The sequence below is a fragment of the Euleptes europaea genome, chromosome 19 (genome assembly GCF_029931775.1).
Source record: "Euleptes europaea isolate rEulEur1 chromosome 19, rEulEur1.hap1, whole genome shotgun sequence".
Lineage (NCBI taxonomy): Eukaryota > Metazoa > Chordata > Lepidosauria > Squamata > Sphaerodactylidae > Euleptes > Euleptes europaea.
Window position 1 is genome coordinate 30,607,634 of NC_079330.1, and position 64,786 is coordinate 30,672,419.

Below are 64,786 nucleotides of genomic sequence, written 5' to 3' on the forward strand. Positions count from 1 at the left end.
ACTCTTTGAGAGCCATGTATTTTTCCTGCTTGTAATGTTTGTTGTTTGTTCACTGTGCACTTTTTCACTGTACTAAACTTAGGTTGCATTTACGTTGTGTTGGTACTTATTTTCTCCCAAATTCCATTAGTACCAAGTGCCTCTTTTCTCCAGCAGTACCTAGAGGTTGGCAACCCTAGAGGGTGGACTCTTTGGCGCTGTACCCCTCAGAGGTCCCTGTCCTCCCCAGGCTCCACCTCCAAATCTCCAGGAGTTTCTCAACCTGAATCTTGCAATCCTGCCCTCTGTGCCCTGCTGGTGACCAGGGGGCACCTGGCAACCCTATAATGCCACAGAGACCACCTTGTGAAGCTGCTGTTTTCTGCAGGTTAATTGATCTCTGTGGTCTGGAGTGCAGCTGTAATTGCAGGAGACCTCCAGGCTCCACCTGGAGGTTGGCAGAGGGTGGACTGAATGGCGTTACATCTCTGATGAGCACCCTCCCTTCCCCGAAATCCACTCTTCCCAGGGAAGAAGGAGAAAATTTGACCCTTCAGCAGGAACTCTTTCAGAGGGAGAAATCTCATGACTACCAAAGCCTCAGTGATGATGATGTAAGCATGTTGGCTGGGTGCCTATGTCACATCTGGGTTTTCATAGAGTTGGAAGGGACCACCAGGTTCATCTAGTCCAACCCCCCTGCACAATGCAGGAAATTCACAACTACCTCCCCCCACACCCCAGTGACCCCCCACTCCATGCCCAGAAGATGGCCAAGATGCCCTCATCATCTGCTTAAGGTCACAGAATCAGCATTGCTGACAAATGGCCATCTCACCTGTGCTTAAAAACCTCCAGGGAAGGAGAGCTCACCACCTCCCGAGGAAGCCTGTTCCACTGAGGAACCGCTCTGTTTCGGGCGGATGTGATGTCACATGGCAACAGATGTCAATTCCAGCCCAAGTCCCACCCAGAAAGCTCCAAAGGATGCCAGCAGGCAGTCTGGCAACCCTAGCTGGTGACCCCATTTAGCTACATACCATGATAAGCTTCACTGGCACATTTCTGCATCACACCTCTGCTACAGGCACCGGAGCAAGCGAGGTTGTTTTTTGCTGGTCAGTTGGCAACCCTGTGATCTTGCCCAAACTCTCTCCTCTACTCATCTGTGTGAAGCTGGGTGTGCTGGAGTGGAGAAGAATCTGTATTTTTTTTTTATGATTGATTGACTGCATGACTTAGCACCATCATTGTACATGATGCTTTTAACGGTTCATCAGCATGCACACATATACACACACTAGGGTTACCTAGAAAACAAAAAGTAATGACTACAGGAGAATTACACAACTTTAAGGTTGACAATGAGGAAATTGAAATTGTTCAAGACTTTCTATTCCTTGGCTCCACCATCAACCAAAAGGGAGACCGCAGCCAAGAAATCAGAAGGAGATTGAGACTGGGAAGGGCAGCCATGAAGGAGCTAGAAAAGATTTTGAAGTGTTTGGATGTGTCACTGGCCACCAAGACTAGATTAATTCATACCATTGTATTCCCTATTACTATGTATGGGTGTGAAAGCTGGACAGTGAAGAAAGCTGATAGGAAGAAAATAGATTCCTTTGAAATGTGGTGTCGGAGGAGAGTGTTACGGATACCCTGGACTGCCAAAAATCAAGTCAGTGGGTTATAGATCAAATCAAACCTGAACTGACCCTAGAAGCTAAAATGACTAAACTGAGGCTATCATATTTTGGTCACGTCATGAGATGACAAGAGTCACTGGAAAAGACAGTCAAGTTGAAGGCAGCACGAAAAGAGGAAGACCCAACAAGAGATGGACGGACTCAATAAAGGAAGCCACAGCCTTCAGTTTGCAAGATCTGAGCAAGGCTGTCAAAGACAGGACATTTTGGAGGACTTTCATTCATAGGGTCGCCATGAGTCGGAAGCGACTTGACGGCACTTAACACACACACAGGGTTACCAATCTCCAGGTGGGGTCTGGAGCCCTCCTAGAGTTATAACTGATCTCCAGACTACACAGATCAGCTCCCCTGGAGAAAATGGCTGCTTAGGAAGGTGGGATTATACCATAATCTCTGTGGTATTATACCCCACTGAGGTCCCTCCACAGGCTCCACCTAGGGTTACCAGCTCTGGGTTTGGAAATACCTGGAGATCTTGGGGGCTGGAGCCTGAGGAAGGTGGGGTTTGGGGAGAGGAAGGACTGCAATGGGGAATAATGTTCACCTTCCAAAGCAGCCATTTTCTCCATGTGAACTGAGATTCACCTGGAGATCAGCTGTAATTGCAAGAGATCTCCAGCTACTGCCTGGAGGCTGGCAACCCTAGCTCCACTCCTCAAATCTCCAGGTATTTCTCAACTTGGAGTTGGCATCCCTAACACACACACACACACACACGACTCTGCCTCAAAGCATTAAAATGTTGATTTTGCTGTGGGAAGGGAAGAAAGAGTGTCAGCTAGCAAGATTGTGGCTCAGCTTTCCACACCAATGTCTCTTAGGCATAGGGTTGCCAGGTCCCTCTTCACGACCAGTGGGAGATTTTTGAGGCGGAGTCTGAAGAGGGCGGGGTTTGAGGAGGGGAGGGACTTCAAGTAGTGGTTAAGAGCAGTGGTTTGGAGCGGTGGGTGGAGTCTGATCTGGAGAACTGGGTTTGATTCCCCACTCTTCCACATGAGCGGCGGAGGCTAATCTGGTGAACTGGATTTGTTCCCCCATTCCTACACACGAAGCCAGCTGGATGACCTTGGATTAGTCACAGCTCTCTCAGCCCCACCTACCTCACAGGGTGTCTGTTGTGGGGAGGGGAAGAGAAGGTGATTGTAAGCCAGTTCGATTTTCCCTTAAGTGGTAGAGAAAGTCGGCATATAAAAACCAACTCTTCTTCTTCTTCTTCTTCTTCTTCTTCTTCTTCGCCAGAGTCCAATTCACCACACAGCTTCAAGGACTTTAAGTTTGGCGCTCACCACCCAGCTTTAAGGACTTAAAGTCATCCGGACCGTTGATGCATCTTCAGTTGGAGTCTATACATATATTAGCATGTTAGTGCATCAATTGTATTTTGTCTATTTTGTGTTTTGTGCTTGTATGTACAATATGTTGGTAGCAGCATATTTTTGTCTGTATTTTCTGCCATAAGTGCTTGAGAATTCCAATAGTACCTGGAGGCTGGCAGCCCTACTTAGGAAAGCCACTGTTTTTTCAGCATCGTTTCCTATTTCCAAGGTACTTGCCTACCTTACAGGGCTGTTGTGACAATTGCTGCCTCCCCATGGAAACGCTTTGCAGAGGCCCACGCAAACAAACGGCTCATTATTATTAACTAGGGCAGGACAGGAGCCCTGACCCCTGGTCCCGCTCGGCCCTTCACCTCTTTTGATGCCCCCAAAGTCCAAACAGGCTGGCGACTGGAGGCAGGTTTTAACGCCCCAAATAAAACAGCCGCTCTCTCTGGCGATTTGTCCCCTGATCCCAGATAGATGACCGCAAAGAAAGGCCTTTTCTCTTGGAGTGCGAGTACCAAAGTCCAGGGTCCTTAATTGGAAGATAACAGATTAAGACAATAGGAGTGGAGTGAACTGGGGAAGGGGGGGGGAGTTGAGAGATAGAAAAACTGGGGGGATAAGTGCAGAAAAACAAGCATCGCTCTTCTAATTGGGAGTCGTGCCTGATGGATCAGCCGGCTTCTCCTTTGTCCCCAAGCGGGAGAGGCCGCCCAGCCTGGAAGAAGGCGTCAGCCACCAACTCCTGGACAAAGGACTGTCTGCTACCAGCAAGCCCGGGCACCCAGCTCGCCCCCCCTCGCCCCCCCAAAAAAAATTCCCAGAAAATTTTAACCCTTTCTGGGAGGCCCAGCAGATCTTCAGCTCCTTGGGCGAAGGCCAAGGAAGGGTTGTTTTTCAAAGGTCGATTTAGATAGTAAGTAATTATGGATTTAGATAGTAATTAAGGAAAAAAAACCATTTTTGGAGAGATGAAAGTGATTGGAGAGAAGATTGGCTTTCCAGCCCATCCACAATCGGTGGTTTGACAGGGGTTTTTTTTTGGAAATGGTATGGGGAGAAAACCTACCCCAAAAAATTATATTAGAGGTTTATGTAGAAGGGTGGTCTCTCCAACTGCATTTAACTCTCTCCTGTCGGCAGTGTAGCCCGCCCCCCATATTTGGAGCACCCCCTCACCTTTAGATAGGGTTGCCAGATCCCTCTCCGCCACCGGCGGGAGGTTTTTGGGGTGGAGCCTGAGGAGGGCAGAGTTTGGGGAGGGACTTCAATGGCATACAGTCCAATGGCCAAAGCGGCAATTTTCTCCAGGTGAACTGATCTCTGTCGGCTGGAGATCAGTTGTAATAGCAGGAGATCTCCAGCTACTACCTGAAGGTTGGCAACCCTGGATCCCCTGGAATTACAGCTCATCTCCAGACTACAGAGATTAATTCCCCTAGAGAATTCTCCCCTGGAGAAAATGGCTGCTTTGGAGGGTGGACTCTATGGCATTGTACCCAACTGAGGTCCCTCTCCTCCCCAGACTCCACCCCCAAATCTCCAGGAGTTTCCCAACCTGGATCTGGCAACTGAGGGCCGGGGGGACCTGGCGACCTTATTCCTTATTCCTGAGGATCTACTCTCTCTTTCTCTGGCTGAGTACACAAAGATCAGGACTTGGGAGACCCCTGGAAAAAAGGTGCTGATACTCCAAATCTGGAGCTAAGCCAAGACTTCATGTTGCCCCAGATACCTGCTATTGGAATAGGGTTGCCAGCTCCAGGTTGGGAAATACCTGGAGATTTGGGAGGTGGAGTCTGAGGAGGGTGGGGTTTGGAGAGGGACTTCAATGCCATGGAGTCCAATTGCCAAAGCGGCCCTTTTCTCCAGGGGAACTGATTTATATCACCTGGAGATCAGTTGTAATAGTGGGAGATCTCCAGCCACCACCTTATCCAGCCGTCCGTATACATTATGAAGGCACACTCCTTTAATCCGTGAATGAATTCTCAGGCACACGGAAGGACTGAACACTTGAAAAAATTCTCCATGAAATGGGATATTTACCGGAAGCCCATTGAGCATGTCTATTCTCCATTGCTTTACTGTATTAGTTTTGATATACGGACTTTTATACTGTGAACGCACTGTGTTGCGTCTTGATTTTGATAACGCTCATGCGATTTTGTACTTGGTTTACACCAGACTTGCTGTCTGATTTGCTTTACAACTGCAGTTGTTTTTGTGAGGTCTTTTCCTCAATATATTTTTCCTCAATATATAGCAATTTAATAGTGATCTTATTGCCTTATTGTTAGGTTGTATTATTCTTGTGCTATTTCTTTTAATTCCACACCACCTGGAGATTGGCAACCCTATCTTGGAAGGTGTTTCCCCCCCCTTTGGTTTCTTGTGGAGCCGATAAAGTGTTTCACACTCCCCCCCCCCCCCGTTGCAACCATCGGGGTGTGTTACAAGTGCAGAAACCAGGTTAGCGCTCTGTATACTTGCTTTGTGTGACTGAAGATGGACAAATATTGAAGATATATTAAGTGCTTCTGTGAGCAAAGAGGCATTCTGCCCGGTCACAGCCGAAAAATCTCACACGCCCATTTGGTTAAGCAGCAAGGATCAGACGGTTCTGGGAGAGGTCACACCCCTTAAGCCCCATCTTGCATGCTTGAGCTGCAGAGGAGTTTCACCAGAATGGGTCTAGTGTAAAGATTTCCACATTTCTGACAGCTGAAGCAGAGTTCTCCTCCACTGGAGGTGCGCTTCACTTCTAAAAACAGACACTTTAGAGTGCAAAGATCATCATCTCTCATCCTTTAGAAGTCATTATTCTCCCATATCGGGAGAAAGCCAATCCAAAGCAGTTGCTCAGGCAGAGATGCAACAGGCAGCCTTCTGGGAAGGTAGGCAGTTCTGTTGCATCAGCACTGGAGCAGCTGAATTTACCAGTCATGCCTAATGGGTAGAGATATGGAAGAATTACACGCCTGCACAAGAAGTTGAAATTGCCTGAGATATAACTCATGCAGAGATGTGGTGGGCAGCCTCCTATCAATGGGTGATTTGGGCTCAGCAGAGCCATTAGCTCATTTATCACTAATGGCTTGAGAATGACCGCTGCGGCAGAATCAGCCGGCACTGATAATGCTTCTGCACAACTGTGTTAACCGCTGGATGTCGGATCTTATTTATGCTCTCTGCATAAGAGAGATGCCGTGCGCACCCTTCTCAGGGTGACTTCGCCCTTCTTACAACACACATATGTGGTCATGGCTTTGGCATACCGAGAATTTTTTATCCTTGTTCTCCTCTGGAGTAGGGTTGCCAGGTCCCTCTTCGCCACCAGCGGGAGGTTTTGGGGGCGGAGCCTGAGAAGGGTGGGGTTTACAGAGGGAGGGACTTCAATGCCATAGAGTCCAATTGCCAAAGCAGCCATTTTCTCCAGCTGAACTGATCTCTAGCGGCTGGAGATCCGTTGTAATAGCAAGAGATCTCTAGCTAGTACCTGGAGGTTGGCAACCCTGCTCTGGAGTGGGTGTACTGATTAAAGTGTTGGACTAGGATCTGGGAGACCCAGGTTCAAATCCCCACTCTGCCATGGAAGCTTGCTGGGTACACTTGGGCCAGTCACACCCATTCAAATTAAACGACCTCACAGGGCTGTTGTGAGGCTAAAATGATGAACAGCATGAGCCACTTTGGGTCCCCATTGAGGAGAAAGGCGGTATAGCAATGAAAGAAAGAAATCTGTGCCCAATAGCAGCCAGGCTGTTTCTGGAAGTCCACCAACAGGGTGCAAAGGACACCTCTGGTCCCCACAGTCCGAAGCAGCAGTGTGTAGGAAGCAAGCACCAGGACCCACGTTTTGCCATCTGCCTTCCCCAACACTTCGCTGGGGTTTCTATGGTTTCCATAGAATTTTGGAGGTGATTGCTAGAGCGTCCGCGTCCCTTCCGAGTAAACCCGGAAGTAACATTGGCACGTCGCATGGGTCACATGCATGCCAATCGTGCCCCTCCCTCCCTTCTGAGAGTCGGCAGGCAGCCCGGTGGATTGGCGGGCAAGTTGGCAAGCCTTAGGTGTTGAACCAAACACACACTTTGATTGACACTGTCAAATACGGGCAACTGCTGAATATAGGGCAAAATTCGTGAAATCCCTAGCTGAGCAGATTCTTCTTGGCATTTGTAGAATAGGTCCATTCCTGTTTTTATGGGCTTTAGGCAATATTTTGCCCTGAGTACCCAGGGAGATGACTGGGGAAGGCACTGGCAAACCACCCCGTAAACAGAGTCTGCCTAGTAAACGTCGGGATGTGACATCACCCCATGGGTCAGGAATGACCCGGTGCTTGCACAGGGGGCTACCTTTACCTTTTACCTGAATGGCCCATGCTAGCCTGATCTCGTTAGATCTTGGAAGTTAAGCAGGGTCGGTCCTGGTTAGTAGTTGGATAGGAGACTGCCAAGGAAGTCCAGGGTCGCTCCACAGAGGCAGGCAATGGCAAACTACCTTTGAATATCTCTTGCCTTGAAAACCCTACAGGGTCCCCATAAGTTGGCAGTGACTTGAGGGCACTGTCTACCACTAGGCAACAGTTTAGTGTTTTGTGAAATATTACTGCCTGGGACTGAATAAGCTGTGAAAAATTACTGCTGGATGAAGGTATGATTTTATTAATGCATTTGGAATAGCTTACTATGTTCTGTTAACATAAATAATAGGAAGTCAGATAAGATATTTAAAATGTATTGTATTTTATTGGGAATTTAGACAAATGTATGAGTGAGGCTCTTGGCTGAAGAAGCTGTCGTGTAACAGCGAAAGCGTTGATTTCATCCGGAAGGACACTCCCGATCCGTTTCAGCCTCCACAGCATTTCAACATTTCTACCTGCAAAAAGAACAAATGTTATGAGAAATAAGTTTTTGTACTTACCTTGTAAAGCTTGTGCCTATCAAGACTGACTTCCTTTTCGAAGACTTATGTATATAAGTGTGAGTTCGTCATATCATTGTAACTTTGCATGTTTTTGCACTTTTTGAATAACATCACTATTTTGCATATATTGCAAGAGCTTGTTACTATTCCTTTGCACAACCTCCAGGTATTAGCTGGATATCTCCTGCTATTACAACTGATTTCCATCCGATAGAGATCACCTGGAGAAAATGGCCACTTTGGCAATTGGACTCTATGGTATTGAAGTCCCTCCCCTCCCAAACCCTGCCCTCCTCAGGCTCCACCCCAAAAGCCTCCCGCCAATGGCGAAGAGGGACATGCCAACCTTAGTGGCCTACTTTAGAGGTGGACAAAAGATGTGTGGGTGCTTGTTACTCATCCAGTCTCTGACCCATCCTTAGGGATGCAGGTTGGCGGACTTATCCCAGCCCCTCTAGAAAGCCTGCTTGGGGTAGTGGTTAAGAACGAAGGACTCTAATCTGGAGAATCGGGTTCAATTCCCTGCACCTCCACATGAAACCTGCTGAGTGACCTTGGGCCAGTCACAGTTCCCTCCGAACTCTCTCAGCCCACGCAAAGGCAGGCAATGGCAAACGACCTCCGAACATCTACGGGGTGGCCAGAAGTCAGCTGTGACTTGATGGCACTTTCCTCCACCACCCTAGTTAGGGTTGGCAGCTCCAGGTTGGGAAATAGCTGGAGATTTTGGGGGTGGAGCCTGAGGAGGGCAGGGTTTGGGAGGGGTGGGACTTCAGTTGGGTATAATGCCATGGAGTCCACCTTCCAAAGCGGCCATTTTCTCCAGGTGACGTCATCTCCATTGCCTGGAAATCAGTTTTAATCACAGGAGATCTCCAGCCACCACCTGGAGGTTGGCATGCCTAAACCTAGTCCCTCTGCTTAGATCATGATGCCAGACAAGTTAGAAATAAGATCTCTTGTTATTCTGGTCAATGATAAGATCGATCTGTCTTACTTGAACAAGATGTGGCTAGGGAAGGTGGACGGGGTTTGTCCATCTCACACCACTCTGGTGGGCTATGTGGTCCTTCATCAGTCCTGAACTGAGGAATTGGGGGTGGGGGTAGCCACAATCCTCCATTCATCTTTTTTCTTCTGCCGTTCCTGGTGCAAACTCACAAGGTAATTGTTAGGATTTTTTTTTTTATATGGCCACCCTGAGCTTGTTATAGGAATTTGTGTGCGTGAGAGTGAAATTATAGCTACTCTCATCCCAAGCACCCATCGGCAAATGGCCAACCATCATATTTGCAAATTAAAAGAAATAATTAAAGAATGGATTTGCATAACTCTCAATCCTAGGCACAGGCTGCATTTCCAGGAAACTTTAACAAACTTCACCAGCAGAGGGCGACCTATTCATAAGGAGCCAGCAAGCAAAATGCCCCCCCTCCTTTCCCAACACAAACAATTTAACTAATAAATCTTGCAGAAAATGAGAAAGGGGTAATTGGTGAAGAAAAGAGGTTGTTTATGTCATCCTTTATTGCTTTACCATAAAGCTACATGGTTGAACTAAAAACTGAGAGGGAATTCAGCCTCTTATAGAAACAGTTCAACAAGAAGGAAGGAAGGAAGGAAGGAAGGAAGGAAGGAAGGAAGGAAGGAAGGAAGGAAGGAAGGAAGGACGGACCAGACTGACAGACAGACAGACAGATAGATTTGTATTCCATGAAAGAAGATACTGAAGCTTTTGTCTATTTAAAAAAGTGATTCGAAGATGCTGGCGATATATCTGCTGAATTTTTAGAATGCAGAATGAGCTTTCTGGGTGTTAAATTCTGTTTATTTGAACTAGGGTATTTATTAGAAACCCCCCTCCCATTCTCCAAAGAGCTCACAACAGCATACATTCCCCCTCCCAATGTTATCCTCAGAAAAGGCAGCCTCAGTGGGGCCCCGGAGTTCTCCTGGAATTACAACTGATCTCCAGACAACAAAGATCAGTTCCCTTAGAGGAAATGGCAGCTTCTGAGGCATGCTTTGTGGTATACCATAGAGTCTAAAAGAAACAGAAGCCCTAGAGTGACATAATCTCACTGAGCTCCTTCCCAGCTCCAAGCTCCATCCTTCTCAGGGACTGCCCACATATCTCCAGGAATTTCCCAAGCCAGAATTGGCAACCCGAATTATTTCACAAGAACCTAGTGAAGCAGGCTAAGCCGAACAACATTGAGTGGCCTGGGTCTGCAGGTCACCTGGAGAAAATGGCCACTTTGGCAATTGGACTCTATGGCATTGAAGTCCCGCCCCTCCCCAAACCCCGCCCTCCTCAGGCTCCACCCCAAAATCCTCCCACTGGTGGCGAAGTGGGACCTGGCAAGTTGGGGGGGGGTTTGCTGTCAACTCACAGCTGATTTATGATGACCCTGTAGGGTTTTCAAGGCAAGAGACTCTTGGAGGTGGTTTGCCATCGCCTGACTCTGCATCTTCCTTGGAGGTCTCCCTTCCAAAACCTTGCCAGGGTCGAGACTGAGAGTGTGTGACTGGCCCTAGGTCACCCAGCAAGTTTCCATGGCAGAGCGGGGATTCGAACCTGGGTATCCCAGATCCTACTCCGACACCTTAATCGCTGCACCATGCTGACTAGGAGGGAGTCAAACTTGCCATTGGAAGCCAGCTGCCTGAGCTACAGACAGGGCAGGGACAAGTGACAGCGGGAACTTGGTTTTCTTCTTCTTTACCCCCCTCCTTGGGGGGAGGGAAGGCCATGGGCACATCTAGGGTTGCCAACCTCCAAGTGGGGCCTAGAGATTCCCTGGAATTACAACTGATCTCCAGACTACAGAGACCAGTTCCCTGCTTTGGAGGGTGGGTTTTATGGCATTATACCCTGCTGTGCTCCTCTCCTCTCCAAATCCTGCCCTCCCCAGGCTCCACCCCAAAAGACTCCAGGAATTTCTCAGCCTGAAGTTGGTGACCCTACGCACGTCCCTATGTTAGGGTTGCCAACCTGCAGGTAGTGGCTGGAGATCTCCCGCTATTACAACTGATCTCCAGGCAATAGAAATCAGTTCCCTTGGAGAAACTGGCCGCTCTGGCTATTGGACTCTATGGCATTGAAGTCCCTCCCCTCTCCAAACCCCACCCCCAAAATCTCCAGGTATTTCTCAGCCTGGAGCTGGCAACCCTACCCTATGTGGGGCCATAGGGCAATTGCCCACCAATCCACCGGGGCAATTGCCCACCAATCCACCGGGCTCCTTGGAAAGGCGGCCGCACGCGCCCTCACGCTACTTCAGGGTTTGCGCCTGTGATCGCTGCCCCAGCCCCGTCCCAAAAACCACCCACCGGTGGAGAGGGGGGACCTGGCAACCCTAGGCCCAGGGCAACTGCCCCTGTCGCCCATTGGCTTAGACTGCCCCTGGGAAGAGAGCTTTGCTAAGGTCACCTAACACGTGTTTGTAGCTGTGGTGAGATTTGAACCAGCCACTTCCTGATCCACAATTCATGCTTGGGCAATTTGTAGGGTTGCCAGGTCTCTCTTTGCCACCGAAGGGAGGTTTTGGGGGTGGAGCCTGAGGAGGGTGGGGCTTGGGGAGGGACTTCAATGCCCTAGAGTCCAATTGCCAAAGTGGCCATTTTCTCCAGGGGAACTGATCTCTGTCGGTTGGAGATCAGTTGTAATAGCAGGAGGTCTCCAGCTAGTACCTGGAGGTTGGCAACCCTAGCAATTTGATCCTCTGCAAGTTTACTCAACAGTAAATTCCCCTGATGTTCACTTGAGGCTGACTCCTAAGGAAGAGTGCTTTGGCTGGCCGGGTGGCCTTTTTCCACCACGAGAACTCCCTCTCTTGCTACATTATTCCAAGAAACCAGCAAGAGATAAAACAGGAAAAAACAAAGTTCAGAAAGCCAAAAAGCCAATAAAAAATAACTTCCTTTCTGCAAGGATGGGAAACATATTTGGAACCAAAAATGAAGGCAAAAGATAATTTTCAAAGGGAAACAGTTTATGTTGGCACTGACAATCAAAAGGAAAGGAACCAAAGATTTTATGGATCGTGAGATCCTTAAATTGCGGCTGTTGTTTTGTTTGAAATCCAGCAAAATCTTACCAGCCGTCCTGCTGGAGAGGCTTTCTGCTTGCTGTCGCTTTAAATCAATCTCTTTCTTCCTCCCCTCCCCTTTTTCGTTTATATCTCTGTAATGCAAAGCGGATGTCGATGTGAATTGAAGCATTTTAATCTTTCCTGATCAAAATGAAACGCAGGCCCGCTGGGATTTATTGCAGACTTTCTACACATCCTCTAATTGAAAATAATAACAAACATTTTTATTTTTTATTTAAAAAAGAAAAGAAAAAATATAGTCCCTACAGAAGAGAGAGGGCGCACACAGAGAGTCCAAGTTTAGAAGAAAGAAGCCAAATCTTTCTGTTAGTACATTCCATGTGATTCCTCCGTGCTTCTAATTTTTTTTTAAAAGGCCTTTGAAATTATCAAACTCAGGTGGAATCAAGGAGTGTATTAAAAAGAGAAAAATAGGCAACAAAAATAGGCTAATAGCATTAGCCGGAAAACAGTCTTTTTAAGAATGTTGCAAGACTTTTGAACGATGCCTGTGCTCCTAAGATGTTTAGGGTTGCCAGGTCCCGCCAGGTCCCGCCACCGGCGGGAGGTTTTTGGGGCGGAGCCTGAGGAGGGCAAGGTTTGGAGAGGGGACTTCAATGCCATAGAGTCCAATTGCCAAAGCGGCCATTTTCTCGAGGTGAACTGATCTCTGTCGACTGGAGATCAGTTGTAATAGCAGGAGATCTCCAGCTAGTACCTGGAGCTTGGCAACCCTAAAGATGTTCTAACTGCACCTCACTTCAAAGAGATATGACAGTTTTTTATGCAAATGAAATAAAGTAGAGATCAATTGTAATAGCAGGAGATCTCCAGCTAGTACCTGGAGGTTGGCAACCCTAAAGATGTTCTAACTGCACCTCACTGCAAAGAGATATGACAGTTTTTTATGCAAATGAAATAAAGTAGAGATCAATTGTAATAGCAGGAGATCTCCAGCTAGTACCTGAGGGTTGGCAACCCTAAAGTGTTCTAACTGCACCTCACTTCAAAGAGATATGACAGTTTTTTATGCAAATGAAATAAAGTGAAGCCCTGCCGATTCTGTTTGACCAAAGCCAACAGTGAAAGGAACCTCCACCCTACAAATTGGAAATCTTCCTTCAAGCCATCTTCAGTTCTCTGATAAAATGACCATCTGGGGGTCAAGAAAGGAAGGAACTCCAAATGGAAATGCCATTTGCCGTTGGTGGAAACGGGAGGATGCCATTTCAGATTTTGCCAGAGGGAGGGAGCCAGCCAGTTCAAAGTTCATTGTTAAATATTCTGTGTATTTTAGGAGCACAGCACAGAGACAAGAGGACAGAGCCAGCTGCTGATTTTAAGCCCATGGATTTCTGCTCCCTTCGCATATTAACACAGAGGACTCACTACGGTTGCCAACCTCCAGGTTCTGAAACAGGCTGATAACAATATGTAATGACAAAAGTATATTGAATGTAACAATGTGCTACCAAGCCAATTGTATATGTTCAACAAAGTATTTCTCAGTCCTGGTACTTATATTGAAATGAGTACATTTAAATCAATATATGTAAGTATATCTATATTTATATTGTTTAAGTCACTTGAGAGAACATTTATAAGAGACTGTTTATTGTAATATATACATATTTGTACAGAAACAGGACTGAGGAAGAATTGAAATGATGGTATCCCTTTCTACCCTTCTTCAGTTGAAGACATCGACCTCGGATTGATTGTTACTGTACAATTGGGAAATACTTTGTTGTATATATGCAATTGGCTTGGTAGCACATTGTTACATTCAATATACTTTTGTCATTACATATTGTTATCAGCCTGTTTCTGTACTAATTTTCTAACCTTAGGTAATGGTGCAGAGGTGTTGATTTTTGATTGCTTAACCTCCAGGTGCTAGCTGGAGATCTCCTGCTATTACAACTGATCTCCAGCCAATAGAGTTCACTTCACCTGGAGAAAATGGCTGCTTTGGCAATTGGACTGTATGGCATTAAAGTCCCTCCCTAAACCCCACCACAGGCTTCACCGGTGGTGAAGAGGGACCTGGAAACAACAGGACTCACTGAGTCCACTTGTGGCTATAGCTACTAGGGCCATTTATGCATGGCTGTTTCCTTGTGGTCACCCCGCCGACTTCTTTGGGGCTTTGCTTTGATTATGCATGCATTTTCCGACCGTCAGAGGTCGCCTCGCTCTTTCCGTGCATTTCCCCCACATTTTCCCGATGAAGGCTAAATACCAGTTGAGAAAACGTGGGGGAAACCCATGGAAACATGGAAGGAGAGCGAGGTGACCTCTGACAGCCAGAAAATACGAGCATAATCAAAGCAACGGCCCAAAGAAGTCGGTGGGGTGACCGTGAGGAAGCAGCCGTGCATAAACGGCCTAGCTAACTGACAGGGGATAGCTCTGTCAAGTGCTATAAGCCATGATCACTAGATGGAACCTGATTGATTAGAGGCAGTCTACCCCAGAATACTGTCAGCAGTGGACAAGCTACAGGGGTTCCCAGGGACACCGGACTGGCCACTGTTGGGAACAAGATGCTAAGCTGGACAGACCCTTGGGGCCATCTATCTCCCTGTGCTCTTCTTTGGCATGCGTGCCTAGTAAAGAGACCCATCTCATCATGTGCTGGGTGTTGAAAAGCAGTGGCTTGGCCCGAACTGGTCAAACGTCGTCCGATCCCCACCCCCCTCCCCTGGAATAATCAGCTGCAAAGGAATGCAAAGAGAGAGAGAGAGAGAGAGAGAGAGAGAGAGAGAGAGAGAGAGAGAGAGAGAGAGAGAGAGAGAGAGAGAGACTTAAAATTGCAAGAACTAAAAGATGTATTTGTTTCCAGCTTTGGCCTGTTTTGAATGTTCTCTGCCTGGAACTTGAAAAGTGGCCATCAAGAAAAGGCCAGTTTGTGCACGTGCAGAGTGAATTATTATTCCCCGCTGAGTTATTGAAACTAGCCTCTTCCCCCTCCCCACACACACACTTAACACGGGGAGGGGCCATGGCTCAGTGGTAGAGCCTCTGCTTGGCATGCAGAAGGTCCCAAGTGCAATCCCCGGCATCTCCAGTTGAAAGGACTAGGCAGGTAGGTGATGGGAAAGACCTCAGCCTGAGACCCTGGAGAGCTGCTGCCAGTCTAAGTGGACAATACTGACTTTGACGGACCAAGGGTCTGATTCAGTAGAAGGCAGCTTCATGTGTTCATGTGTAAAAGCTTTTGAAGAAAATTACTCCAAACACAAGCACCAACACTGTCTGAATGGCTAAGGATTATCCCAAAGTTACCTTTTGCTTCCTTTAAATCTTTTTGTCAGTCCTTCTTTTATTAAATAAAGGAGGGGGGATTTAAAAAAAAAAATAAGAACTGAAAATTGACCATGTTGAAAGTGCCAGAGGGAATCGTGGACAGAAGAGCCAAGCAAGTTTGGAATAACTTTTGACAACATCCCCTTTTTAAGTAGAACTTTTCTTATTCTAAAAAAGAAAAAAAGGACCTTATTTTTTTATGTAAGCTATAATTTAAAATCAGGCAGCCCATGCCTGAAGGGGGGGCAGTTAGGCAGTGGCCGGGAGTGGCGCAGCCCAGGGGAGCCGGCGTAAGTCACCCTATGCTGGCGTCCGTGCCAGTTTGCACGGCGAAAGTGGCAGGGACAATGGCGTACGGGTTTTGCCGGCTCCTATGGGCATTCACCCCTTCTTCAGGATTGCATGGTTAGTTTTCTAAAATGTCATTGGTTGGAGCAAATTAGTATTCCAGTGGGGGGGAGAGAAGCATCCATAGGCTCCACCCCTTAGAAGGACGAGCCAGAACAAAATCAGACTGTATCCTAGCTCCACCCATGACCAAGTATAGGTGGAGGCTAAGGTTATTTATGCATTGGGTACTTTCCGCCCCGGTCTGTCTCGGTTGTTCCTTGCAGTTATGCATGAGATTTCCCTCCATTAAAGATGACCTTGCTGCCAGCCCTCACAAATCCCAGCACTTCCCATTCCTCTGTTAACCCGATTCTTCCATCTCCCTCCACCTCAGCCCGGGTGAAATCCCCATGCATAAGGCAAAGTGCGGGACATACAAGCTTGGTTTCTCTCTCAGCCAATTACAAAGCAGTGTGTAAAGAGGCAGGGATTCAAATGCTTCCTGGGAGCTCTTTCTGAGCAGAAGACTTCAAAAACGAGGCTTGGATTCCCCCCCCCCTTTTCAGATTGCTCCATTTTTTGTTTTATGTTTTTAAAATGCTTTTTTATGGGGCAATTGGGTTTTTTGGTGGGGGGATTTTCTCTCGCAGTAAGCTATACAAAGTAAGCCAATTACAAAGCAGAATTTCAAGGGGCAGGGACTTGATTTGAGCTTGGAGACTGCTGGTGCATAGATTCCCAACAGGAAAGTGTGGGTCCAGTGAGCCACGAACCTCAGGTAAAACTCCCATGCATAAGTGACCTAAGAGAATCTGGAAAGAAGGCACCGCAAACAGAGCAGAGTAGAAAAGTAGCCATTTGGATCCAGAGCAAAATCCAAAAATAAAAGTCATGTTTATTAGGACCAACCAAAATAGCACATAAATAGTGCACATGCTTTCAGGAGGGTGAAAAAAAATCAGTTTGCACTTTATTGTATTATTTTGATTGGAAAGTATTAGATGTCTTTTCTTTCAGGGTTCCCAAAGGGCCGGAAATGTAAAAGAAAAGAAGCACACTTCAAACATTGAAACAGAAAATGAGGAAGAGGAAAAACTGAAGGACGGAAAATTGTTCTTTGAATATTTTTTTTATTGAAAGTTGTGAGAACTCATCAAAAAAATTGAACAGATACCCGAATAACCAGCACATTTCTAGTCATTTAAAAAATTAAAACAAGTATATAGCACACCATCCATGTGATATTTTAAATCTTAGTATAGTTTTTTAGGGTTGGGGATTGTTTTTGTTTTTTTCTTTTGTTGTTGCTCTGGAGTGAAAAATAAAATCCTGAGGTTTTATTCCTGCAATTTTTGTATACCCCGCACTGTAAAAGAGATTTTCATTCAATGTTAAATTCTTATTATGATATATGGGGAAGGGGGATTTAAGGTCCTTCTAAAAATCCCTTAAAAGTATTCCAACCTCTTCCTTTTCCTCATGACCTAAAAACATCATCAATGGCACGTGATCGTCTTCAGACAGGCGGGGTAAACAATTCTTTTTTTTTTCAGACATAAAAGAAAACCAATATCTTTTTTTTTCCATTCACAAAGAGCTAAATAGGTCTTCGTTTACAATATGTATGCTCACATAAAATTGAGAAGAAAAGAGAGAACAATTAAATGTGATGAGTTAAACTCTAATTATGTACATTCCAATGTACAACTCTGAATAAATTAATACCAATTTTTGCATATTTGGGGATCTGTATAGCTTATTTACACAAAATTACCATTTATTCCATAAATATTATGTGTGTGTTTCTTTAAAAAAAAAAATTCTGGTACACAGGTAGAGTCCAAAAAGAAAAAAAGGGGAGGGGAGGTCATCACACCAATTGTACCAATTCTGATTTTTTTCCCCATCACCTTCCAAGAATGGCGGGTGGGCAGGCATCATCTGTAGAAATCTTGCTGTCATCTTTGGGACTGTCCCACAACCAGAGTTCCTGGCATCCCCCCTCCCACTGTTCTTGGTTTAAGCGACGACAACAAAATCCTGGTTTCAGAAAATCCATCAGTTGACGTAGAAAATAGCAAAACGCCTCTCCAACAGTGTTGTTTTGCTTTTTTAAAAAAATTAGAATTAGACGATGTGGATCATCTTCTGCCATGATGGTCTTCTAGGTCAGCTGCATGTCAGGCAGCTGTTTATTTACAGTGTGGACTTGAGATCCCCATTCGGCCATTTCAAGGTGTTTATTTTAGGCAGTCTCTGTATCTTCCGCCAGAACCGGGGCCAGGGGATTCGAGTTTGGGGGAATTTATGGAGGGGACGGTCTCCAGAACATGGTGGTAGCCCATGTTCTCCATGACTTCTTGGACCTCATGATACGTTGGACTGCTGTGTACCTCCTAGGCCATGGATCCATCTGGCGGTCTTCGTAGGGGGTTACATCTGATTGTCCTTCTTTCTCTCCCCACCCTGACAGTATCAATTCCCCCACCTTTTTTCTTTAAAATAAATATTTATACTGTGCTGTACAGCTCTGTCCCCTACGCCGCCTCAGCCCTTTCGAGCAGGCCGCCTCCAGGGGCAGTCACTTGGGGGATTCCCTGCCTGGGGAGACGTCCCTCTGGGTTTCCAAACCACTAACCAGTCGTTGGATGTTCTGCAGCTCGTTGATGGAATCCTTCAGGGACCCTTTTGGGGACAAAGAGGCCCTCTGGCCGCCAGATTTGTGCAAGGGGAGATCCGAGAGGGGACTCGATTCCCGGCTGCTTCCGGGCTTGGACCCTTCCGAGCCGGCATTCAAGCTGGTGGGCAAACCAGTGGTTAAGAGGTTGGTGCTGGGTGGGATGGCAACCGGGATCTGATAGGGGCTGAAGCGCAGGCGAGGACGGGCGTTGCTCAGGAAGGGGTTCCGGGATAACGAGCTGGCCGGGGCCGCGCTGGTGGCTGGGATGGCAGAGGCAGCTGCAGCGGCCGCCGCCATGTAGGTGTAGGGGTAAGGAAAAAGTCCTCCAAAGGTAGGCACCGGGATTCCCTGGAAGCGAGAAAGGAAAAAAGACTGCTGTTACTTCTTTGTTTAGAAGGGCCCTGCCCTGCCCTGCCCCTCCAGGGGACCTGTTTGAGGCAGCTACAAGGTAACACATAAAAACAGCATTCCAAAAAAATCATTACATGTTAAGAAAACAATTATAAGCCCCAGCATGGTGAATGAAGACACAGCCAACGTCCGAGTAAGAAAACCCAGTCCAAGAGCATCTTGCAAAAGTCGATTTTCTCAATGCACATCCTTGCATCATCTCATAAGAACATAAGAGCATAAGAAAGGCCCTGCTGGATCAGACCAAGGTCCATCAGGCCCAGCAGTCTGTTCACAAAGTGGACATTCAGGTGCCTCTAGGAAGCCCCCAAACTAGACGACTGCAGCAGCACCGTCCTGCCTGTGTTCCACAGCACCTAATATCATAGGCCTGCTCCTGGAGAGCATCCTGGAGAGAATAGGTGTGCATCATGACTAGTATCCATTTTGAGTAGTAGCCATGGATAGCCCTATCCTCCATGAACATGTCCATTCCCCTTTTAAAGCCTTCCAGGTTGGCAGCCATCACCACATCCTGGGGCAGGGAATTCCACAATTGAACTATGTGTTGTGTGAAGAAATACTTCCTTTTACCTGTTTTGAATCTCTCACCCTCCAGCTTCAGCCGATGACCCCGCGTTCTAGTATTATGAGAGAGGGAGAAAAGCTTCTTCCTGTCCACTCTCGCCATACCATGCATAATTGTATAGACCTCTATCATGTCTCTCCTTAACTGCCTTCTTTCCAAGCTAAACAGCCCTAAGCGTTTTAACTCCTCGTAGGGCAGCTGCTATAGCCCCCTGATCATTTTAGTTGCTCTCTTCTGCAACTCAGTCTGGTGGATGCAGGGATCCATACCTAGGAGACCCAGAGCACTTGATTTCCTGACCCCCAATTTTGGGTACTGCCTATACAAACACTCATTTATTTACTGAAATAACACAGCATCTATTTTGACTGCTCCAAACCTCAAGGCAGTTTGCAACAAAATGAAATATCCTCGACATTAAAACATCCAAAGGTTGTACAAAATAAGGGAAAATGCCACATCCACAGTCCCAGTATCACACTATATACTGTGCAATAAACACTGCACATTTAGGAAAATCTGAAATCTTATCTAAAATACTCTATTCTGCTTCCTTAGTACCGCCAATGATGGAGCCATACCAATCTCCCTTGGGAAGGGTTAGGGTGGCCAGCTCCAGGTTGGGAAATACCTGGAGATTTTTGGGGCGGAGTCTGAGGAGGGCGGGGTTTGGTGAAGGGAGGGACTTCAATGACATAGATCTCTGTCCCCTGGAGATCAGTTGTAATAGCGGGAGATCTCCAGCTACTACCTGGAGGTTGGCCACCCTAGAAGGCATTCCTCTAAAAAGACCCTAGTATGTGTTCTTGCCCACCACACAAGGGGGAGACGCACGGAGCAAGTTTTCTGAAGATGGTCTAAAGGTATCAGGAGTGTCATATGGGGGGAGGGGCAGTAGTGCCCAGTCACAGACTATTTTAAAGCCCGTGGGCCTGGAAACCAGCTGGGAGACAGTGCAACTATCGCTGCCAACTCCGGGTTGCAAAATTCCTGGAGAGTTGGAGATGGGCCGTGAGGAGGGCAGGGTTTGGGGAGGGGAGGAACCTCAGTGGGGTATAACTACCATAACGTTCACCCTTTGAAGCTGCCATTTCCTCCAGGGAAACTGATCTCTGAAGTCTGGAGATCAGGTGTGGTTCCAGGAGATCACCAGGTCCCACCTGAAGGTTGGCAGCCCTAGGTGTAACAGTTGTCAAACTGGAGTAATAGCTTCCAGATGGCTGAACCCAGATTCTCTTCCAGCAGATAGGGTGGCCAGGTCCCTCTTTACCACTGGCAGGATATTTGGGGGGTAGAGCCTGAGGAAGGCGGGGTTTGGGGAGGGGAGGGACTTCAGTTCCATAGAGTCCAATTGCCAAAGCAGCCATTTTCTCCAGGGGAACAGATCTCTATCGGCTGGAGATCAGTTGTAATCGCAGGAGATCTGGAGATCTCCTACCAGCTGACCATCCCCTCAGAGTTTCTAACCTAATGACCAAGCTCTGGCTGACAGCAGCATGACGTTACGAACCTGGACAGTCTGAGATAATCACACAACAGATGCATGAATGGGACACACCGGTAACACTCCAAATGGTATCACTGGAGCTAGAATATCAGAGAAGCTAGTCCTGGCACCGTTTCCTGGCTCGTTGAAAAAGCACCCCGAAATGGATGGCCAGGTGCCAAAGTTCCTGCTTGGGAACATCTCTCCACCCACACCAAACACCACAAGTACTGCAGTTATTTGCATGCAAGTCACATCTCCACTAAAAACATTTGCCATGATTCACAGGTTCTTGCACACTGCTAGGTGCATACCACACACCCCAAGAAACTACATATCCTGCAACACAGGCCCAAACCAAACTGCATTTGGCATCTTAATCCTATTAGCTTTACCTCTCTTCCCCCTCCCCTCAACCAACCCCTACCCCCGGTCAAAATTTATTTTGTAAACTGCTCAGGGCAGGGGGGGTAGGTTTTCTTACAGTTTATGTTATGTCCTAAAGCGTGATCTATCAGGAGGACAGTATGTTAAAAAGTATATACATTGTTATCTATGTTAATGCCAATTCTGGGCACCAAAAAGATGTTTGGCCATGAACTGGCAAAGAGGGGTGGAGGTTACCTGTAATGCCAATCTCAGAAGAGCCTCTTCCCTGGTTAAGAGAGTCTGAAAATACAAAATGTTGAGAGTGGGCCAATTTTCAGACAGCACAGAATCCTTTGCCAGCCATTAACAACATGAGTTCGAAGAACATTGTTATTTAGACAATAGTCCTACACTGGGGCTGCCAGGTCCCTCTTTGTCACTGGTGGGAGGTTTTTGGGGCGGAGCCTGAGGAGGGTGGGGTTTGGGGAGGGGAGGGACTTCAATGCTATAGAGTCCAATTGCCAAATCGGCCACTTTCTCCAAGGCAACTGAACTCTATTGGCTAGAGATCAGCTGTAATAGCAGGAGATTTCCTTCTATTACCAAGAGGTTGGCAACCCTATCCTACACATATGGCCTTTTTTTTTTTTTTTTGCCCAATGTGAAACTTTAGGTGATCTGAACAAATGAAGGGCTTTATGCTGAGCCACACCTTTGATCTCTCAAAGTCAGCATTGCCAGTTCGGGCCGGCAGCAGCCCTCCGGAGTCCGTGGCCTTTCAAACCTCACCTACAACCTGGACCTTTTAACTGGGGATGGTGGGACTTGAACCAGGGACCTTCTGCCTGCAAAGCAGGTGGTCTACCGCTGAACCACCATGGCATTTCCCAAAAAGACTTGCCTAACATTTCACAACCCACCAAAGTTTAGTCTGGTCAGCCCTGACGCCTCTCTCTCCCCTTCTCCTTCCCTCTGTTAGACGCATCAGAACAACCTGGGCATTTGAACTGGACGCTCCTGTTTTCCAACAGCCGCCCTGGTTAACTCACTGCCCCCTGTCCTCACAGTCTTTACGGAAGAGCTAAAGATATTTCCATGGAGATAATGAAATCAAGAATGAAGAAGAAGAGTTGCTTTTTATACGCTGACTTTCTCTACCACTTAAGGAAGAATCAAACTGGCTTACAATCACCTTCCCTTCCCCTCCCAACAACAGACATTCTGTGAGGTAGGTGGGGCTGAAAGAGCTGTGACTAGCCCAAGGTCACCCAGCTGGCGTCGTGTGTAGGAGCGAGGAAACCAACCCAGTTCACCAGATTAGCTTCCGCCGCTCATGTGGAGGAGTGGGGAATCAAACCCGGTTCTCCAGATCAGACTCCACCGCTTCAAACTACCGCTCTTAACCACTACACCACGCTGGCTCCAGGGCTGGTACTCCAAGGCTGCTGTTTTATTTGAGGGATTTCATTGGGGAGGGATCAGTGCTCTTTGAACATTTCCATTGTGTTTTGTGGTTTTAAGGGTTCCTCTTGGAAGCAAAAAAAAAAGTAATGTATCAATTAACAAAATAAATCCATCTTTAAAAAATGTTTTAAATGTAAAACATTGTTATTGTGCACAAACATCATCTGAAGCAGTCAGTCCTGGTGATTCAACTCCGCCCCCCACCCCCAATATTATAAAATAAAGTCTGCAAGAAGACTATGCATGTAAATATTTCTGCATGCACATGGTGAGGTAGCCAGCAGCCTGCCGTTTCAAACACCAGCATGCATAAGATTGCTTTTGAAACATCCCGTGCTCACTTTGGCAGCACGCAATCCAATTCGGACCATGGCCTACGATAACATAAATATTTAGGAACTCAAGGAGAACTGGACAGGGTAGTTAGTGGCTGTTGGGTTGCTCTGTTATTACCTCAATACTGTGCGTTTCATTTGTTATAGATCACTGTTATAGAAACCCTCATAACGGTTTGCAATTAATTGCCCATTTCGATCTCTTTCTGTAGAAAATCTTTTATGATGGTTTTGTAAATTATGACTCTTTAATTCCTCCTTTTTCTTTACTGCTGTTTTTTAATTTCTTCTCTCAGTTAACATAGTGCCTGGTCTTTTGCACTGATCTGTGGCTTTAAAATTATTTCTTGGGTCTGCGTTTTCCAAAGAGTAACTGTCCTCTTTGCTTTTCAGACTAGCGGGACGCAACGTGGCTGGGACCGCTCATTTCCTTGCCTTGGTCCCTGACACAAAAAGGCCGATGCTGCCTCCATTCACCCTCTCCTACCCCTCACCTCCTTAACCCAGGCGGCAAACGTGGCTGGAAACACTGGCGGGGCCGCTGCTCTATAAAAAGCGCAACCAGATCCTTTGCGAGATTAACTCCTCTTCGGTTTTTCAAAAAGGAAACGGCCAGAGTTTACCAACGCACCTGCTGCTCCCGCCAGGTGGAGAAAAGCATCAGGGGAATCACAGTTGATGGAGGGAGATCTCCGTCTGGCAAGAACAGGGTTGTTACGTGGGCACAAGTACATCCGCTTACATCGGTGAAACATTGGAAGAGGGGTTGCCAACGCGCACCTGGAAACCAGAGGTGCCAAATACGCCCGCAAGCGCAATGGCGTGAGCATGGAAAGCGCCCTGGAATTCCCATGCAGAGTTTCGCTCCCTCATCCGTCATGGGAGTTGACCACTGTGTCTCTCCAGACTTACTAAAGTGACTTCACAGTGCTGCATCAGGGTGGGATTCAGAAATCCTGGCTCGGGGGGGGGAAGCCCCCCACCCCACATGCTCAGACGAGCCTGTCCCAATTGAATTCTTCCTTCATCAATGGGCATGCAGGGTTAGAGTCAAGCAAAACCAGCAATCCAGCATTGCCCATTTTCTTGACTGCATTATTACAAAGCGTTCTTTTACAAATTTATTTTGAAAAAAGCCAACCGACACTTTATACAAGAGTAGATTTCTGCTCTGCCCTTTCAACCTCCTTGTACCTGCGTTCGTTGCTAAGCAGGTAGTTCCAGCTTAATGTTATGAGAGTTCTAGAAAAAAGTATATGCTGTCCGCTTTGATATCTGGGTATTTTGCACACCCACGTTGCCAGAGGCAATGACCCAGCTACAGCCGCGCACTGGAAACACGGGAGCACGGCAAAATGTTGCACGACACAATCCCCCAGCGTGTGCCAAATGCCTTGGTGTGGATCCATCCACACCATTCCCAACACTCAATGGCACTTAAGCCTTTGGAAGAGGGAACAGCCATTTCCAGGGATCCCGGCAAGCTCCTCTTTGCCTCCTGGGCTGTTCTCGAGGGCCGGTTGATCCCCAGGAACAACCTTTCAGGGGCTCGAGGAGAAGCAGCGGGAGGGAGAAGCGGGAAAGTCCCGCTTTGCAAAGTCTGTGGAGACCTGCCGCTTTCTTGTGGCTTAGGAGCGTGCTGTGAATGTGTCTGCCGCATGAAAAATGACAATATCTTAAGTGAAGGAAAAGCTAAGCTGCAAACACCATGCAAATTATATTTGCATATGTCACCTTGCTTTGCATAATATCTTCGGCTAGCCAAATTCTTCCAGGCTTTCCTCACAGGCATGAGGGCTAGAAACTTTTTTTAAAGGCCAGGATACACTAGGCTGTGGAATTCTGCAACCAATACCCTCTTCTGCCACTTTTCTATGCATTCATATAGTGGTAAAATACATACAGCCCTGGTTATCCCGATGTCTTTTTTGGATTCTTGAAATATATATATTGCCGTCAAGTAACAGCTGACTGATGGCAACCCCGTAGGTTTTCAAGGCAAGAGACATTCAGAGGTAGTTTGCCATTGACCGGCTCTGCATAGCAACCCTGGACTTTCTTGATGGTCTCCCATCCAAATACCGACCAGGGCCAACCCTCCTTAGCTTCCAAGATCTGACAAGATCAGGCCAGCCTAGGCCATGTAATCTCATTTCCCTTCTTTCTGCCTCCCAAGTTTCCAGATGAGCCTGCCTTGTACTAAGTCAGGCTTTTTGAGTCTTGCCCAGCTCAGTATTTTTCTACTCTGACCGGCAGGCCCGTTTGCCAGAGAAAAAGACTTTCCTGACACCTCTAACCAGGGATTGAAGGGGGGCCTTCTGCATGCAGAGCAGGTCATCTGCCCTTGAGCAATTTCTCTTCCCAACCATCAGTTAGCTAACTGTGGATACCCTGGTCAGTAGCCCACTGGTATCTGTAGGGTTGCCAGGTCCCTCTTTGCCAATGGCGGGAGGCTTTTGGGGCAGAGCCTGAGGAGGGCAGGGTTTGGGGAGGGGAGGGACTTCAATGCCATTGAGTCCAATTTTCTCCAGGTGAACTGATCTCTATCAGCTGGAAATCAGTTGTAATAGCAGGAGATCTCCAGCTACTTCTTGGAGGTTGGGAGAAAAATAGACACCACTGTACTAGTAACAAGGAGATTAGGAAATCAGTACAGGAGCAAAAAACATATAAAGTGCAAAAATAGATTTATGTATGCTACTTAACTAAACACAACTATGTTGATATATACATACACAACAAACAAACACATGAGACCTACAATATGACAACAAGGTACACCATACGGGTGACAAAATTGTATATGGAGGATATTCAAATAAGAATTTTAAAACAGATAGAGTACACACATCATCATCAAGCAGTTTTTCCATGTAGTCTTGTATAGAAGAAGCCAAGTTCACAATGAGGATACGGCCGTTTCAGATTCTTAAATATTAATTCTTCATCAGTCCTTCAATGGATATTCTTCTTACAGTTTCACATATTCACAAATTCACAAGATGTAGGTTACATTATGCTTCCCACGAAGGGTAAGAAATACAATGTGTACACATAATTGAAACGGCCTTATCCTCATTGTGAACTTGGCTTCTTCTATACAAGACTCCATGGAAAAACCGCTTGATGATGACATGTGTACTCTATCAGAGACATTTTTAAAGTCTTTAAAATTTAAATTCTTGTTTGGATTTCCTCCATATACAATTTTGTCACCTGTATGGTGTACCTTGTTGTCATATTGTAGGTCTCATGTGTTTGTTGTGTATGTATATATCAACATAGCTGTGTTTAGTTAAGTAGCATACATAAATCTATTTTTGCACTTTATATGTTTTTCTCTCCTGTACTGACTTCTTGGAGGCTGGCAACCCTCTCTATCTGCCCTCTCATGCCTGATCTGAGGGAGGGCCGCCCTATCTCAAAGCAGAGAAGCCTTGGCCGATTTGTTCTCTATTCAGCTGTCCTCCACCGTGGGATACCAGTCCACACGGTCTCCCTGCAGTAGTATTTAATTTTTTTTTCTTGACAGCAAGCTCAATTAAAATGTCCGTGGGTCTCCAGGGACCACATCAGGCACCTGGGTTACTTGCACCCATCAGTCAGCAGGTCCAGTTCAAACTACATGGCCAGAAGGGCAAAGAAAGGAACTAGTTGTGTAGGTATCCACTCCACCATCCCTATTTGCCATTTCGGTCAGTTCCCAAGACCTGTACTGGTCAATCCTGGCTAAACCCCCTGAGGAAAGCCCAGAAGGAAAGATGCCCCCAAGGTTACTCCTTGGTGCAGCATTCACAAATGGCGAACGGGTGGCGTTTGGCCGGCAGTCCCGCAAGGCAGAACTCTGCATTTGTGAGCTGCAGAAATTCATTCTGACTCTCTCTCTCTCTCATAACCTTCAGCAGCTGGCCTTAAAGCCAGCAAGATCAAACTCCCTCCCAGAACGTTTCTGGGGGCCCCTGTCTTCCTTCAAAGCCTTCCTCAAAAGCCACCTGGACATGTTAAAGTCAAGAGTAAACCCCTCCCCCATAAAAAGGCAGTTAATAGAAAATGAAACTTCGGAGAAGCGTGACCAGATCTGGAAGAAATTTGTAGAGCTGTTCAAATAGGAGGCCAAAGCAACCAAGCAATAAGTTGGGATCGCAATCCTAGCCACGCACGGCTCTCCCCTTCCTCGTCCCCTCTCTTTCCCCCATTCTCCTTTCTTAAAAACAGGGCAGCGTAGTTAATTATTGCGGGAGAGGGGGTGCCCAAGGGAGATTGGATCCATATACATTCATTTGTATAAATTGCTATTTTTACTGGACGGCAATCTTAAAAAATACAATTTGCAAATGGGGGAAGGGAATACATTTCCTCTGAAGCCTGGTTTTTAAACCTTTACCAGAGCTGCCCTGAACCACGGCAGAGCGCCAAATATTTCTCTCTGAGATGCCCCCTCACATCACAGTTGGATGCTTCCTCATTCAAAAGAACACACACAAGATGTTGGATTAGGGCAGATATACTACTGCTACCCCCTCACCCACCCACCCCTCCTGACAGCCCTACCACTTGTTTCTTACCTCCTAACTAAGCCAAACCCTGACCCGGTTGAAACGCTTAGGGCTGTTTAGCTTGGAAAGAAGGCAGTTAAGGGGAGACAAGATAGAGGTCTATACGATTATGCATGGTGTGGAGAGAGCGGACAGGGAGAAGCTTTTCTCCCTCTCTCATAATACCAGAAGGCGGGGTCATCTGCTGAAGCTGGAGGGTGACAGATTCAAAACAGATAAAAAGAAAGTATTTCTTCACACATAGTGAAATTGTGGAACTCCCTGCCCCAGGATGTGGTGACGGCTGCCATCTTGGAAGGCTTTAAGAGGGGAGTAGACATGCTCATGGAGGAGAGGGGTATTCACGGCTACTAGTAAAAATCAATACTAGTCATGATGCATACCTTTTCTCTCCAGGATCAGAGGAGCATGCCTATTGTATTAGGTGCTGTGGAACACAGGCAGGATGGTGCTGCTACAGTCGTCTTGCTTGTGGGCTTCCTAGAGGCCCCTGGTTGGCCACTGTTTGAACAGACTAGTGGACTTGGTGGACCTTGGTCTGATCCAGCATGGCCTATGTTCCTATTGCCCAGGCTAGCTTGATCTCATTCAATCTCTTAAACTAAGCCAGGGACAGCTCTGGTGAGTGCTTGGATGGGAGACCACTAGGGAGATCCAGGGCTGCTCTGCAGATGGCAAACCACATCTGGGTCTCTTGCCTTGGAAACCCCAAGATGAGTCGCTATCAGTTGACGGCAACTTGGCAGCATTTTCCAAACACACACACAAACTCAACTAAAGTACACTTTTTTAAAAATGAAAGCTCAAATGCGTGACTTAAGTTCTGTGTCCTATAATGCATGCCCTCATTCACTGAAATAAAGCAGGTAAAAGACAGGGTCTCTTCTGCAGTGGCTCCTCAGTTATAAGATTCCTGCCCTAATCTACCTGGTGCCTTTTAATCTGCTGGTAATGTATATATATCCAAATCAGTGATTTGGAACGGTGGACTCTGACCTGGAGAACCAGGTTCGATTCCCCACTCATCCATGTGAGCGGCAGAGGCTAATCTGGTGAACCAGGCTGGTTTCCCCACTACTACACATGAAGCCAGCTGGGTGACCTTGGGCTAGTCACAGTTCTCTTAGAGCTCTCTCAGCCCCACCTATCTCACAGGGTGTCTGTTGTAGGGAGGGGAAGGAAAGGTGATTGTAAGCCACTTTGATTCTTCCTTAAGTGGTAGAGAAAGTCGGCTTATAAAAAACAACACTTCTTCTAGAATTTCCAACTAGGATTCAGAAAATCCAGGTTTGAATCCCCACAGTTCCATGAAAACTCACGGTGAGACCTTGGAACGGTCATGTATACTCTGAGCTTAACCTCCCTCACAGGGTTGTTGTGAGGATAAAATGGAGGACAGGACAATTATGTAAACTGCTCTGGGTCCCTATTGGAGGTAAAGTTGGGGTATAAATGAAATAATCTAATTAGCGCTTTCACAGTTGTGGACTGATCAGCAGGTTTTCGGGGTCAATGCTCTTCATGTATTTTGCTTTTGTGGCACTTCCACTAGAGCAGCTGTTCCCAAACTTTTTGAGTCATGGAACACTTTTCAGGAGAGAAATTCATCACGGAGCACTCATTTTCAACTATCACCTATATACTATATTGTAGATATATACCGACCCGTATTTTCCGGCGTACAAGACGACTGGGCGTATAAGACGACCCCCCATTTTTACAGTTAAAATATAGAGTTTGGGATTGTCCCGAGTCCGCGGCCTGGGGCCGGCCCTCGGGACTGCGCCCCAACCCCGCGGCCACCCCCGGTCCTCCTGGGGCGGCTCAACCCCCGGGGAAACAACACCACTTACCGGGGCGGGAGAAAGAGGGGGCGGGGGCGGCTGGACGAGCTGGCAGCGCGCCGGGAGGCGGGGCTGGCGGGAGGAACAGGAGGAGGCCGGGGGCCGACCTCCCGGCATGAAGCTGAAGCGGAGGCCGGGGAGGAAAGGGGGCATGTTGGGTGTGCTAGGCGGCAGCCAAAACACCCTGTGCCGGGAGAAGAGAGTGGCCACCCCAGCCCTGGCCAGCCGGCCAGCCAGCCACATGCCTGCCTTGCGCTGCCGCTGGAGCACAGCCGAGCACTTCCCTCCGTGCACCCCGGCGTGCCTGGCTCCGACTCCGAGCTGGGCAGGGAGCGCCCTCGCCAGGCTCGCCTCCCCTCCCTCCTCTGGCGGACATGGACAGAACGGGGGCGGCTCCCCAGGCAGATTCTCCAGTCCGGCTCGGAATTCAGCATCCGGCGTATAAGACGACCCCCGACTTTTGAGAAGATTTTCCTGGGTTAAAAAGTAGTCTTATACGCCAGAAAATACAGTATATACGAATGACAGCAATATTTTACTTTCCAGTCTCTTCACGGAGCACTATGAGATGTTTCATGGAGCACCAAGTGCTCCGTGGAACAGTTTGGGAATCACTGGTCTAGTCTTATTGGTATATAAATAAATAAACCAAGCCTATATCTGTTGAATTGTTTTTTTGCTAACATTTAATCCAAAATCCTTCCTGCTTTTCTCCTTCCCCTTTAAGGTTTGGAAGTAGACACCTGCTTTGAGTGTAGGCCACTTTATGTAAAAAAAAGGACATATACGAATAATTTTTTTTTACAAAATTAACAGCTTGCTTTTAAAACCCACTCACTCGTAATTTTGAACAGGTTTTCCCAAAAACCAGCAACAATGTTCTTAGGAACCATAGAGGAATTTTATGGATGCCAACACAGTCCTATAACTCTTTAACTTCCAGATTGCTTTGATTCACCAGTTGGCTGAATTAATGTACCACACAGAGCAAAGGAAGCTGATATTAAACAACAGGGGTTTGTAAAATAAGTTGCAAAAGATTTGGCTTTAAAAAAAAATGAACATATCAACTCTCCAATTAAAATTCTCTTTATGGGAGGGTCTTTGGAGTGGGCAATTGTTTTGACCACAATTTTTGAGCCCTGGTTTCAATATCGGACATAATTTTATTTTTATAATGAGCTCTGGTTTATTAAAGAGGTCAAATTTAAATCAATGGAGCTATGACAGCCTCTCCTGGGATTCTGGTGCTGCCTCGATTCCTGTGCGTTACTCTGAGGGTGTTGTTAAGTTGTAAATTACTCTTTACAATATTTTTAAAAGCCCTCAGCCAAGGACTTGCCAATGTCCAAATTTATGTAAATTTAATCATCAACCAATCGGTTCATCATGGAGCTAGCATAGAGCGGTCGTTCCTGGTTCAAATCCATTCTTCTCATCCTCCTTTCCAAAATATTGGGATTATAATACTGGTCTGGGTTACAGGGCTGTTGTAAGGACAAGACGATACAATATCGGAAACAAGATGATGACTGAAAACACCACACACTACGTTGTATAGGCTGCACTAGTGAACTGGACCTTACTTTAAAGAAGAGTGTTGGAATTTTGAAAGGGAGATCTGTGAAGCTAGATTCGCACATGCTGCGAAGAGTTCATTTTTGTGTGTGAGGCTCCTGATATCACACAAGCAGGGGTGTGCCAGAATCGAATACAGATGCCTGCATTTTAGTAACAGAAATCTGGGTACCATGCCTGTGAAACCACAAAACAAGCCATGCCGATTTCCAGAGGAGCATTACAGAGAAGAAGAGCCTTATAATTCAATTGGCCATGCTCCCTTTTGGGTAGTGCAGAATGTGCCACAGACAAAGCTAATTTCAACCCCCCCCCCCTAAAAAAAAAACCAGATACAGAAGACTTTAAAAAAGGAGAGAATTATTATAGGCAGATTTAAAACTCTAGCTAAAACACATGAAGCTGCCTTATACTGAATCAGACCCTTGGTCCATCAAAGTCAGTATTGTCTACTCAGACCGGCAGTGGATCTCCAGGGTCTCAGGCAGGGGTCTGTTCACATCACCTACCTGCCTGGTCCCTTTAACTGGAGATGCCAGGGATTGAACCTGGGACCTTCTGCATGCCAAGCAGAGGTTCTACCACTGAGCCACAGCCCCTCTCCAAATAGACTGTCTGACTAGAGGCCAAATCTATTGTGATGCTGGAGTTCTGTGACTGGCCTGGTGTCTTTGGGAGAAGAGGGGAAGAAGGATCTTCCCCTGATTAAAAAAAAAAAGTCCCCTTGGTAGGGTGGCCAACTCTGGGCTGGGAAATGGTGGAGATCTCGTAAGGTGGAGCTGGGGGGAGCGGGGTTAGGAGAGGGACCTCAGCTGGGTATAATGCCATAGACTCCATCCTCCCAAGCAACCACTTCCTCCAGGGGAACTGATCTTTGCAGTCCGGGGATCAGTTTTAATTCCGAGAGATCTCCAGGCCCAACCTGGAGGTTGGCATCCCAATGCCTTGGCTGTTTTAAGCCCCTTGGGGAGTAATGTTGTGCTGTCTTCTTGGGACATGAGATGTGGGAGGGTTTAACCCTTCCTTCCTAAATGCCACAGCCCCATCAAATACAAACACAGCTCCAACTATCCCCTCTAAAATCCCTGTGTGGTATGGACTACAGTTGGGAGATCCAGGTTCACGCTCCTAGTCAGCCACCTTTGGCCAGCCACTTTTATTCATTTATTTATTTGTTATTTTATTCAATTTGCTGTAGCTCAGCTTCTTCTATCATTTAGTTTATTTACTCTGAACCTCTGACAGGGCTTGCTTAACAAGCATTGTTGTGGGAGAAGAGGTGTTCATACCGCATGTTCAAGCTCCAGAAACTACCTTAAACCTTCCTCCCCAGCACCCCGACTGCTCCACACCCTCTCTTTACCAGGACTCCTGTCAAAGTAAGCGGCATCCCTTCAAACTAAGCAGCTTTAAGGATTGCCGGTGACCTTTTAGAGGTGCCTGATGGTTAAAATCCACTAACCGCTGTCAAAATTCTCTGCATTTTGAGCAACCCGTCTTGCCGATTGCAATATCGGGCTAAGTCTGATCCAACCCATGCAAGATCCGTCTCTCAAAGCCACTGGCTTCTTGTAAACTGTTACTAGCCCACAAAAAAACGACTCACTGGCCATCCCCACCAGTAGGGTTGCCAGCCTCCAGGTACTAGCTGGAGATCTCCTTATATTACAACTGATCTCCAGCCGATAGAGATCAGTTCCCCTGGAGAAAAGGGCCGCTTGGGGAATTGGACTCTATGGCATTGAAGTCCCTCTCCTCCCCAAACCCCGCCCTCCTCAGGCTCCACCCCAAAAACCTCCCACCGGTAGCAAAGAGGGACCTGGCAACCCTACTGCCCCAGGTATGGCAGTCTTTTGGGGAGCACTGCTGGTTAGAAAGGAAAAGGTAGAAATCCTCTAAACCTTTTTCCAAACTGTTCCTCAGAGGGGACAATTCTCAGCCAAGCACACAGCCATTTACAAGATGTGGAAAGAGGCTTGAAGGTCTGTCTCTCTCTCTCTCACACACACACACACACACACACTGTGATGCCATCCTATCCCCTCCAACTTAGCACAATGCAAAATGGGCGTAGCTTAAACTTTCTGCTGGACTTAGCCTCACGCTTTCAAATCTTGATAATTTCCAAAAGAGACGAGCACCACATTTAAGCCCCCCCCCACCCTGAGAAAGGGCCCGTCAGAGTGATCCAGTCTTACTTAAAAAGTAAAACACAAAGTGCTGGAAACAAACAGCTGTCTGCTCATGGGCAAAGCGCTGCCTTGACTCTTGCTAGTCTTCTGCCTATACCTCTTGTTGGAAGTTCCTCAGCCAAAAGTGGGATCTTCCAGGGTGGGGGAACACTTCAATGGCTTTCAAAGTGTGTCGTACACTTTGGGGTTCCTCAAAGAGAAAAGGCAGTAATAGCGAGTGTGTTTCCCTGAAAGGTAAATTGTCCACATGCCACCAATTTCCTCCATAGTGAAGCTGCAGGAAATGGTAAGGTGGGCTTAAGGCAGAGGTGTCGAACTCACATGAACACACATCAACACATGAAGCTGCCTAATACTGAATCAGACCCTTGGTCCATCAAAGTCGGTATTGTCTACTCAGGCCGGCAGTGGCTCTCCCAGGTCTCAGGCAGAGGTCTTTCACATCACCTACTTGCCTAGTCCTTTTAACTGGAAATGCCAGGGATTGAACCTGGGACTTTCTGCATGCCAAGCAGATGCTCTACCACTGAGCCACAGCCCCTCATTTGTTACAAGGGCCGGATATGACATAAATGTCACTTGGTTGGGCCGGGCCATGCCTTGCCAGTCCAGATCAAGAGCAGGGGAGGGTGGCTGCCTTGGCTGGCTCACAGGCCGGATAAGAGCCCTCAAGGGGCCGGATCCAGCCCCCAGGCCATATATTTGACACCTATGGTCTAAGGCCTTGCTGGCCTTTGATGGAGCCCCCAAAGACCTGTCCAGCATGAATATTCCCTCCTGTAATTTGCACTATAACCTTCTAGGACTCATAGACATCCCTCAGCAGACAAGGTGACAAGGACGTGTTTCCCTATCAAGCTGCCAGGACCAGACTTGTAATGGCAAACCCATCATTTCAGTTGTCCACATTTCAAATGGACAGTTCTCTTTGTTCCTTTTTTTAAATTGGTTTGGGTACTCCCACATGTTCACTAGATCATTCTTCTTTAAACTCCTTGCTTGGATCTCTTAAAAGTTAAACCTCTGAGTTGTGTAGAACTGGAAACTTCTGGGGTGGAGAAACCTCAACTCTAACTCTATAAATTAAACAAGCACACAAATGAAGGCATGTGAATACTGAGGGGTTCTAAGTGGCTGACGGTAGTGCGCCCTGCCGCCCTCCACATTTAGAAAAAGGATCATTCCAGAGGGTAGCCATGTTCGTGTGCAACAGAACAACTAGATTCGAGTCCAGTAGCAGCTTAGAGACCAACAAGATTTGAAGGGTATAAGCTTTTGAGAGTCAAAGCCTATGACAAAGGGAGCTCTGACCCTCAAAGGTTTATACCCCGAAAATCTTGCTGGTCTCCAAGGTACTACTAGACTCACATGCAGTTATGGTACTTAGTGCGCATGAGCTCTAAGCTGTCGCACAGCGTAGCATTTACTTGCTCTCCGGGTGAGCCTGTGATTCTTGGCAAGCGAATCAGAGTACTGCTGTTCTGCAAGAACATGCCCAATTTTCATGGAGGAGGGACCGTGGCTCAGTAGTAGAGCATCTGCTTGGCCTGCAGAAGGTTCCAGGTTCAATCCCCGGCATCTCCAGTTGAAAGGACTAGGCAAGTAGGTGATGTGAAAGACCTCAGTCTACCTGGAGAGCCACTGCTGGTCTGAGTAGACAATACTGACTTCGATGGACCAAGGGTTTGATTCGGTATAAGGCAGCTTCATGTGTTCATGTGTATTCCAGTGATTCTCCTTAATTCAGAAAAAAAACCTTTAGAATCACTCCATCTTCCTAGTTTTCTCATTGACTGTTTCCATTTTTGCACCTAATCAAACGATGTTGCCAATTAAAGCCAGAAATCTGGAACATGGCCTTTGAGGGAGGGGGGAATCAGAGGATTTACTTCTGAGTAAACATGCAAAAGCAAAGTTTTGTGCATCTAAGCCCAATGATTTCTGTGGACTTAGAAGGGTGGAACTCTGCCTTGGATGGCACTGTTAGGAGTTGCTTTCTTTCTCTCTTTTTTTGGCCAACTTTTTTCTATACCCTTAAAACCTGCAAAAATCCATCCAGCAAAATGTTCACAGAAGTGCAACAATGGAGTAAAGCTTCACCTGCTGAATTTTGGCCTGCCATGCAGCACTTTAAAGGTGCAGGAATTGTGCTTGGGGCAAAAAGCAAGTCACAAGCCAAGCCAACTGCCTTCCTTGTGCAGACAAGGCATGTATTCGTTTAAGCATGTATTTGTTTAAGAGATCAGGAGGAATATTTAAATAGGCCAACTAATGTTTTCTTCCTCTTAACTAGTTAACATCTATCCACCCAAAAAAAGTTTCAAAGGATGATTGAGGAAAAGACTTGTGAAAAAGAAATCCACCTCGAATGCTGGCCCTAAACCTATTTGGCCCCATTCGTATGGGTCGAACACTGGCTCCACATTCATCTACCGAAAAAAAGGATGGCTTGCCACAACCAGCAATGAGAACCAGGCACACAGCCTTTGCTGCTGGACACAGCCGCGGAACAGCACACGGAGGACACCCCACGGGTCAGCACCTGACCCAGCAAAAAAAACTCTCTTATAAAATCCGGCTTCTGAGCACGTGGAAACTTTCAACATTGGCACAAACACACCCACAGATGTGCCACTGTAACCTTCCAAGGAAGAAGTTTAGAAAAAGCCTTTGAGTTGCTGGAGCCGCTGTGATCAGAACACCTCACAGGCGTCTGGGTCCATTAATCAGAAGAGGAAGGATAAGTTAGTTTTTATACCCTGGTTTTTTTCTCCCTTAAAAAGTCTCAAAGTGGCTTACAACCGCTTTCCCTTTCCCTCCCCACAAAAGACACCTTGAGAGGTAGGTAGAGCTGAGAAAGTTCAGAAAAAACTGTGACTGGCCCAATGTTCCCCAGCAGGCTTCATGTGGAGGAGTGGGGAATCGAACCCGGTTCTGCAGATTAGATTCCGCCGTTCTTAACCATTATGCCTCGCTGGCTCTCCTGGGTTCCAACGTGACTTCTGCCATGAATTGAGTAAGTGACCTCAGGCCTCTTCGCCACAGGCAGGACGTTTTGGGAGCAGAGCCTGAGGAGGGCGGGGTTTGGGGAGGGACTTCAATGCCATAGAGTCAAATTGCCAAAGTAGCCATTTTCTACAGGGGAACTGATCTCTATCGGCTGAAGATCAATTGTAATAACAGGAGATCTCCAGCTAGCACATGGAGGTTGGCAACCCTAATAGCTAAGTTCAGGGCAGAAAGGAACTTCAAACCAAGGCCTCACAGCTCAGTTGTAGGCTTCTTTACTCAAAAGTAATCCCCATGGTATTCCGGGGAGCTTACGTGCAAGGAAGTACACTCATGGTTCCAGCTTGAGCCATTGATGAAGGGCTAAATCAGACATATGCTGGGAAGTTCTGTGTCTGGAGCTCCCAACGATTTATAATACTCAGCTCTTGGGTGCCTTGTGCTTGAGAACAGACTTTTTAAAATTGTTGGGAGCATCAGATATGGCACTTCCAGCACTCATCTGATTTGGCTCCAAGGAGTGCACAGTTTGCCTCTCCAGCCATCTTTAAAAAAAGGTAAAGGTCCCCTGTGCAAGCACCGGGTCATTCCTGACCCATGGGGTGATGTCACATCCCGATGTTTCCTAGGCAGACTGAGTCAACCTTGAGCCAGCTACCTGAAATTGACTCCCATCGGGATCGAACTCAGGTCGTGAGCAGAGCTTGGACTGCAGTACTGCAGCTTACCACTCTGCGCCACGGGGCTCCTGATGGCTTCCAGCCATCATACCCCACTGCAATCTAGCCAGGACCCTCTTCTCCAGTGGTCTAGTGGTGGACAGTCCATCAAGTCGCAGCCAACTTAATGGCCACCTTGTAGGGTTTTCAAGGAAAGAGAGAAAGAGATGTGTTTGCCATCGCCTGCCTCTGCATCGCGATCCTGGACTTCCTTGGTGGTTTCCCATCCAAACACTAACCAGGGCTGACCCTGCTTAGCTTCCGAGTTCTGATAACATTGGACAAACGAGCCTGAGACATCTAGGTCAGCTGAGAGACAAACAAAGGTGCTTTGCCATTGCCTGCCTCTGCGTAACAATTCTGGACTTCCTTGGTCTCCCATCCAAACACTAACCAGGGCTGACCCTGCTTAGCTTTCAAGATCTGATAACATTGGTCTAGCCTGGGACATCTAGGTCAGCTGAGAGACAAACAAAGGTGCTTTGCCATTGCCTGCCTCTGCGTAACAATTCTGGACTTCCTTGGTCTCCCATCCAAACACTAACCAGGGCTGACCCTGCTTAGCTTTCAAGATCTGATAACATTGGTCTAGCCTGGGACATCTAGGTCAGCTGAGAGACAAACAAAGGTGCTTTGCCATTGCCTGCCTATGCATAGCAACCTTGGACTTCCTTGGTGGTCACCCATACAGGTGTCAACCAGGCTGAAGAGGAGAAGACTAAGAGGTGATCTGATAACCATCTTCAAGTACTTAAAGGGATGACCTATAGAGGATGGTGCCGAGTTGTTTTCTGTTGCCCCAGAAGGTCGGACCAGAACCAACGAGTTGAAATTAAATCAAAAGTGATTCTGTCTAGACATTAGGAAGAATTTTCTAACAGTTAGAGCAGTTCTTCAGTGGAACAGGCTTCCTCGGGAGGTGGTAAGCTCTCCTGCCCTGGATAATTTTAAGCAGAGGCTAGATGGCCACCTGTCAGCAATGCTGATTCTATGACCTTAGGCGGATCATGAGAGGGAGGGCATCTTGGCCATCTTCTGGACATGGAGTAGGGGTCACTGGGGGAGTGGGGGGAGGTAGTTGTGAATTTCCTGTGTTGTGCAGGGGGTTGGACTAGATGACCCTGGTTGTCCCTTCCATCTCTATTATTCTAGGACCAGCCTTGCTTAGCTCCTGACATCTGACAAGTCCGCACTATCTGGGGCCATCCAGGTCAGGGTTGCGGCATACTAGGCCTGATAGTTAAGACAGCCCCAAAGATTCTCATATGTTGTCATCTTACCTGAGAAGCCAACATGTGCTGGGAGAGGTGGAAAGGGAAGGGGGTTGCCGTGCCAGCTGCCCCCTGCGTGGCAGCCAAGCCTCCATTCTCCAAGCTCCCTCCGCCTGCCACAGACGCCAGCAAGTGTCCCATGCCCATGGCGGAGAATGCCCCCGGAGCCATGGCGAATTGTCCCGGGTGGATGAAGAAGGGCTGCCCAGCGCTGAGGGGGTTGAAGAACTGCTGCCCGTGGAGGCCCGAGAGAGCCAGGCTTTGCAGGTGCCCTGCGCTCAGGTGTGGAGGACTGTCCGTCTGAACCATCAGGGGGGCAAAGGACTCCTTGCTGCCCCCCAGGGGAGCGCAGTCACCGTGGGCCTCTTTCTTGGAGCCTTCCTGCAGGGGTGGCGGCGGCGCCAGCGGCTCTTTCCTTCGGCCCTCCACTTTGTCTTTCTCCAGGCCCAGCGGGCTAAGCAGGGGCCCTTCACCAAGGCCTTCTTTGGGCAATGAGACCTCGCCAGCTTTGCCAACTCGACTCCTCTCGTCCCCCGGCAGGCGGGGGCTGCTGCTGCTGCGGGGACTGCAGTTTTCCAGGTCAGGACTGGGTCTTTTTCCTTCCGGGAGTTTGTCTAACTCGTGATCGCTGCCTTTATCTTCTGGAAGAAGAGAGGAGGAAGGAAAGCGGGAGCTGTCAACTGCACAAAATAATTTGGAGTAGGTATAAACACAACTGCCCCGCCGATCCCCATGTTCTGAAGATGCCTTTCTCCATTTGCTACCATCTGCTGGGGGGGCGGGGTGTCACACTGGTCATACAGGGCCTTCTCTGTGTTGGGACCTCACCCATGGAACTGTCTCCCCTTTCTGAGATCCACCTGGCACCAAACTGACTTGAACTGTTAGGTTTTTACTCATGTTTTTCATTGCTTTTAAAAATCTGACCTCTGTTTTTTTGTGAATTGTCATTACTAGCTTTCTTGTTTAGATTTTGTTTATCTTCTGTTTTATTAGCTGCTTTGTTTGAATGTGTCCATTGGTTTTGATACTGGTTTCTCTCCTTTCCTGCAATATTTTTATTTAGGATATTTATGCACCTGCCTTTCTCCTGAGCATCTCAGGACTCAAGGTGGTTCAAGGAAGCATAAGACCACTTACAATTTAGCAAACAAAGTCACTCTCCTTGTATGAAAGAAAGGTTGTTGTTAATATTTCTGTATTAAAATGGCTTCAGATTTTCCCTTTCCATTTCTTACAGTGATAACACAATAGACCCAAAACAACCTTGGAGGGAGGACTACAGCCCCAACCATTAAAATTTTCCCTTGTCAATTAATTTCAAAGGAACTTCATTGTTAATCATTAAAGCATAGGGCATAGTGTGGTAAATAAATCATCAACTAAAGCAATAAGTACAAAACAGGAGGAGGGCTGCTTCTAAAAGACTAAGTGATTTTTATTCTAGCATGGACTGCAAGATCCGAGGTTCAATCCCTGGCATCTCTAGTTAAAGGGACTAGGCAGGTAGGTGATGTGAAAGACTTTTCTCTGCCTGAGACCCTGGAGAGCCGCTGCCTGTCTGAGTAGACAGTACTGAGTTTGATAGACCAAAGGTCTGATTCAGTATAAGGCAGCTTCATGTGTTCACTTTGTCAGATGCTTGAGCTAAAAGCCTCAGTTGCCAGGTGTTGTAAACTGCCAGTTCTCAAGACCTTGCAGGCAAGCTCAGCTTTTGACGTTATTCTGGTTTGCCATTGCCTGCTTCTGCATAGATCCCAGGACTTCTTTGGTGGTCTCTCATCCAAGTACTAACCAGGGCTGACCCTGCTTAGCAGCCGAGATCTGCCGAGATCAGGCTAGCCTGAGCTATCCAGGTTAGGACCAACCAAATGACACCTAACAGTGTGCAGGCTTTGAGTTTTCCAGAACTCTTCTTTAGGCTGGATGTTACCAAGAAAGGAAAAGAAAAAAGGAAGAAGCTTCGGGGCACGATGGGAAATTCTGGTGCAGACTGTTGGTTGTGCGGTAGACATTAGATGCAGAGCTGATACAGGAGAAGCACCAAACTTTGTACGTGCGTGTGTGTGTGTGAGAGAGAGGAGAGAGAGAGAAAGAGAGAGAGAAAGAGAGAGAGAGAAAGAGAGAGAGAAAGAGAGAGAGAAAGAGAGAGAGAAAGAGAGAGAGAAAGAGAGAGAGAGAAAGAGAGAGAGAAAGAGAGAGAAAGAGAGAGAAAGAGAGAGAAAGAGAGAGAAAGAGAGAGAAAGAGAGAGAGAAAGAGAGAGAGAAAGAGAGAGAGAAAGAGAGAGAGAAAGAGAGAGAAAGAGAGAGAAAGAGAGAGAAAGAGAGAAAGAGAGAGAAAGAGAGAGAAAGAGAGAGAAAGAGAGAGAAAGAGAGAGAAAGAGAGAGAAAGAGAGAGAAAGAGAGAGAAAGAGAGAGAAAGAGAAAGAAAGACCACAAAATTGTTACATTCCACAGAAAATAGATTTATGCTAGAATAATAAATAGATTTATGCCAGAATATATAATTGGTACTCTTTAAGGTGGCACAAGACTCCTCTTTTGGCTGCAACAGACGGGTTCTTCCCATCTAGAACTAAAACAGAAGTTCATTGGTTCTTGTAAGTTATCCGGGCTGTGTGACCATGGTCTTGGAGAGACACGGTCCTTCAGTGTTACTCCTCTGAAGATGCCTGCCACAGCTGCTGGCGAAACGTCAGGAAAGAAAATACCAAGACCACGGTCACACAGCCCGGATAACCTACAAGAACCAATGAACTCTGACCGTGAAAGCCTTCGACAAAACAGAAGTTGTTTGATTTGTTTGTAAGGGAGGAAGAGGAAAAACTGGCCAGAAATCAACCAGAGCGTGTAGTGTGAGAGAAGTCTGGAAGAAAAAAAACAGGCGCCAGAGGGCAGTAGAGAGCAGGGTCACAAGCCCAATGTTAGCCCAGAGGTAAACTACATTTTTCTTTGGCTCTCAAGGGGGTGGGGTGGGGGATAAAACTGGGCATTTTGCACCTGTGCACTCACTCACTCCTCATCACACCATGTAAATAAAAGGGGGAGGTTCTTCGTCGACCAATTTAAAAATCCATATTTTTGCTATGCCCAGAACAACACAGAGGTGTAAATCTGTTTTCACTGGAGACATTCGATCTGTTTTGATGGGGGGAATAGACCAGGCTGAAATGGATAATTGGGAGGAAAACTGTTGTTGTCTTTAATTTTTAAGGATTGCAGCTGCTTCTGGAGGGGCAGAGAGACAGGAGGAGGAAATTTGCTAATAAATGCAAAAGAGACTGGAGATATAAGCAGATCTACTCAGAAGTAAATCCGATTTTATTCAGTGGGGCTTACTGCCAGGAAACTGTCCTTAGGATTGCAGCCTCAAGTCCGTTGCTCCCAATTAAGCTTGCTGGCACCTTGAAGGTTGGCAAAGGTATGATAGAAGAAGCTTTAATGATCCGGAATTTGTTTAGTTGATTGCATTATATGTCCTTGAAACAACCCCATCTTCTGGGTGCTTAAATCCCTCCAAGAAGACTCCCAAATAAGGTCAAGTAATTTACGGCCCGTTCCTTACTCCCAAGGAAGATGCATTTGCTTTCCAAACAAACTTCCTTCCAAGTATGTGTGTATTGCAGTATATTGCAGCCTGGAATGGCATTTCTCTCTCGGAGAGTAAGGCCCAAGAGAAACAGATTTGCTTCCGAGTAGCCACGCATTGGGCCGTATTCATTTGGGAGATCTGAGCAAACTCCAACAGGTTTATAACATGGCAGAACCTTTGCCAAATAAACCTATAGATTTAACATAGATATTATTTAAAAAACACTGGGAACCTAATCTGCAGAGATGTCCTCTCAAAGGTTTACCGTAGCAAAGCAAATTCAACTGAACATTATTTTCAATTCAAGCAGGTTATTCTGTTCATGAAAATGTTTTGTTTTCGTTAAGCTAATGTTTTTGTTGGCTGGCTAAAGAGTTCAGGGGAATGCAAAAACCAACGGTTTCTTTTGGACAAATATCCAAGGAAAATGAAAGGGGGGGAGGAAACCATTCTGGGACATGAACTAATCCACTACCTTGATAATCAGCTCCTTACCCTGGGATTTATCTGGCTGGTTGTTGGGGGGGGGGGTGAGTTTTATCAAGTCTCCAGAAGAGGTTGTGAATTAACAGCCACTCTTCTGGGAAGGAAAGCAACTAGTGCCCTGCAAACTGTGGACACATGCTTGTTTACTCGAGAATAAGCCTCGTGTTCCAAAAGCTGTAAGGCTTCAGCCTTGCCTGAAAACAAAATCCTCACCACAAAATGTTTGTGCTGCAAATCCACTTATTGTTCTGTGAAATTGAGTACCCCTCTAGAAATGTGGTCCCGATCCACTTTCAAATTGTTGCTCTTTAAATACACTCCTTTTACTACTGAAACTCTGAATGCTTGAAAGGACATCCGATCTTCAGTGATCTTCTCCCTATCAGTTCTGGCTAGGTTGTCATAGCAAAGTGTTAGGGGACAGTCACTGAGGTCCGGGTTCAAATCCCCCCTCAGTTCTGGCCCAGTGAGGCAACCTTATTCAGATTATTTTTGTCCCTCAAGCTGTCCAAATTGGGGGGGGTCATAACCCTGACCTTTAAAAGGTTTTTTGTCATGATTCCTGACATCCTCTTTAGAAGGATTCCAAATTCTTGAAAATTGTAATTGCTTTTATCAATATGTTTTTTTCACAAACACAACCCACCCCAGTGGACTCGAACTGGGTGATCTGCAATGCCCTCCGCGGTAGGGCTTACTCCCAGGAAAGGGGTGGCACTGTTAGTTTGCACCCTTCTGCACCCTTGGAAGTGAGCCTCGAGGTACAGTGTGAACTGGCAAAATCCACTTGCAAACGATCATTAAAGTGTACTGAAAGAGGATTGTGTTATTTGGCCCAGTGGGGACTTCCTTCCTTCCTAATGAAGGTAAAAGACAGATCCTCTGTCCTGCAAGCCGGAACAGGGCTATAGTGTCATTAAGAATGCAGCTATAGAGAGGGGGATCAAAAAAGATTGCAAAACCATCTTGCACCCACACACCCACGGTGCTTCCTGAGGAAGAAACGCTCCGCAGTTCAAGGGGACGTCCACCCTGGCAATGCAACACTAAAAGAATGCTTTCCTGGGAGTAAGCTCCATCCAACCGACCCGAGTAGCAGTCTGAGTAGACCTGTAGCAGAAAAGGGCAAGAGACCAGTAGCACCTTAAAGACTAACAAGAATATTTTCTGGTAGGGTATGAGCTTTAGTGAGCCACAGCTCACTTCTTCAGATAAAGACGGATTCACATTCTAGCTGTAAGTAGAGGGGAGTGAATTCAGACAAGCATTAGTATGTAAATGTGAGCTGTGTATTAGTTTGTAAATGTGAGCCGAAGAAGTGAGCTGTGGCTCACGAAAGCTCATACCCTGCCAGAAAATATTCTTGTTAGTCTTTAAGGTGCTACTGGTCTCTTTTCTGCTACTGCCCTTTTCTGCTACTGCAGACAGACTAACACGGCTACCCACTGTGAGTAGACCTGCTTCGACTTGCTCCCCAGGAAGCCTACTTTAATAGTAAGCGACTTCGGAGCCAAGGGGGGATTTTTTTTACCTCGGCTGTTGCGGTGCAGTCTTAAGGGACTGGGGGCCGTACTCAGCGGGGAGTGGAGCGGGTCTCGAACCGGGGCCGGCTCGCACGAAGAAGCGTCCGATTCGCCTCCGTCTCGGTCCGGCTTGCACTGATCCTCATACATCCGCAGGGAGGGCAGCGTCAGCTGTTTTCTGTTGGGGATGAGGCGCAACGGGGAGGAGGGCAGAAGAAAGAAGGCAGAAGATCAGCAGCCAAGCGCAGGTTGCGCGGCCTGGGTTCGCCGGCTAGGATCGGGAGCTCTCTGTATTTCGTGCTGGTAATCGAGTTTAGGGTTGCCAACAGGCCAGCAGAAAAAAATGTCCTCTCCCTGAAATTGAAGCTTAAAGCATTGAAAATTGCAGCCGAAACTTTACCCGGCATGGATGTAAATAGCACCCCTTAAGCCTCTGCTCAAAGGGACAGGATTATTATTTTTTCCTGCAGGCAGTTGGCAACCTGATTTAGGAAAGTTCTTTTGACACCCCTCCCAATGTCGCTATTATCTTTTATGAAAATAAGACTTTCCATGCATTGATGAGGAGAGAGTGATCTCCGAGGAGGAGACATAAATAGAATGGATTGACAACATTTTTTAAAACACCCAACTTTTAAATAAAACAAATGTATGGAAATAGAAAAATAAAAGAGCAGTCCTAATCCCCTTGGGAAATTGCCTGACGGCTTTGGTTTGTACATGCAGAAGAATGAGGGAGCAGAACCCATTGGAGGGCTGCAGAGGAAAGGGTGCCATTTGTAATACCTGCAGGCAGAAAAGTGTTGCATTAGGAGAAAAATCATCCCACTCCCTGCCCTGCTAGTTTTCTAGGAGCAGGGAGTTTAACATTAGGAGCAGCACTAAAAAGAAACCCGGTGCGTTCTGAGGTGCCCTTTTGAGTGGTGGCGGTGAAAGGGAGCCACTGAACATGGCGAGGCGCTTGAGATAATACCTTTCCCCCCATATTAAAAATTTCCTTGCAGGTAGAAAACTAGCAGATCACTGAAAAAAATTAGCTAGATCTATGTTTCCCCGACCTGTTAGTTTCCTGCGTGGGCAGAGTCTGTGTAGTAAGATTGTGTCCTGTGAACACCGCAACCCAATGCAGACAGGAGGTGAGAGCAGGGGCCTTTGGAAGGTGAAAAGCGGGCTCCCAGGCTCTGATTCTGTGCACGCTTACCCGAGAGCAAGTCCCGCTGAATATGGTGGGGTTTGCTTCGGAGTAAACCTGCAGGATTCTTAGGGGCAGGCCTCCGAGGGAGGGGGAAGAGATTCGCGTGGCAAAGTATTCATCGTACCTTTTTTCTCGTCTGCCATTGCCGGTATCTCGAAATCCTTTTGCGAAGGGGTTGTTATCGATTTTCAACTGGGTGATCTGAAAATGAAGAACACAAAAGAGAGCAGGGTTTAATTTTAAAGGGCGACTTTGGGCGCAAACGCCCGGTCGCTTGAGCCTCCTTTCTTCCCTGTTCCAGCCAGGATCCAGCCGTGCGTTTGCGCCCTTTGTTGAGAGCTCCTGTGCATGTTTACTCGAGAGTAAACCCGCTCCCTCCCCAGTTGGAGCCTAATGCCTGAAAAATGCTTTCCCCAGCCAAGTAGCCACAACCCCGTTAACCAGGGAGGGAGGACACAGGTTTCCTGGATTGTCTTCCCGGCAGGTTAAAGCCCCGCCACCTCTTTCTCCAAAAGCCATCGAAGGCGGATCAGGGAATGACAAAGTGCCACCCACCCCCCAACCTGTAGGGAGAAGGTGGGGTGGAGGGGTCTTCCTCCCCCCTCTGAGCCGAAAGCGGCGCCAGACCGTTTTAAGTCGGATTCAGACAACACACCGAATCCCCTCCGGTTTAACACACCGCAGGCTTTATGAAAAAATGATGCTGAGGTTTCTCTTGAATTATTCATAGAGGTGTAATGATCGGAAGTTCTTACTCCAAAATCCCCCCTCCCGGGATTTTTTTTTCACGCCCCCCAGGAGAAAAGGTGGTGGGAGAAAGACGGCGGGGGAGTTCCCACCCCCGAGTCTGAAGGGGACTGCCTTCTTGCGCCGAAACCAACTTGGATAGCTTTGGCGAGGGGAAAGGTCTCAACTATTTATCCCTCGGTCCTCTGCCCTCGAGATCCCGCCTGGCTGCTCGGATTTCTTTTTCCCCCCTCTTCCACTATTCTATATATGAAGTTTTTTTTAAAATCGCGAAATGGTTATTTAATGGGAGAAGAACTGAATCCTGCCGGATTCGTCTAAAATCTTGCCAGCCGAAACCTCCTGTTTATTCCCACCCCAGGGGGATAGACTACCACTGATCATAGAGGCTCCATGCTGCTTTTCAGCCCCTGGTGGACTCTCTGTCCTCCTCTTAAAATAATCAGAGGCAAATCATTGTGTCTTTGGGTTCCGAGGTCTGGTATTGCCTGAGGAAAACAAGGTCGGTATCTACTTTTCCCACACCGGGGGTCGTTTTAGAAATCTGTCGAATCGCGTCCCGCTTCCCCCATCAACAGTCTTTTTCCTAAGCTTAAAAAGGCTCCACCTTTTCTCCAGCCTCTGGATCCCTTTGGAGGCCTTTATCTGCCCCTTTCGCGCCTCTACCCTGCCTTTCTTCAGATGCACCCCCAAACACAGCCCCCACCCCTGCAAAAGTTTTATTCGCCCCCAAAATGCCCTTTGCCTTTCCCGCCTGGAGGAAGAAAGACCCGCCTGGAGGAAGAAAGACCCCGTTGGGGCCTCGAACTAGCGTGAGGGGAGGTAGAGCAATTCTGCAAATGGAAGTAAGGCTTAAAACGCGGTAGGGCCAAGGTTTTTTCCCCCTTCCCCCAAACCCCTTTCACCCTCGGTGTGCAGCCCGCTCCTAATTAGGTTCCCTGGGAAGTAAGTCCGGCTGATAGCAGTAGGACTCACTCCCAGGTAAGTGGGCATTAGGGATCGCAGCCTAAACTGGGCTACATTCCCATGTTGACGCAGGAAGCAGCTTTCACAAGCGAGGTGACCGTTTACAACGGGAGCGTTTTAAATTTTTATATATATATATATATATATATATATATATATATATATATATATATATATATATATATATACACACACACACACACACACACACACACACACACACCCATTCCGACAACCCCATTCAAAAGTGCATAAAGCGAGGGAGACCAGAGCCGGCCTGCTTGGAAATTAACTCCCATTGAACTGGGAGGGTTCAGCTTCCCAGCTGCAGGCACGAAGCGGCCTTACACTGAATCAGACCCTTGGTCGGTCCGGCTCAGCATCGTCTGCTCTGACTGGCAGCGGCTGTCCGCCTTCTGGAGGCAGAGGTCTTTCTTTGACCTCATCTACTGCCCGGTCCTTTAACTGGGGGTGCCGGGGATTGAACCTGGGACCTTCAGCATGCCCAGCAGAGGCTCTACCCACGGAACCAAGCCCCCTCTCCAGACGTGCCTGTTGATAAAGGAACGCGGGTTCAAACCAATGGGGGAAGAGTCACGTGTGAAACCTGGTCATGCATTTGCGCGATAACAATGATAGCAAATTAGGGGTGGGGAGGGAAAGTAGCCTGCGTTGTCAGTGGGGATTAATGTCAAGGGACAGAAATCCCTGGGAGAGGACAGGTCAATCCACCGGGATGACAACTCAAGAGAGCTTCCAGGCCCGGCAGCAGTCTACCCCGGCCTGCCCGCTGCTTGGCGTTTCTGGAGCCCGGCAGAAGGGATCCCACCCACCGGCAGCTGCCTCCTCCTTGACAGCTCGGCCAGAACCAGGAGGTGGGCTTCTTTGCCTCGTAAATTTTATGGCAGAGTTCATAAACGATTAAAGGCTACTCCGACGCCGGCCCCACAGGCCGGAGCCACCCCAGGCGAAAGAGCAGGCCGGCCCGGGCGGCGGGTGGGGGAGCCCTCTCTGCCAGGGACTGGCAAACTGCCGCCCCCCTCCCGCAAAAATCCAACAACACACACCAGCTAAGCGGAAATCCTAGGGCTTGCTTCCAATCTGCTTCAGTCCAGTTTCCAATCCGATTTCCAGCCCGATCCCCAATCCAGTTAAGTTTTTGGATTTCAGGTTGCGTTCTCTTCCGGGAGCAAAGCACGTAGGGACTTACTTCCGAGTAAACGTACAAGAAGGGCTTTTGCCCACTGCTTTACTCACAAGTAAGCCAAGAGTCAATCGTTTTGGATGTGAGCTGGTCGATTTACTGGGGGTGGGATTGCTTTTGGAGTGGCTCTTTTTGGGGAGGGGAATCCATTCTTTTGCGCGGGCGACAAAACCGATCCTGTTGCTGGATAACGACAGTGAATGACTTTGCCGCCGCTCTTGGCTCGGTTCTTTCCAAAGTCGAGGTCAAACGCACGAACGGCGATTTTTCTTCGATTTGTATCTCTCACCCGCCCACCAGTTTCCCCAAGGTAACCCTTTGGTACAAGAGGCAGGGGGGAGGGGGACCCGAAAATAGAATTCAGCATCTCAAATTCAGCAAAGCAGGAAGTTTAGAACATAAGAAAAACCCTGCTGGATCAGACTAAGGTCCATCAAGTCCAGCAGTCAACCAGGGGCCTCTAGGAAGCCCCCAAACAAGATGACGGCAGCAGCACCATCCTGCCTGTGTTCCACAGCACCTAATACAATAGGCACGCTCCTCTGATCCTGGAGAGAGTAGGTATGCATCATGAGTAGTATCCATTTGGACTAGTAGCCATGGATAGCTCTATCCTCCATAAGAACACAAGAAAAGCCCTGCTGGATCAGACCCAGGCCCATCAAGTCCAGCAGTCTGTTCACACAGTGGCCAACCCGGTGCCTCTAGGAAGCCCCCAACCAAGAGAACTGCGCAGCATTATCCTGCCTGTGTTCCACAGCACCCAATATAAGAGGCCTGCTCCTCTGATCCTGCAGAGAATAGTTTCAAATAAAGAGTCTGGGGTCGCCTTAAAGAGGAAGATTCCTGCATGTTTCAGGAGCCACCAGATTCTCTGTTGTTGGGGCTGCGGCCGGAATAACAATTATCCAATTATTTGGGCCGTGGAAAGAGGAGACGTTGGGCCAGGCCTCGGGTTGGTAGAAAGATCAACTCCAAACTGCTCAGGGAACAACTGCTCTTGTTTCCTCCCGTTTGTCAGCCGAAGACTGACTTTCTGGTGGCTACTGTTTAAATGAATAATCACCAAATTGGGATAAAGAAAAGGCGCATCAGAGGGATATAAATTCTTTGGCTTTCAAAAAGAAGGCAAAACAAGGCCGTGGCTGAATGTTTCATCAGTGGCTATCGATGGCTAAGTGGAACCTTCATGGACAAGGGCAGTCTACCTCAGACAGCCAGGTATTGGGGGCAGCGGCAACAGAGCCCTGCCGCTTGCGGAAAGCAGTGCTGGCCGAGGTGGGCGTTGGGTCTGATCCTGCTTGTCATGGATGGTGCGCGAGAGAAGGAGACCCCCCCCCCTTACCTTGTCGTTTTGGTAAGCAGTCACCGCTATGAAATCGGTCTCGGGAAACACGTATGTCCGAAAGGTGCTGTAGGGTAACTTGAGGATGTCGTTGGCCCGGACTATGTGGAATCGAGGCTGGTATTTATGCATCGAGTTCAGGATGGTCTGTCGGGAGTGAAAGAAGCGCAAATTCAGAGCCAGGGGCTGCGATGATCCCGTTTGCAAAGCAGAAGCCTCCCCTTCACCCCCTGCGGACGTGCCTACATCAAAAGGCAGAGGAGATCCTACACGCTCCCGTGTGGAAGAAAGTCTCGTGGGTGGGCTTCCTTCCGAGTAAGCCTGCGTAGGCCCGGACTGTAAATTCCATTCAACTAAATGCAATGAAATTGGGGGCCGGGATTGTATCCTAGGATGTTTTGATTAAAAAAAATTGGGGGGGGGTGTTGAATTGTGAGGGTGGGGAGAAGGGGTCCCGCTTGCTTCGGCAGTTGCTGGAATTAGGATAAGGTCTCCCAGGATTTAAAGTAATACATCTTTTTAATATTTACAATAAAAGGTTTAATAGCGCTTTTTTTGCTGTTCTTTCTACTGTAAATTATTCCTTCCGCTGGGTCCTTTATGCAATTGGGGACTTACTTCCGAGTAAGCCTGCATACATTTACGCACCCCGGCAGGTAAGAAGGGGTGTTAAAAGCCAGCAGAAATGAACTTGTCCACCATGACCTATTTTTTTACATAGATTTGGGTACCAGGTGAGAGCCGCCCCCTCCCCATGTACAAAGCGAATTTTGACCTGAAATCTACGGAGAGCAAAAGAAAATGCGACGTTTTGAAGGGAGAAATGTTGTTCTAGCAACCCCCCTTGTCTGAAAAAGGTCACAAAGGACCCTGGATTAGCTGGGGGGGGGGATTAAAGGCGGGACAGGATCTAGCCCCGCAAAAGCATTGGGAAGTCTTACTCAGTTCAAGGGGGAAATTTTGTCACGTAAAGGCCGCACACTCGGCTGAACAGACTTCCAAGTGCTTCACCGTGGCCGGATCGTGTGTCTCCCCCCCCCACCCCAGTTTGACTTAAAAAAAATAGGCATGTCAGTTTTGTCCGACGCCCCCCCCCCATGTATTAATAACCAGTCCTTTTACACCTTGTTCGGAACACGAGGCTCCCCAGCTGGGTTTCACTTTCCTTGGGGGCCAGCCCGTCCCAACCTCTTTGGCTGCGCCTTAAACAGGGCTTAGGGTCGCCTTGAGTTTAAGGGAGATGGCAGCTGCAGCCCTAAAGGCGAAGGAGTCGAGGCTTCTGAAATCCGCGGCGCTTGCTTCGGAGTAAATCTACCGAGATCGCTCTGCAAGGGCCCCTGGCCGCCGCCTCCCCCCAAAAACCAGGGCCTCCCTGATGTTTGCTGTTTCATCTCTTTAAGAACCAAACTGCTGGGCCATAAACGCAGCAGGCAAAGGGCCTGAACCTGCCAACTGTCTTGCGACCAGCATGTCCAAGAGACACCTGGAAGAGAAAGCGGTTGGTTTCAGCGCAGCTTCCTTGGAGTAGGAATCCCGGCCAAGCGGCCTCTTTTCCCCTCGAACTGGGCCAGACTCCGGAAAGCGCACTGGAATTGCAGTCAATGGAGAACGGTTCCAGGGACAGGCTTTGGGAGTCGGCGGAAGGAGAGAAGGATCCAACCCCTCCCCGAGCATCTGGGAAAGATGCAATCCTAAACACACTTCCCGGGGAGAAGTCCCATCGAATCAAAAGGGGGCTTGCCTCCCAGTAGACCGGTTTAGGATTGCTGCCTTACCCACGAACAAGAACGTGGAAAATTAGCAACCGTTAAGCGGCGGGCCAGTCTATGCAAGGGAGGTTTTGCCTTGGATTTGCTGCTCTCTAGACCCACATTTCCCCCAACCCAATTCTCAAAACTCTGCATGGGGGCTTATTGTTGAGTTTGGAGAATTGGGATGAGGAAAATCTGCATCTAAAGAGCTACAAATCCAAGGCAAAACCTCCCATGCAGAAATGGCCTTTGTAACAGGCCTGGATTCGAAACAATTGAATACTTCTTGATCTGGCCATTCATAACACGTTGGGAGTAGACACCATTGCGCTCCGTTGGAGTTACTTCCGAGTAAGCACATGGGTGGAATTGAGCGGTAAACATCCGGCCAGTTATTGATTCGCACAAGGAAAGGGTGGTGGTGGAAGAAAACAAAAATATAAGCGAAAAAAATCCTTAGAGGAATTAAACCGTTCTTCACTTATTATTTTCCAATGACACTCTTTCTCATACACACGCAGTTGCCATTTCGTTTAGATCTAAGATGTGCATGGAGGGTGGGGGAGTAATTTTTTAGCCTGGGAGGAGGTCAGCTGCTCAAGAGCTTCGGAGGACACCCGAAAATCTGCCCCAATCCCTGCCTCTGTGTCCCAAACCTTAGTTAACAGTATGGGGGGGGGGAGTTTCCCAGCTGGAAATCTAGGAGATCTTGAAGGCGCACTCCCTGATCCCCTTCTTCTTCACGGGCTGCGTGGGCTGTTACTTGCGAGTAAAGTGTACTGACATCCCATCAGAAACCCATCCAGTGGACTAAGAAGGAACAACCCTCACTTATCGCAGCGGGACTTACTCCCGGGGAAACATTCGTCGGATTGCGCTCTTGGCAAGGCTGCTGGCTACTGTCCCCGTGCTCAAAGGAGAAAGCTGTTTGCAGCTTCCTAAGGCAGCCCCATGGCCGCCCGTGGCCGTTTCCCCGAGGTAAAAGTGCTCTTAACGGCGCCGTCCTCTGCGGGCCGACTCCGAATCCTACCAGGTCTACTCCATGGGGGGCTTGCTTCCGAGAAAGTGTCCTGAGGACTACGCTGCTAGAGACTAAAACCTGGGACACAATCCAAATATGCAACCCAAGCCTGTGCATGCTTCCTTGGAGGTAAAGGACAGACAAGGCGCCTCTTCAAGCACCGAATTGAATGGGGGGGGGGGGGTTAAACAGGTGCTTGATTCCGCCATTGAAATTAAGGGGGTTTCTGAAGTGCTCCCTTTTGAATGGATCGGGCCCCGTTTGGTTCGCCTCCTTAAAAGGAAGGAACCTTCTCTCCCCCCCCCCCCGTAGCAGGCCCCCTCATTGAAAACGGCCCTTCGTCTGCAGAACCCTGAAGCAGCTGCGCCGAAGATTGGACTTAAATTAATTAGCAACCCAGAATATAAAAAGGGAATTTCAACACTTCCAAGACAGTAAATTCCAGCTCTGAAGGGGGTTCGTGTGTGTCTATAGAACAGTTTCATGTACGTGCCTACTCGGAAGTAAGACTCGCCAAATGCAGCGTGGCTTCCTTCTAAACCAGCATGCGAAGTCTTATTAGATAGTGGAGCAACGAAGGAAGTTGATTCGAATTGTTAAAAGCCCTGTCCAGAAACCCATTCACCCACCCCCCGGTTAACTCCGCTATTCCTTCGAGGAAGAACCACTCCCCAAAGGCGACCAAGCCAACTTGGGAACAAGGGCCAAACAAGGGCCTCTTCAAGCACCAAATTGAATTGGGGAGGGGGTTAAACAGGTGCTTGATTCCGCCATTGAAATTAAGGGGATTTCTGAAGTGCTCCCTTTTGAATGGATCGGGCCCTGTTTGGTTCCCCTCCTTAAAAGGAAGGAACCTTCTCTCCCCCCCCCCCGTAGCAGCCCCCTCCTTGAAAACGGCCCTTCGTCTGCACAACGAAGTAACTTTGGAGTAACTCGAAAACCAGGAGACTAACAAATCTGGAGTTCAGATGGCGACTTGGAAATAATTCTTAAAGCCACTGCTAGCTGCATTCCCGGAGAAACTATCCATATAGGAGCAAGCCCCCCCCCCCATATTATACTTCCTTCCGAGTAAGCGGGATGGCTGGGGCAGCACGTCCGACCGCACGTGCCTACAAACTGGGGTGGAGGTTGAACCGGAGCTACCCGGAAACCAGAAAGGGGGCTTCGCCTCCTCCTAGCCCGGTCCAGCCCGGGGAACAGGAGTGGCGACCCAGCCGATGCGATACGCAAGGCCTTGCGGAGCTTAATGCGCCTCAACCCGTTTATTCCAATTGACTCCTGTTCCGCATAAGGTCAAGACAGAAGATTCTCACTCTAAATCCCAAAATGCAGGGCTTTTTATAAGCAAATTCAGTGTGTGTGTGTGGGGGGGTTAATTTCCACTTTCGAAAAAGTGTTGTGTTGCTTTAAAATCCACCAAAGATAACTATAACCGGTTCCTATGTTTACTCAGAAGTAAGTTGCATGAAGCTGGGGAGGGAGGTAAATCATCTAGGTAAATGTAGAAATAAAATAGACATGATTTCTAGGAAGTACGCTTGACCGCAGTCCGCTAGACTTACTTCTGAGTAAACTTGGCCCGGGCCCTTCTACTTTTCTGAGCAGACGTGGCCCGGTCCCTTATACTCAGTCCCCTTTTATGGGGACCGAAACAAAACGGGGCAACGTTTCTCCCCAATACACTTCGGACCTCCGGCTTCCTTGGACGAGAATCCTGGAGAGATACGACTCCTTCCAGCCTTTCAAGCGATTAGGGGCGTCTGGGCTTGCAAAGCGAAGTATAAACCCCATCTTAAAAATATATTTTAAAAGTCCCGATCCTAGGTATATTTCAGAAGTCTCTCAATCTGTGGTAAACGAGATTTATTCCGATGTCAGTATGCTTTCTCCAGGAAGTACTGCTAAAACTGGAAACCCATGGAATTCAGTGCGGCTTTACTTCCCAGGAAACGCCAGGAGGATCCGGAAAGCCCGGCTGAAAGCCACCGAATTTACATCCGAGGAAAGGAGAGGCTCGCGTGTTCCGGGATGAAATCCTCAGGCAATCGCCCCACCCTTTTTGTGCCGCCTCAAGACCGCGATCCTACCAGCAGATTTCTTGGGAAATTACTTAATTTCAGCGGCGCGCTCCCTCCTCCACAAAAGAATCCTGCGCTGGAGCTGGTAATTTAAGGTAATCCGGTCTACTGGGGGGAGCCTGCATGAGTGTCTGAGGTCTTTCAGGCCCCTCCATGGCCAGGCCCTAAAACAAGGGGGCAGACGCTTGCCTGGCAGTGGTCCTGGTAGCATTTAGTGACACTTACTTCCGAGTAAAGCTGCCCAGGATTCGACTGCATCGCAGCCACAGGGCGAAAGAGAGAAAAAGGCAGCAGAACATCCTGCGTGTTTACTCGGAATTAAGTCCAGCCAGGATCCACGGGCCTTACCCCGGAGCCAGGCTACAATCTTTAAAAACCTTTTTTTTTTAGAACCTCTCTCAGAGTCGAAATGGATCAACCGATCTCTTAAAGAGACTCAGTGTGGCTGGATCGTGGCCCTGGCGCTTTGGACGTGTGACCTCACCATCCCTCGCCTTGGGGGTCAAAGACTGGGGGTGGGAGGGAAACAATTATACACATGTACACAGACACACACATATATATGTCTTTTTAAAAGTTGAAAAGTTCCTTTTCTCTCCTGCGGAAATCCCGTTTGGGTTTCTGATGGATTTCCAAGGCAGGCGCTCATTATATTAAAATTCCGGTGGGGGGATCCGGAACAAACCCATTTCGGGTTCTGTAGGGTCCCTGTTTCCACACGGGGTGAGGGGAAAGCACTGGGAAAGGCCAGTTTCCAAAAAATATAAGGCGAGACGGGGTGGGGGGAGGAGAAACTGTGCTCAAAGATTTGGATCCCTTTCCTAGGGAGCTACGGATCGGGGCTTTTCGTATAGCAAACCCTGAAATGCATACAGAAATCCCTTCTTCCTCCCCCGTGCACCGACTGTAGAGCCCAGACGGATTTGCCGTGCAACCTAGGGCCCAACTAAAAAGTATTTAAAAGGGGGGGACCTCTCTTGATTTTATCAGCTATTTGCCTGACCCCACTTGAGATCAGTGGGGTTAGAGTGCGTATGTGGTTCGATCTTACCTTTTATACATGCAACGCCCCCCCCCCACACACACACACACTGTGGCCGGGGCAAATCTCTCATAATTTTTATTAGATTTTGTGCCCGCTGGCTCACACAGTTTGAGACTTGCCCTGTGGTCTACCCTAGAGTTTCCGTTGCAAAACCCGTCTTTCTCACCCAAAAGTTCCTGAATCCCGAAATGGGGCGAAAACAGCCTAGCCCCGGCAATTCGCCCCCTCCCTTTGAGAGATGCACCTGTAAAGTCGACGCTCCTTATTTCCCTCCCCCCTCCCCACCTTTTCAAACTTCCAGTAACCTCTTAAATGGAGTTTAAATGGAGGTCATTCATCGCCGAGCGAACGACCTCAAGATTTATTGAAATGACCCCCTTATTTCCATTCCCACCCCCTTTTCTTTGCTTGCGCCTTTCACCCCCCCCCCCAAAAAAGGGCAACATAAATGGAATATTTTTAAATTGGGAGAGGGGAGAAATCAGTTATATTGGACATCACAGATTCTCCACTAATTTAGTTTTGGACAGATTTATTTAATCCTGTGATATGCACCTTTTTTTTTTCCAGTTCTGACCCTCCCTCCCTCTCTCTCACACACACTTTTACCCGAGGATGGAACCAGGTCGAAAAGCTAAGTACACAACCGGTCTACTAGGCGTTTGCGAAAGCGAGCACAAATACCCCAGGTCTTACTGACGAAGACGTCCCTTTGCATGAAATCAAATTTCATTTTGTGCAAAGAAGCCAGAGTCGGGTTAAAAAACTTGGGGATAAATTACATATTTCAAATCTGTAGAGTCAGACCCCCCCAAGAGCATTTTGTTTATAACTTGGACATTTAGAAGCAACAAACAGCAATTTGCAAATAATTGCTCACTCGATGGTTAGTTTTCCCAGTATTACCTTTCATAGGGCTACAGACAAGCGATTAAAAACTCTTTAAAAATTATACGTTCAATCGGATAAGGAAAAGATAAAGACTGGGGGGGACTCCCATGAAATAAGGATCAAAATCAATTTCCAAGTCCAATTTTGGAATTGCTATTGGAATACATTTCCTCATACGATTTTTAAGGAAAAGCTTATTCCTGAACCCTCCGGGAACTTTTTTTGGTAAGGAAAAATATTCTATTAAAAATTATATTTGATTGTAAAATAACGTTGTGGGTTCCCCCTGTAAACAGACCTCCGCAGTAAGAGAATTAGGACCAAAAATGCTTCTATGTCTGCACCAACCTCTTCCTGAACTGGATCGGACTTATTTAGAGTGCCGGCGACACCAGCGAGAGACACCCCCTCCCATCTGGTGCATATTTACTCCGAATTAAGACCGCTGGATTTCAACTAAATTGACTTCCCAAGCAAAGGTGGAATGAAGCATTGCAGTCTTATTTGCAAACCCCGAAGAAATAAATGGAATTAGCTCCTGGGGGACACACCTCGGTCCTCAGCATATTGGGTGGAAATATTGGAACGAGGGCGAATTTACACGCAGGTCAAGCGTATCGATGCCTAGGGGATACGGTCTTGAAAACGGATTTTTCGCCTGGTTCTTTCTCTCTCTTTGCCTCCGAAGGAGGAGGCCGCGGGCCTTTGCAAAGAAGCCGGGCTGTTTCCCTGAATTCTAAACTCCTGATAAGGGGGCGCAGGAGAAAGGGTGGAGGTCTGACCTAGTGGTTACTGATAACAGATGAGCTTCAGGTGGAGGGGCCGGGAAAGTATAGCTTTCTGGAGAGAGAGAGAAAAAATGTGGTTTCAAGTTTGCCCTTTCCCATCTGGTTTCAACCGCTACAGGTCCTTTAGGGACCCCGATTTCAAACATGCACGTGCCTAAAGAATGGCTGGGGGAAAGTTGTTCAAAGAAGGGCCGGAGATTTGGTGGAAATCTACATAATCCGAAGCTCCTCCGGCTAGACCTTGAAGGAGCGCAGCGCCCGGCGCGCCAGAAAGGAGCCCGTCTAGAGAAAGAATAGATCTCGCGGTCCAAGGAGCTGCGCAGTAGTTAGGCAACGCGATCCTGCAGAGGGTTTACTCAGAAAGTAAGCCCCGCCGCTTTCCTACGGGGCGTCCCTGGCAAAACTAAGCGGCAGGCCGGCCGCTTTGCAAAGCGCGCTGCCCTCGTGGCCAAATCCCCAGCGGAGAGCTTATCTGAAGCTAGAGACGCGTGTCAGCCGCGTCACGGAATGCGAGGTCCCCCAGGGCAAAGAGAGAGCCGGATCGGAGGCGGCCAACTTCAGAGGGTTGGGGGGGGACCCCCCTCCCTGCCTAATTCAAGACCAGCCAGAGGGGGGGGGGGGAGAATAAAAATACTTACAAATCCGTGCTTGTCCGAGATGTTGTTGGTCAGTTTGAGCTTGTGGAAAGCGACCGGTTTGGCCATCCACTGCTCCCCCGTGGCCGGGCTGTCCGGGTGGATGTACATTCGCTTGGGCATCTCCGGGTCGGCCTTCCCGGCCACCATCCAGCGCGAATTGTGGAATTTATAGCGACAGTCATCAGCAGCCACAATGTCCATTAATAAAATATATTTGGCTTTTTTATCGAGGCCGTTCACCCGCACTTTAAAAGGGGGAAACATTCGCCTGAGAAGCAGACAGATGGGGAGAAAGAGAGAGACACAGAGAGAGAACTTTAAGGAAACTGTCCCTTAGAAAAACAATTCCAACCTGGGAGAAAAGATAATTTTAAAAATGTCTGTGTTAGGATTTTTTCTAATGAGAGGCACAAATGGAAAGAAACCGCCAAATGTGTATGGGTTTGCTTAAAGGGTTGGCTATGGCGCTTTCTATTCTGAAGATACACCCAGAAATATACTTAGGACTTACTCCTGAGTAAACATGCCCGCTTGCAAGGCAGAACTCAGCTCTACAGAGATCAAAGAGGTTCGAGAGATCACGCCTCAGGCCAGCTGGGCAGACCCTAGCCTTCTTTACTCGGGAGTAAAGCCGTTTGGGCTGGGTTCGGTGTTAACCTGCTAGTAATCAGTCGCAGGATCCCTCCCTTAGACAAAGAGTTTTATCAAGGCGAGACCATCCGCTAATATTACCCTGCCGTAGCAGACCCCCCAACCCGAAAATAATGTAGGCCTCCAAATTCTGATTTACGAGGTGGGGGGGTGAAGGCCAGAAATTCCCAATCTGTTTTGCAGTTTAAAAGCTTGATCCTAAATCGTTTATGGGCAAGTTCAGTCTCATTTAGGTTCAGTGGGATTTACTTTCAGGTAAGCATGTCTAGGATTTGCCGTCTAATAGGCCTGGATGGAGAGAGGCCTGTTGTTTTAGGAAGAGAGGAATTCCTAGTTTCAGATTAAAAATCCAGGTTCAAAATGAATCTAAATCCGGAAGTCAGATCCAGAAATCAAGTGACCTAGTTGAGGACATGGCTTTCTGCTTTGGGGGGAAATGTAGGTGCAGAATCCTCTCTGTGCGTGTGTGTTTAAGCTGTTCTACAATCCCCATTTTTTGCTTGGTCTAACCAGTAAAAGGGATACAAATGACAGTGTTGGGAAAACAGGAAACCCCCCCCACCCCGAAGTTCAAGAGTGATTTCTCCACTTGAAATTGGGGGAGAGAAAGTCTCAATTCAGAATGCCCCTGAAGGTAAAGGAAAAAAACATTTACTAGATTAAACCGCAGCAATTAAATTGCAGCAGTTAGGCAGGCAGCCGGGAGCATTTCAAATCAATTGTTAACCCCCCCCCCCCAGCCTTTCATGATTCTCACCGCCCCTTCCTCCCCAGGCTTCCTCAGAAGCAAGAGCCGTGGTTTGGAGAGGGATTTACCGGTAAGGAAACATGCTCGGAGCCCTGCCGCCTGTTTTCTCGAGAGTAAGCCTAACTACATATTCAGTGGGGTTTGCTCCTGTCCTGACTCTCTGGTTACTTGAGGATATGTTAATCTGGAGTGGAACCACTCGAGGAGGGTGAAGTAGAATCAGGAGTCTCGTTTTGAAGTAGCTGGGAGCGTTTTAAAGGATATAAACTGGAAACATTTAACCCGGATACAAATTTAAAACATATACATAAACAAATATAATCTGTCTGACTAAATGGTCGACCGTGAATGGAAAGCGGCGGGCCAGCCTTCTGCCTCCACGGAGGACAAAACTTCTCACGAAACACGCTCTCAACAAACCACGTTTTGCGTTTTGTTTTATTTTTAAAGAGAGTTTGTCAACGCGTTAATAAACCAGCACCCCTAATCCGAAACACGTTGACGTTGAAGTAAAACCCCACTGACCTCTGAGGAATTTGTTACTTCCCCTAAAGCTGTTTAGGGTGGGAAGGGAAGGAGAGGGGAGAGAGACCTCTGATTTATTTTTAACTTGATATTATTTTTGAGAAGGAGGTGCTTTTCAAAGGGGGGGTGGATGGAGGTTGGTTCCCACCTGGGAGAGCAGACATCAATAACGATTCTCCGGTTTGCTGTTGTTATTATTCTTTTAATGGGAAGTCCCTGTTAGGAACGGTTGTGGCAAGGGGGGAAGCGGAGGCCCTGCTTACCTGCCCGATTTGGTGATCACCATCTCCGTCCCCAGCTTGTGAAACTGATCCCACAGCTCCTTGGCTTCGAGGGTCACTTTGGGGTCGTCCTCCACCTCTTCCTCCGGCTCCAGGCTTTTCAGCGACCTCAGGTGGGCGGCTGGGTGGTGGTGGCCCAGAGCCGAGACGTGGAGGCTGGCTTCCGCCGCTCCGGCCAGGCTGGGGTCCGGCAAAGGTTTCGTCAGGGCGGCCGGGGATAGGGCCAAAGCCGGGAAGAAGGACGGCTGAGCGGCGGCCAGGAAGGCAGACATGGGGAAGTCGGACGGCCGGGGCGCGTGGAAAGGGTGGTACGCCATGGCAGCCCCCGGAACGCTGGATCTCGCATCAGTACATCCACAAATCCAGGAGGAAGGAGCTTTCCCTCCAGCCAGGGAGGGGTTGGGGGTTGGGAGTTGGGGGGGGGGAGAGGCGCTTGCTCGCTCGCTTGTCGACTGCGATCCCCCCCCCACCAGCACACACCTCCCCGGAACGATCTCCGGCGGCGGCGAGTCGATTTCGCCCCACTTTTCCTTCGGGCTCTCCGGCGGGTCAATGTCACTCCCCCCCACCACCACCACCACCCCCAAGTCCTTCCAAGGCAAAAAGCGCTTCCGAGGGTTTCTCAACGGATGTTAAGATCGGCGGAAGAAACGCCCAAGAGAGAAAGCCACAAACACTGCCCGGCGGTCGGAGTTCTTCCGGAGGTTTCCGAAGCACCGGTAAGTCCTTATAGATTGCCCCCCCCCCAAAAAAAAAATACCACCGCCCCCTTTAAAAACGAGAAATAGAAACAACCCACAAGGACGTCTTTAAAAGCATGTCCTTTGCAACAGCAGACCGAGAGATCTTGTAGTCTTAAGGGATGGGGGGGGGAGAGGGGGGTGTCGTGGAAGGATCCCCCCCCTCCGGGGCTCCTGACCCCCGCCTTACAAAACCCAGCGAGAGCCTTCTGATCCGAGAGCAGGCTCCGGGAAGGGGGGCGCCCCTGGAGTCAGGATCTTTCCCCTTCCTTGCGCTCTTGGGGGCGGGTGGGGTGGGGTGGGGGGGCGAGCGAGCCTCGCTCTTCCCCCCTCCCGAGGCGGCCTTCCCGACCCCAAAGCGAAAGCCGGCCACCCCTTCTGGTTCAGGCGGGGTCCGAGGCGGGAGGCAGGCGCTTCATCGCGCCCAGCGGAGCCGCAGCGACGTCTGATTCCGGGCTGGCCTGGAGCGCTCTGTAAAAACGGGGCCGGCCTCGCTCGCCCGCCCGGCCTCCGCGCCCCCCCCCCCCCCAAGAGCCCCCCCCAATGAGCCAAGCCCACTTGATTGTGGGTTTGACGCGGTTCAGACCAATTGTGGCTGCCCAGAGGCGGGGTTTTGACAGGTCGGGCCGAGGGGGGGGGGAGGGAGGGAACTGGCGGGGGGGGAGGGGACGGGGGAGGAGGAGGAGAGCGAGCGGGGAGGGGGGGGGCGCAAAGGTGTCGGAAGCGTCCCGAGCCTGCAAACCTGTCAACGGAGAATCCAACCGGGACCCTCGGCTGCAGCAAGGCAGGCTTAGCAGGGGCCCCCCCCGCCCGCCCGCCCCCCCCCCCGCCCGGGCTCCTGGCTGCGGAGCCCCGGCTGCCTCGCTGGGAGACCGGTCCGGGGGCAGGAGGCGCTTCCCTCCGAGCTGGAGGGGCCCGGCTTGATTGCGCAAAGGACCCAAGCACGGGCGGAGCGGGGCGATCGTGGTCCGAGGGGTGCGGGACAGGACGACCCCCCCCCCTCCGGCCCACCCACGGAGGTGCCACCCACCGTAAGGGGCAGGCCTCCGTCCCCAGGACCCAGAGGGCCGGGCGTGGCTTCCGGGGGCTGGTGCGGGTACACGTGCCTGTGTGAATGCCCTGGGGCGGGGCGGAGGTCAGGAAGGAAGGCCGAGGAGGGGGTTCTTCGCCCACAGAGGGCCCAAGCTTGAGCTGGGGGGGCTCTCTGTCCACGCTCAGGCCTCCAGGCTTCGCTCCCCCGTGCCCTTGGCATGGGGCGAAAACGCACGGTCGCTTGAGCCTCCTTTCTTCCCTGTTCCAGCCAGGATCCAGCCAGGATCGAACGCACGTTCGTGCGTTCGATCCTGGCTGGATCCTGGCTGGAACAGGGAAGAAAGGAGGCTCAAGCGACCGTGCGTTTTTCGCCCCATGCTGGCGCTTCATCGACAACCGGCAGGTCGACCCCATGTTGGCAGAAGCAGAAGCCCGACCTGTCCCCCCGAGGACCGTCTCGCCCCGCCATCCGCGGCCTTGGTCATCCTCGCACTGTCTTGACCGGAGCCCTGTAAGGTAGGCCAGTTCTCCCACCGTGCCGAGACCGGGGTGGGGTGGGGGATTAGCTAAGTAACTTGTGGGAGAAACGAAATTTGGACCTTGGACCTCCCGAATCACGGCTGCGCTCTTCCTTTCCTGGGTGCAAGATCTGTCCTGCACGCCCCGAATCAGCGACCCCTTCCTTTTTGCCCGGCGGAAGACTCAGCGCCATTCACAAGCCCGTTAAGCAGAGGCACTTGGCAGGATAGGACCCGGGTCCCTTTGGAAAGGGCATGGGTGGGGGGAACCCCAGCGTCCCTCTTCCCGGTAAAGCCGGTGTCCTGACTTCATTGGGAACCCAGACATTATATATCGGGCTGTTATTGGGCGGGGGGGGGGGGAGAGACTCAGCCTCTTCCAATGCACTTTTCCTTTTGACCCCATTCAATTCAATGGGATTTGACTCCCGAACGCAAGGTCCCTGTTCTGCTTCCCAGAGGCTCCCAAATCTGCCCATTCACACGCACACACACACACACACACACGAACCGTGTCAGGCCCCTCCAGATTCCTGGAGGAAATCCTCCTCTCTCCCCCCCCCTCAAGAAATGGGCCAGCGCTGAACTGGCTGCCTCTCCTCCTGGCATGCCCTTCTCCTCTCTTTGCCAGCTGCTCCCCACCCCCCCAGTCAGAGTTTCTGGTGTCCTCCGTCCCCTCCCCTCCGGCAAGCCCGGAGAGCGGCTCTTCTCCCCCACCCCCGAAGTTCAGGGGGGAAAGAAGGGGGGGAGAAGACAGACCTGCCCGGGAAGAGCCCGGCCTTGACGCCAGAAGGAGGTGGGGCCCACCCCGCGCCGCCACACTCGGGCAAACGGCCCCCGAGGAGGCGGATCGGGGCGGGGGACGCGCGGGGCCGGGAGCCGGAGTCTCGCCTTGGCAATTGTGGGGAGGGGGTTGCGCGCAAGTGTGTGGGGGGGGAGCCCGGCGCGCGGAGGCACCATCGCCGCTTTAAAAATGCCGCTCCGGTCCCGCTCCGGCTGCAAACGGAGGCTCCGAGCGAGGCGAGGCGGAGGAACCCCCGGGTGAGTGAGTGGCAAGACCCTCCGCGGGAGGGAGGGAGGGAGGGGGGCGCGCGCGATCCCTTGGGGGGAGGTTGGCAGGAACGGGAGAAGCGCGCTGGCTCGAACCTGGACCGCGCCAGCCGGACTGCGCTGCTTTTGCCAGCCCGGACCGGGGCGCACGTCTGGACCTTCGGGAGCGGATTTGGAACGGGCTCCTCCAGCAAACCCGCCGCCTTTTTCGGAGGCGTGGGAAATAATAGGACCCAGAATCTCCCGCCCCAAATAAATAAATAAAAAAAAACTAAAGTAAAAGACCCTCCCTAACTTTCTACCTAAGAAGACGTTGAATTAGATGCTCGTTCCCTTCCCAAAAGGTTTTTTTCCCCCCCCTCCCCTGTAAGGGGTGGGACTGTCGATTTCGCGCTGCTCAGGCTTAAGAATGTGCGAATCGCATCCTGCAAAAAAAAAAAATCCAGGCCCATCCTCGTGGTGAGTGCTGGGGTCTCCTCGCCTGCTAACCCCCTTGTGCTGGAGGAGACCCATCAGTTTTTGTGGGATTCCCCCCCCCGCCCCCCGCCGGTTTAAGTGAAACTCGGATTGCGGATCTGGGTGTTGCGCTAGTGAGATCGGCCCTAATAAAAGCTCTGAGGCTTTGCTCTGGGCCAACGCGGCTAGGGACCTTCGCCCCCTGGCCAACGGCCTGAGCCTAGATATGTTTACTCAGAAACAGACCCCACTGTGCTGGGGGGGGGGGTCTTAGACCCCCCCACGAGGCCGTGTTTACCGATCGGTCTCGCTCCTGTTCGGCCCAGGGGAACTCCCGGCTGGCTTCCCAGCCTCCCCCCCCCCCCCGCATCAAACCGCACATCCCTCGAGGAAGGCGGTGGTTGGAAAGTGACAAGCCAAGTCGCTTGTTTTGGATTATATCAAGCATCCGTGGGGGCGGGAAGAGGCTTCGTCGCCGGGGGAGGAGCCCTAGGAAACTGAGCGTCATCTTTACCCCCCCCTCCCCAATATTGGCCACCTTAAGGGCTAGAGGCTTGTCGATCTGATTGTGACGGCGCCGGCTCCAGGCAGTCCGCGCCTTAATGGACTCGCCGTTGTTTGCGAACTGTCTTTCTTCCTGAAGGAAGGAGGCTGCAGAGGGTTTGTTTAAGGCGGGGGGGGGGGGGAGGGGGAGGAAAGACAAAATGCCGATATTTTTAAAAGGCCTGCCTGTTTGGAGAGGAAATATTTGAGTGGGGGGGGAAGACTCCTCTTCCCTCTCCCCCCCTCGGAAAAAAAATCTGTCCATCCCACAGACAGTCCAAGATTGAACAGAGGGCCACTTTCAGATTGCTCATTATTAACTTGGGGGGGGGGGAGAAGCTGGCTGAAGAGCTTCTTGGCGCCAGGCGCTTGGTGTCCACAATAAGAAAAAAAAACCTCTCGTCACTTTTTATTTACACCCCCCCCCCCCAATGTACACAGGAAAGTATTCTAGCTTTGGCGCTTCCCTAGATAAAGGAAGGGGGGTGTCTTTTTCCCTCCCTCCCCCCAAAGAACAAAAACGCCGCTTGGAACTGGAGCAAGCCACAGAGCGGCGTAAGCCCCCCCCCCCCCCCAAGGGCGCTGAAAATCCCGGCGGGTCTGCCTTGCGCTGCCCTTCGCATCCTGCAAGCTGCCGCTGACCCCTAGGTGGCCGCCTCTAGCCAGCTTCGGGACGTCTCCGCAACGCAGAGTCTCTCCGGCTGCCTCCCCCGCTTTTGGCAACTTCGTCCCAAAAGGGGCGGGCCAAGGACCCCCCCCCCCATGTCATCCAGACGGGGACTGTGGCCGCTGAAATCTATTCCCAGCGC

At 49.0% G+C, this 64,786-nt stretch overlaps 1 protein-coding gene across 1 annotated transcript; it reads right to left on the minus strand.

Moving 5' to 3' along the window:
- Positions 1-18,259: 18,259 nt before the first annotated feature.
- TBX2 (T-box transcription factor 2) lies at positions 18,260-59,984 on the minus strand. Its single transcript, XM_056865077.1, is given in 8 exon segments — positions 18,260-18,706; positions 38,170-38,801; positions 43,770-43,939; positions 45,081-45,157; positions 49,219-49,365; positions 57,434-57,701; positions 59,621-59,969; positions 59,972-59,984. Coding segments are annotated over 8 exon segments (2,103 nt in total).
- Positions 59,985-64,786: the final 4,802 nt, after the last annotated feature.